This window comes from Amblyomma americanum, chromosome 1 (genome assembly GCF_052857255.1).
Source record: "Amblyomma americanum isolate KBUSLIRL-KWMA chromosome 1, ASM5285725v1, whole genome shotgun sequence".
In the NCBI taxonomy this organism is placed as follows: Eukaryota; Metazoa; Arthropoda; class Arachnida; order Ixodida; family Ixodidae; genus Amblyomma; species Amblyomma americanum.
Genome location: NC_135497.1, coordinates 157,636,995 through 157,703,249, shown reverse-complemented (window position 1 = coordinate 157,703,249; position 66,255 = coordinate 157,636,995). Strand labels below are relative to the sequence as shown.

Genomic DNA, 66,255 nt, shown 5'->3' with positions numbered 1-66,255 from the left:
GCGATGTCTTTGGGTAGGTCGTTCCAGTCTGCTGCAGTATGGGAAAAAAATTGGCAGTGGCTAAGCTCGGCTATGCCAGGATATACGCAGCGAGAGGTACGTTTCCCTGGCTGAGCTTGTTGTGGTCACTGTAGGTTTAGCAATGAGAGACATTGGGTATACAAATCTTTTATTCATTTTGCTTGACAGAGACGAAGAGTGCCCGATGATCTGTGGCATGCAGCGGTCTCAATTTTGTCGATTCAGTATTTCGTTTTGGTACAGCCTCTTTAGTATACAAGCTCTATAGTAGTTCCCCATTGTGTAGTCTCGACGTGAGGGTCCGAAGCTAAATTAAAGTCAAAATTTTCTTTCATGCACTGACTAAGAGAGTCCTGTTCCCTGTTGAAATCATCCAAAGCCACAGACAACTGTGAAACTGCGCCGTAGGCTGGTATACACGTGGCAACCACATCAATCGTCTGCTTGACAGATGTTCCCGGTGCCACGTAGACTACTTGGATGTTAATGCCGCTTTCCAGAAGCCGAACACAGCAGGCTTCATCATTATTCACCGCGATCGAAGGGAGATGTCTGACAGCGGTGATACCTTGTTTCACGTACAGACAGACTCCGGCGTTCTTATTTGGTTCAAGCCAGCTGCCAGGCGACAACCTCAGGATCGGAAGAGTTAATCTTCTCTTGTCTATACCACCGTTTAGCAGCGGCTGGACTGTCCTTCTCTGCATGCATGTCAAACGTTGTGATACAGACGCCCGCTACATCTCCGCCTTTTATACGCAATCCTGCGCATGCGACGCGGGGTTGGGGTGATAGAGCGGCGTGCGGCGAGGCGGCGACGAAGAACGCGGCGCAGCTGTGGGGTCTCTCTGGTTACCATTGTATCGGTGCATGCGCACAATTTCCCATCCACGTGACATCACGCTCGGCTTTGGCGGTGGAGCGAGCGCGCGGCCGCGGCGACGGCGAAGTGCACGCCACACTTTGCTCCTCTTCTTCTGCCATGACAACGGCGCATGCGCACAACTGTCCTCTCTCATGCACCGCGAAAACCTCGACTGGTAGCCCAGTGTAGCTCTTGCTACAAAAAATGATGCGGCAAAGGTGGTAGTATGGGCTCGAGGTCGGGAAACTTGAACAGGATGACAAGTGCGATGAGATATGCGGGCTGGAGGGACGATGTAGGGTGCACGGCCTAATGAACTATGAAAAAATTTATGAAGTAAGCAAAGGCTGGCAATGCGGCGACGAAGTGATAAGGGCAATAAGTCGGATTCAGCTTCCAACGCTGACACACTGATGTAAAAATATGATGAATGAATGAATCTGACTGCTCTGTTTTGGACTGATTCGAGTGCATTTATATGGTAAGCTTGGTGCGGGTTCCAAGCTGGTGAGGCATATTTTAATTTTGGCCTGAAAAGAGATTTGTATGCTAATAACTTTACATGTTTAGGGGCTTGGCGGAGATGATGTCTCAAAAATCCAAGTGTTTTATTACCAGATGAAATGATGTTCGTAACGTGTATGCTTCAGGATAAGCCTCTACACAAGGTAATGCCTAAGTACTTGTTATAGTTACAGTTATAGTTGAGGCGAGTTACTTCATGTGTCTACATGTATAATTTTCGGCTCTTCCGACAAGAAAATAGGGGATAAAAGTAGGTTCCCTTGTATTAAAAAGGGGCGATTGGAAATAAATAACAAATACCGGATTCAAGCTGGGTGCGGGTTTGCGGCGAAGGCCGAGCTGGCTGAAACCGAAGATATTGTTTTGGGAAGGCGTTGCTTCGAATCCCGCTCGGGGCTGAGGTGTGAGAAAGTGTTTTTCGGCTGGACAGCATTGGGATGGAAAATTTCGGACTGGTTCGGAAAGGTTGGGCCTCAAGTTCGCTGCGGTTCACAGACGATGCTCGCCGGAATTTGCCGAGAAGGGGAGCTAAAAAGCGATCAATTATAAAAGAAAACAAAGGGTTAATGATACATGCGACGAACCCAGATTATTGCTATTAAAGGTAAGGTAGATGTTGGTATAGGCCCATGAATAAAGTCTCGTCGAACGTATCAACGTCACGCTGCTTGCTGCGCTCTTCCCCGCAAAGCCGTATGCAAGTTACGTGTCACACGCGTGATCTTCGAGGAGCTGAGAAAAGAAGTTCGCCCATTCTTACATCTCCGCACTCCCAAAAATGAGTAAGAGTGGCGTCTTCACGCGAGATTGAGCGCAACTGGCACCGCTGTCCCTTGCGCCAGGTTACGAGCAACGGACGGCGGCACAGGCGAGGCGACGTATTGCACAGTATTCAGATATGCATTCACTGGGTTCCTTCGCTTCACGCTTAGTAAGCAGTCTCGTAATCTGTCACCTAGATCCACTCATAGTTAAAGAAAGCTATCGCTAGAATTTGCGCCGCCCGCGCTTCTGCACCGACATCTGACGCACAGGTATACATACGTTAGCATAGTTTGCACCGACGTCACATCGGCCGCCATATTCAGGTCTAGAAAGGGACCATCCGGTTCCTGCGAATTGATCACCTAAATAAAAGATTTCTCTCTCTCTCGCTCCCTAGAAAGCGCAGCGAATGTTTAGGGAAAGCCTTAACGTCAAGCGGTTTATAATCTGCGTATCGTTAACAGGCTCCCGCGTACACTGCAGAAGCTAGCCTGTGAACCCAAAGATGGCGCACATGACGTCACGCGCAAATTATCTGCACACCGGGAAGGGCACCTGCCCGTAATACGGTAATCCGCAAGAAATGTTATGCTAACTCTTCTTTGCCGGCAAAAAGCGAAAATCGGATGTTCACCATTAAAATATCTCGAATCTACCACACGACAGTGCAAAAAGGCTGTCGAATTTATTTGAGGCCTACGCTGATACCACAGCGGCGATGACCAGTCCGGCGCGCCTGCCGAGGCGAAGACGGGCTCCACCAGAATGCATGGAGGAGGAGCAACGGGAGAGCTGGAAACTCTAACGATCCGCTTGTGAGCAGAGACGTTGTCGGGGAAGCCTAGCATGCGCCCAGCCCACAGCTTCATCTTCTCGCGAAAGTTCGCGTACGTGGAGTTCACACCCTCGCGGGTTCGAGGTTAGCGCGAGCCGGACGGCCCTCGCTCATTACACACGAGCAGAGATGCGGCGGGTGCTAAGCTTCGACTGGAGATGTCTCGCCCCAACGAAAGACTTCGGTTTCACGAAGCGGGCTTTCGGCACACGGCAGAAAGTCACTTGTGCCTTATGTTGGCATGAAGGAAGAAGCCGGGAGTATTTTTGCAGTATTCACACAGCAGCACAAACAATTCATTACTGGCGCACTCAAAGTGAGCGCACCAAGGAACGCCCGGGTTAAGCTAAGCCGCCACGCGACCTGCAGTATGCAATCGTGTCAACTTGAATTTGTGTTGTTATGACCAGCTGTGGACGGAAACACATAGCAGTATCCGTGACACCGAACCTGTGTGAAAAGTTCGTGAGATACGTCGGGCTTGCAAAAATAATAATTGTAATCTGTCCGACGTACCCGGGAAGCAAATTTACTGGGTCCGTGCGACTTACGGGATCGATCACACTTGTCTATAGAGCGTTCAGGCGGTGTGCTGCAGAGCAAATGAAGTGAAATATTTTCGCAGCTCCTTTGCTAGCGGTAAGGCGCTGGTGGTTGTGCGGTCCACGTGTCTATTCTGCTGCTCTCCAGCGCAACCATTATCAGCGAAAGTCAATACCTGCTTTAGAATTCCGCTCTATTTGCCCCGGATGGCCCCTCTAGATCGCTCTAGACAAGTGTGATTGACTCTTTACATGTGCCTTCAGCCACAACCTAAAAAAACAGAAACACTGCTAAGGCATACACTGCGCCTGCAGGTAAGCTGACTTGTTTACCTGAGCGGAACAGCAGGCATTGCTCTGTTGCATACTAAAGGGCAGGACTTTTCAGTTTTTAATTTATTTTAAATTTGGCCGACTTTTTTGGTGTTTATTTTAGAACGTGCGTTTCGAGGGTTTTTTGCGAATATTATTTTCGACGAACTTACTACGGATTTTTTTCGGTGATTTAATATCCTGAACGTAAAAGCGCAAAAAACACAAGGACACAGACTAAGGCAGACAACACGAGCGCTCGTGTTGTCTGCCTTAGTCTGTGTCCTTGTGTTTTTTGCGCTTTTACGTTCAGAATGGAAAACCAACTCGCCCAAATGCAGCCATTATTGATTTAATATCCTTGCGTCACCAAAAGTCACTCAGAGTCTATCTCGGCATCGTTGAGTTTTGGGCGAGTAGGTAGTTCAAAATGAATGGATGTGTCTGTCCCCTTTATTGTACATGTTTGTTACGTGAGCAGAAATTCTATCCATCCTATCTCGACGCTTTTGTCAGCATGAGTTTATTTGCCAGTAGTTAACGTACAGGTGGTAGAGGTGGGAGCTGTGCTTGTAGAATAAAATGCTATCGTCATTAAAAAAGTAACTCAAGTTAAATGAGACACCTGGCAGACCAAAACGCTAGTGGAAGAACTAAATTGACATGTTGTGTTGTCTCGATGATTTGAGCGAGAGGGCGGGGGACATGGTCTTCGTGTTGGTGGCATTGGTGGAACTTCCGCCGCTCAATCATCGCGGTAGCTAGATCATCATACTTTTTTGTTACGCCTATGCACGGATTCGTGTCAGTGTCCTACATGCCGTTGATAATCCTACTTAATAAACCGACTACTATAAGCCGGTGATGATAGTGAACAGTGCTTAGCTATCAAGCGGCGAGGAGGTGTGTTGTACCATTTCCAGTACTCACCCACGGGGCAGGAACGTGGTGGCTAACGAAAAGGCTTCTGCGACTTCCAGGTCTACAGAGCCGTGTAAGTAAGCGGAGCAGTACCTAAAATCGCTCAACTGTGCTGCTTATCCGACCATAGCAGCGTCCCCTTACGCCCGTGGCTTACCTACTTAGTTAATTTTGAACGTTGACTGAGTGTAACTCGTACTACCCAGCCAGCTAGCTATGCTTTGCATGTCAAGAATATTGACCTTTGTGAAGAAAGACTGAATTCTTGTCACGAAGACTTGTGAAGACTTGTCAAGAAAGACTGAATTCGGCGCACTTTTATTAGCTTTTTTTTCGATTCAAACCGAAACGTCCAACTTCTACGCATAGCCATTCAGCTGCGCGTCGCCCATGACTGCGTCCGAAATTCAATCAGCCTTATTTCCATGCTTGCTTCAGCAAGTATTTCTCTGGACCTGGATACATCCTGGTGATGAGCAGCGAAAAACAGCTCAAAAACAAGAGAGTGGGCGGCAAACCACAAGCAGGCGGGTTGGCGCAAGTTCGATCTGCTTGTGCTGCTTCGTTCCGGCTCTCTTTTTTCTGCCGTAATTCGCTTATCACCCTATCTTCAGTACAATATGCGAAAGACAAGCGGTGGGCGAGCCGCGACTATTCATCATGCAAGGGAGGACCGCAGCGGTGGCCGAGTGGTTGAGCATCCGCCTCGCATGAGGAGGGTGCGGGGTTCGATCCCCAGTGCCGCCGGGTACCCACCGGTGATACAATGGGTACAAGCTTTCCCCTGGTCTGGTGCTCGGCTTATTTAGGGTGAAATGCTTGGGAAACGGGTCTTTGACCCCACCTTGAGAAAAAAAAAGAAAAAATACCTTGTGGCATGGCGCTCTTTGGCCATAGATGCCCTTGCGCCATAAAAATTCATCATCATCATGTAGAAGTGTTGCTTGTTGGGCGAGTTGGTGATCCATGAAAATAGAGCAGCGCGTAACAAAACAGGACACAAAGGTGAGACACGGAACGACACGAGCGCTAACTATCAACTGTTTATTTTTTGCTGTCGCTACGTATAAATACATGAGCCACAACTCGAACGAAAAACAAAAAGATTGATGAGTCAGCCTTTCGCTGGTTTCCATCGTTCTAGATAGGAGAGCTCTTTAGCTGACAATGCCACTGATGCCTCGCTCACATACTTGTTACCTGCACGCAAAATACTACGAGCGTCAATAATCTCTCGAACAATCTTATCATTGTGGCGGGTTATGATTTGGCTCTTCTTAAAAAGTGGCATGCACGAATTTGGAAGGTCCCGTTTCTCAGCCTCGACCTTGCAGTGACGACAGTGCTGGCTTAGGTGGCCCGATTTGCTTTCATTAACATTGTAGTGATGTTCTTTTAGCCTGCTAGTTGAATTTCCGCCTTCAAGGTGGAGATGAGAGGAAACTACTTGATGAAATCGGGGTTTCTTGATGACCCGGTGGTTCTACTCGCAAACATTCACATTACTCAAGGAAAGGAGAAGGTTAACTATTTATTTACAACATAGGTAAAAAAACGAGAAGAATCAAAGCAAGGAGAAAACTATTTACATGACTAAATCGTGGATCAGACGAATTCAGCCCCCGCTCAACCCAGAGCGCTTGGTTTTAAACCCTCCGTCTCCGCCCTTAGCGGGGACAGCAACCAATAAGATAACCAACGACCCATCTCGCCAATCAGTGGTTAGGGAAAGGAAAATAAGGTCCGCCCACTGATCAGAGATTGGGTAAAAAGGTCTGATTAAAACATTTGGGAAGGAGGTTTCAAATAACTACACAAACAACACAAATGCGACTTCCGTTCCCACGCCACCCACGGCACCACAGACGCTAGAAACATGTGCCGACGAGGCGATGACTCAGGTTGTTGACAGCAACAAAGAGAACACAGTCGTTAAGGGAAGTAGACAGTCGTTACAGGAATAGTGGGCTTCCGGTCACTCGGCTAATATCTCGTGCGCCCCCGAAACCTCGTTGGCTTCAGGCCTCTTAAGACGGGCTATGCCCGTGACGGCGCGGCGTAAACGAGGACGTCGGCCACACAAAGGGGAAGCAGGGACGGGACGGGCTCCATTGTTGGGGACTTCCGACCCTACTGGAGCGGCTTTCCTTGAGAACACAAGGCCAACGAGTTCGCGGAAAGGTCAGCGAACTCCACACCTCCCAACCAAGAATGTCACGCAGACACTTGCTGTCAGTGTGACATTAAAGTCCGGCCACAAGGTTCCAAGCAGCACTGCGCACACACATACACAGCCTCAATTCGTTCCGTGCACACAAGGTTAGGACACCAATCTGCACATTCCAGAATCCACCATGTCAGATCGGTGCACTAAATTGGCAGAAATTACTTCTAGCCGCCTACATCTCGAAAAAGAAGTTCATGTTTCTTTTTAGCTTTGTCAACAAGAGTGGACCAATATTTCAAATTGTCCGGCACAGCGCCGGTTGCAAAGGCTGCCGCCGCTATCAGATCAGTAGAGCTCACCGGCTCCCCGCGGGCTAAGAAGATTGCTGCTGCCATCGCGTCTGCATACACCCTTACTTTTAGTTTTACCGTCGGGTTAGGCCTGTCATGGGCAACTTGGCCTGCTAGCTGTGCTAGCTGTTTACAGCGTTGGCGGCCGGTGTTCTCCCCAGAGAAGAGCCTGCCCTCACACATTATCGCTTTACGATCACCTTCGCCGCCGAGCTTGCACACTTCTGATGATGGGGCAGGTGGCTCCATGTGGAAAACTACAGGAATGGAGGCATTGCCTACATCCACAAGTGTCCTATCCGCTGCGAAGTTCTTTGCAGCTGTCCCTGTTAGCTCCCAATCTGATGCAGAAACATTTGCAGCTTCGGGACCTGCCTGAAGCTCCACTGAAGCCTCGAGTCTGTCTCGAACAGATTCGTCAGAGATTCTGAAATGCTCATCGAAATCTGAGCTCTGATGTTCTTCATCTGGCTGGTTCCTTTCTGGCTGCTCTAGTACCGAGTGTGTTTCCGATGTTAGTAGCTGCCCTACACCTTCAGCTAGATCTGTCAGCGTGCACCGTGTCAGCACCGACTGGCAAGACAACTCATCTTTGGCAGCTGGATTACTATCTACCGCGAAGAGCGTTCTCACTATCTGATCCGCCTTCTCCCCGTCCTCGACCCTTAATGCTGCGTCGGAGTTAGCGCACACTGGCTGGGGTACGATGCTGAGCTCTTGTTCGCGAGCAATACACTCATGTGTCTCCTGGGTCTGGTCTATATTGGGTTGCTCTGACAACATGTTCGTCACAGGAGTGACTAACGCTCCTATGCCTGTCTCTTCTGGTGCGACACACAAGATTAGGCCCTGCTGTCTGACCGCTTCAGCTTTCAAAGCTGTAGTCATCGGCACACACGACAGATCAGCGTCCGCTACCTGGAGAACCGCATCTTCCTGTTTCGTTTCTTCAGAGCACTCACCCCTAGAACGTAACTGAATTTGGTCTCCTGTTAATTTTATTTCAGTCCCTGAATCCACACAGGTTTCAGTACTCTGACCTTCGGTATGCAAGTCTCCGCATGCCGGATCATCCATCCCATCTGGTTGACTGACCTTATTAACAGTCATCTCCGACTGGGAATGTAGCTTATCAGGCGCCAGTCTCTCTACCTGAGCTACTAGTTTGCACACATCTGAATTCAGGCAGTCAATCATCGAGTGTCCAAATTTCATGCAGGTATAACATTGAACTGCTGCGAATAAGACCTCGCTATCCACTTTCGTCCCCTGCCTTAATTTCAATTGCATCTGTGCAAGTTTTTTCTTTTCTAGTTCAATTTGGAATTTCAAATTTTCAATTTCACTCAGCTGTTCAGCCTCCTCCTGCTCAACACGTCGCATCCTGCCCTCCTGATCATACCGTACGGCAGCCATCTCCGTTTTCCGTGCTATCGTTTCTAGCACTAAACACTACACCGACATGGTGAATTCGGAGAAAGCAGAAAGGTCTCCTACCTTACTGGTTGCTCTCTGCCCCGGTGATCTCGTCGTCCTCCGTGATGACGACAGGCTCCTCGATGCGGACGACTTGAGCTCTGGATCTCTCAGCAGCTCGCTGACTTCTGCCTCGTTTGACTGGCTTGACTTGGTCGCCTGGTTACTTTTCAGCAGCTCGCTGACTCGAACCCGTTCGATGTGGACGCCTGCTTCTTTTCAGCAGCTCGCTGACTCGAACCCTCGATGGCTTGTTGTTGCCCGGCTCCTTCAGCTCCTAGCTGACTTGAGCCTCCGACGTCCTCTCGAACTCGACCCGTGATCCTGAAGCTCTCGACGTCGTCTTTCGACGCAGCTTCACGTTTTCTCCTTTAGGACAAACAGCTTGTCCACCGACTTGTTCTTCTCACCTTCCGTCCAATGCCTTGAGTAGAAAGAAGTTGCGATCCTGTGTCGACTGCGCCAGTTGAATTTCCGCCTTCAAGGTGGAGATGAGAGGAAACTACTTGATGAAATCGGGGTTTCTTGATGACCCGGTGGTTCTACTCGCAAACATTCACATTACTCAAGGAAAGGAGAAGGTTAACTATTTATTTACAACATAGGGAAAAAAACGAGAAGAAACAAAGCAAGGAGAAAACTATTTACATGACTAAATCGTGGATCAGACGAATTCAGCCCCCGCTCAACCCAGAGCGCTTGGTTTTAAACCCTCCGTCTCCGCCCTTAGCGGGGACAGCAACCAATAAGATAACCAACGACCCATCTCGCCAATCAGTGGTTAGGAAAAGGAAAATAAGGTCCGCCCACTGATCAGAGATTGGGGAAAAAGGTCTGGTTAAAACATTTGGGAAGGAGGTTTCAAATAACTACACAAACAACACAAATGCGACTTCCGTTCCCACGCCACCCACGGCACCACAGACGCTAGAAACATGTGCCGACGAGGCGATGACTCAGGTTGTTGACAGCAACAAAGAGAACACAGTCGTTAAGGGAAGTAGACAGTCGTTACAGGAATAGTGGGCTTCCGGTCACTCGGCTAATATCTCGTGCGCCCCCGGCTGCGTTCCAATACTCCCAAGTAGACGGCTACTTAGACGTCTAGCCGGACAGCCGCCATCTTGGGACGCGTTCCATTTCTCGGCGAAGCAGTCTCATAAGACTGCTTCGCCGAAGTCCGCATCGATGCAGGCTAACTTGCTGTCTAAAGATGGCGGAGCTGATGTACGCGGATGAGCGAGTCGTGCTCTTGCGGGCGTCGGACTGTACACGGAGTATAGGAAAGGAAAAATGTGAGTCATTCCATTATGTTATTTGGTACGCAAACTAGTGGCTAATTAATCTTCGTGGACGTGCGATTCCTAGCAGTGAATCACGCAGGAGAAAATCGTGCAGTTGAGAGCTTTGCTACAGCAGCGGACGCTGTAGGTCTGCTTACGTGATCCGGCATCTGACGATGCCGGATCTTAATTAGCATCTTGATTTTAGAGAATACTCGTCGCTGTCGTTGGTTTCCTCGACGGGCGTTAAGACGGCTGGCGTGACGGTTAACAAATGTGTTCTTCTGTTGCTGTATTAGTTGCATCAACTCTTTCGCGTGCATTCATTTTTATCTCTACACTCTCAGTACAAATACACCGGCATGTTGCGAATTGATTTTAGTCTTTGCAGGATTAAAGATCGCTGCTGTATTTAGGTGTCTCACTGTCTCCGAGTGCCACGTACGGCAGACAGCAGGTTTAATGTCACGTATGTGTTTTCCTGTTGCAGTGTATATTAGCCGTATCGCATTTCGCGCATATGGATTACAGTCTTTCGTATTCTTTTTTATGTTTACAGGACCGTCTGGACGAGCACGTTCGAGGAGCATGTACAGTTTAGCATCAATAATAAAAGAATAATCGTATATCTCTTTAGCGTCGTCTTCGGAGAGCGGCCCCGTCTGCTACAAGTAGACTGACCGATAGGCACATCCACCAGTCCGGTTTACGCGCAAAGTCATTGCAGAAGAAATGTGTAAACTTGTTGAAAACACGTTTTTAATTATCGTTATTGCTCAGTTTGTGAAAAATAGTAGTACAACCGTTCATATGCTTTAGTTGCATTATTATGCCGCGAGGCGGCGTGAGCAGTAGACAAGTTCCAATAGATGCCTTGCACGTGTCGTCACTTCCGGCCACATCAACAGCTAGCGGCCATGCTGCCGAACCATTCGCTTCGTCCGCGCGCGTGCGTCCGCTCCGTAGACCCGTGACACCGGACCGCTCCCGAGACGCTTTGAATTGTTTTTACATATTCGGACGCGATGCCTCCTCCTCAGAGGAATGAGCCGTTCAGTGCGACTTATTTCTCTGAACTTGTTGGATCTGCGCGCGTACGCTATGAAGGAAAAGTGCAAATGTGCGACGGTAGGGACCCGTACACGCTGAGGCTGGGTGTTGATACAACGATGGACGCTGATGTGTTACCTGCAGTGACTCACGGGAATATCGCGAACTATTTAGTGTACTCCTCTAGTTTTGTTACATTAGAAGAAATGAAAGCATGTAAATCATTAGAGGCGCATAACTATTTCACCAGCGGGTAGGTGAGAAGCCTATCTGCGGTGCGCCTACAAGACGAGAAGGTGCTTCTGCTCGCAGAGGTAAGCTCAAGGAACCTTTCTGGCATGTTTCACAGTGAGCATACGCAAAAAAAAGACCATTGGAATTTATGCAAATGAAAAATAAACCGTGCTTCTGCCTGTGGCGGCAGCGCTTAGTGACAGGAAAATTTCAGACGTCTGCGTAGGGAAATTTGCGGAGCATGGCGATTAGTAGAAGTTTCACTGGAAAAAATGCAGTGATGAAGATAAACTATGCCTCTCTGCTTACAATGCTGGAGCACTGAAAATTTGTTCTGTCCGAGACCACTTTGTCTGGTGTGCATATGCCCATTTTGTGCAAACAAAAAATGTGCACTGTTATGTACAACTTCACAACATTTTCGCAGGTCAACCATTCCCAACGGCTCAGCGACCACCCACTTAAAGCCTGGATCTTATGCAAGACAAATGGCACTGTGCTTGTTGCCCATTGCGCCTGCATGGCAGGTACAGGCGAGACATGCTCGCATGTTGGAGCTTGTCTCTTTGCTGCGGAAACTGCAGTGCGTACCAGGAACTCAGTTTCATGCACCCAGAAAGAAATCATCTGGCTGCCAGCCTATGTTGAAAAGGTGCAGTTTAAACGGCTGAGAGATATCAGCTTCACTTCGTCGAGAGGGCGTAAAGAGCAGATTGATGGCACACGTGCTGAATGTCAGCAGAAGAGGAGGAGGTTGGAAATCCCAGGACCTTCTTCAGAAGAGTTGAACGCACTTTATGATGACATCGGAAAAGATGGTGCAGTGCCAGCACTTTTTTCTGTGCTTGATGATTGATGTGATGTGTTCCAGGAACCAGTTAAAAAGCCAGCAGCACGCCTAAGAAATCTGTTCACTGACGATGCGTTAGGCGACAGCTATGACGTGCTCGTGAACAAAGCAAGAGAGCTCATGTCTTCTTTAACCATTTCAGAGGGCTCTGTAAAGGAAGTAGAGTCATTAACGAAGCAGCAGAGTGACTCTCCACATTGGTTCCTTTACAGAGCGGGAAGAATAACTGCTTCTTTAATGAAGAAAGCATGTCACACTAAAGTAGCAAATCCTAGTGTGTCCCTAATCAAAGAGATTTGCTATCCAGAAGCCCAAACTATGAAAGTGCCAGCTATCATGTGGGGTAGGAATCATGAGAAGGATGCCTTAGCAGCTTATGCAAATAGTGAAGGCACAAAACATGACAATTTCAAATTGTCAAAGTCAGGCCTGCACATCAGCACTAGGTACCCTTTTGCTGGGGCTACACCAAATGCTCTGGTCTCGTGTAGCTGCTGCGGAAAAGGTGTGGCAGAGTTTAAATGCCCATGCGTGCTTAGGAATGCAACTGCATTCATTGATGAAAACACGTGCCTGACTGAAGTTAATGGGATCATGCAGCTTCAGAAAAGCCATGCATATTATTATAAAGTGCAGAGACAGATGGCTGTGTGCCAAGTGAAGTATTGTGACTGTAGTTTGGGCACGGAGTTTTCACATAGAACGCATCAAGTGGGATGAAGATTTCTGTGAAAACATCTTCTCAACTTCAGAAAGGTTCTTTGTGAATGCAGTGCTCCCTGAACTGTATGCCAAGTATTTCACCAGGTAGAAGGACAGCGTTGGCACAACTGCATTGTGTAAACAGGCGTATTGTTATTGTAATGGACCAGAGACTGGCAAAATGGTTGCTTGTGACAGTGAAGCCTGCGTGTACAAATGGTTCCATTTTTCTTGCGTCGGAATGACCTGAGTACCTAAAACTAAGCAGTGGTACTGCCCACAGTGCAGAGGAGGTGAAGAGAAACAGCGTGCTTAATTTTGGTTTTATTGCATAGGGTAGTGGTGGTAGCAGATGCTTCAGTGTGCTTCAAACTGCGTCCAACTTCTATGCATCTCTACAGCGGATGTTTAGTTTTCCTTTCCTCTGTAATACATATGTGTACTGTTATCATAAAAGCTCAGTGCATTATAACCTGTGCCCAGTTGCACTTCCCATGTGTTGCTTTGTTTGGGAAATACTGTCTGTCTGGGTTTATGGAGCTGTTGATAGCAGATCAGTGCAAGCCTAACCATACCAATACCGTACAACAGTTGCTGTCTATAAGTGTTTTGAAACTGCAGCCAAAACAAGCAAATATGTAGCTTCGTAGCCTTTCACTTCCTTGCATCAAAGAGCTACCCACTGATTCCGCAACTCCATGTATGGTACGAAAAGGGCAGGTATGATACATTAACACATGATGTTTGCTTTAAAATTTGAGCATTGTTCTTGACAGTATAACTTGTCATATCCTAAGCATCCTTTAACATGCACCGAACAGCAAACAGGGTTTTTAGTGCATTAGCCCACTCAACATTCTTGACAGTACAACTCGTCATACCCGAGGTTTTCTTTAACGTGCACTGAACAGCACACGGGCATTTTTTGTGTGTTATCCATGCCAACCACTGGCATCCAACTGTTCAGTTGACCCAAAGTCTGCGTAATAAAAAGCTTTGAAGTCTTGCACGAGCTTGTCTACCACTCTGAGCAGAACCTATTGAACTCATTGAAGTTTTCACATATGAACTGTACACACATGACAATGTTTGACGATTGAATGGTTTATTACAAATACACAAATGCAAATACGGAAAGAAAGGAATGTTTGAGGATGAAGTAGTTTATTACAAATACAAAAATGTAAATACAGAAGGAAAGGGTACTTGTTGGTCATGGCAACTGCTAAAATTAATTCTAAACACCTGATCTGCAGCTTACAAAAATATAAGGGCAGGGAAGAACCACATATACCACCAGAAATCAGTATACACATGCATTCCTCGTACAAACTGCAAACCATACCAAACCAGAGCATTATAGTGTGCTGTACTTGCTTACGCCCACACCTCTAAATGTAGGCACAGTGATAACAAAAGTTTGTAGGATGCCAAATTCCAGAAAAATTTAGTTTTGTGTATTGAGGCAAAAAGCATGAGGAAATATGTATGCTCCATACCATGAGAAAATATCATTTGATTGGCTAGTGAGAGAAGGCACAAATAAATTATTTTCTGCTAATCTGCATCCCACAAACTTCTCTGTCGATGACCACATTCTTGCACTCGTGCATAAATCCCCAGTTATGGTGGGCACCCATCAACAGATTCGGGCACATTCTCTGCTCGGTTCCTTCAATGCTGCGACAATCGAAGGGCATAAATTGGACAGTGCGCAGCACACAGTCACAATTTTGTCGAGTGGAGTGATGCTGTCACCTTGTCGACATGTCACATAGTCAATCGGAAGGACAGACTTCAGCAGCAGAAACTTGTTCCTTATGAGTCCAATTACTCTTTCCACGTGAATACGTACATTAGCAAGCTTCCTTGTGCTTCCCACTTCTGCAGCCGACAGCTGTTTCTTGCCTTTTGTGTATGCTGGCAGATGTAGCCGGGCACGGTAGAAACCAACACTGTCTGCGACGTTAAACCCTCGATCTGCTAGAACAACGTCTCCAGGAAGCAAGTTGTCTAGGAGCCCGCAGTGTTCCGTGATATGTTTGTCACTTACTCGGCCTCCCCAGCCCTCTGAGATGAACGTGACAATACCCTGTGGGGCAATCCCTATCAAGTACTTTGCAGTGTTGCTGCCCTTGTAAGTCGACCACGTTTCACTCCTCGGCAAGTATGAGGACGGTCTCTCAATCTTGATTTCAAAACAGTCTATGATGACGGCCACATCACTGCCGAATGAATCATAGAATGCTTGCGGCATGGTGCGCTGCAGCGCACTTCGTTCGGGCCACATAACTTGAGACTTCAAGCGGCAGTGAGCTACATGAAGCCATTTGTCAAAAATGCGTGAGACGGTAGATTCAGACACATTGAATCTGAAGGCCAGGTCAGCATTCTGAAGATTTAGCTTGATCTTCATCAGGAAGAGCACAAATTCTTGAAACTTTGCCAGGCTGTTGTTCACACTGTGTGAAACAAATGGCTCTAGCATTTTGAAAATTGCAAGAAGTGTTGTGAAGCTTGCAATCCCTGTGTAGAATACTACCTTGGGCTCTGAACTTCTCAATAATTCTTCGGTCATCTCAAGCTGCACCTTTTCGGAACGTGTAGTGTACACGCAGTCGTTGAGTCTGATGCATTCTTGTTCTAATGCCCCAATGTCGCTCATGCCCATGTCTGTCTGCACATAAACACCTGGAAGAGAACGTTCGTAGTTTAGCGGTCGTGTGTAAGAAAGAGCCAGACTGCAGAACGACCGCGTAATTATTTCTTAAGTTAAGGCTATGACTGCATGGTGCAAGGCCGACTCACCTGTTTCTTCTCCGGCGCCGTCGACCTCCTCGGCCTGATGCGGCGATGGGGGAACATCGGGCACGGGTGCGGCGACGCCGCACGGCTCTTCCGACCCGGTCATCTCGGTCTCGGCACATCGTTTTCGCTGCCGTCGTTGCTGGCTGCGATCGTGGCGATCCGAGCCGACTGGCCTAGTGCTGTAACCGAGATGCAATGACGGGGCCCAGTCTGGGTTCGTGTTGTCAAACAAATCGGCTGGCGCCCCTGCAAATCAAAATCAGGTTTCAGTCCTTGCTTCCCACGTTTTCACTAACATTTACTTCACGGCACAAGCCTCTTACCTGTGGTAAAGTGCGCTCCGCACACACGGAAGTTGGGGTTGTCCGGGTCCAAGTCGGCTCGCTTAATTCGTGACAGCCACAGTGTGCGCCGATTTGTACTAAGCGTCTTTGAACGCTCGCACTTGTCTGCTATGATCCTCGGAATTCGGTAGAAATTTGTGTTCGTCGGCTTCTTCTTTCTCCTTGAGCTGTCGCTACGGTTTGAGCAGCCAACTATAGCGCACAAAACCATACTGAAGCTGTGGAGAGACGCAGACAAAAACGACACGAGCTGACAAATGCTTCCACACCGGCGGTAAGCTACGAGCGGAAAGGCGGCGGTGGTTCGACAGCATGGCCGACTGGCATACGATGGACACCGGATGTGACGTCGGTGCAAGGCATCTATACATGGACATGTAGACTGCTTCCTAGACGTCACACTAGACGTCTTGTTAGACGTCTAGAGTATTGGAACGCAGCCCCCGAAACCTCGTTGGCTTCAGGCCTCTTAAGACGGGCTATGCCCGTGACGGCGCGGCGTAAACGAGGACGTCGGCCGCACAAAGGGGAAGCAGGGACGGGACGGGCTCCATTGTTGGGGACTTCCGACCCTACTGGAGCGGCTTTCCTTGAGAACACAAGGCCAACGAGTTCGCGGAAAGGTCAGCGAACTCCACACTGCTATTCACACATCTCCCTGTTTGCCCAATATACTCATGGCCACAAGACAACGGTACGCGATAGACAACACCCTCCTCACAAGTGACAAATCGTTTCTGATGGTCTATTACACATCTTTTTTTCTCCTGGATACCGCACGGATTGGTCTTCTTGCAAAGCATAGACAGTTTTACGGGTGCTGAAAATACAACATCAACGCCTGCTCGTTTTCCTAGTTTCTTTAGGTTGTGGGATGTATGATGAATGTAAGGGATGACAGCTACTTTCTTGCGATCCTGCTGTTCATTGGTACCTGCCTGCTTGTTGAACAATCGTGCTTTTTTCATTTTTTGCAGCAGGCCTTCAGCCACAGAAACAATTAGTGGCCCAGGATACCCAGAATCAGACAGTCGTCTAATCTGTGATGCTAAGCATTCTTGCATCATGTGCTCACATGAGCTTTTGAGCGCATTTGCCAGGCAATACTTGATAATGCCTCTCTTTACCAGTTTCGAATGCGCCGATACCGCTGGCAGTAGGCCTTTTTTTGCACGAGGTTCATAACCCCAACAGATGTGGTTAGTGTGAAAGTTAAGTCTAAGATCTAAGAACTTGATAGAGTTCTTGTCAGGAAGCTCATGCGTCAGAATTAATGGGTTTAATTGTTTTTTAAAGGAGTCGAGCACGTTTGCAGCGTCAGTATGAAAATCTGCCTTAGAGTTGTCAATGATGATCAAAAAATCATCCACAAATCTAAAAATTTTTACAACTTTGGAGCTACTTAAGCTTTTCCCTAGGATCCTATCATGCTTTGCAAGAAGGAGGTCGCTGAGAACAGGCGCAATACATGAGCCAATACAAATTCCACACTTTTGCAGGTAAACACCTTTGTCCCAGGTAGCCATTGTTGAGCGCAGGTATACATCCAGCAATTCTAAAAACCCACTCACACTCACTCCAGAACTGTTCTGAAAGGAAACAGCTCCAAGCGCGTCAATAGCCTGTTCAACACACAACAGCAATTCGTCTTGTGGCAAGGAGTAAAACAGATCTTTGATGTCTATTGAAAAAGCCAATACATTTTTGTTTTTATTCTGGCACAAATAGTCGACAACCTGTTTAGAATTTTTTACAAGGTAGGGGTCATCAATTTCGAGTAGCGCTAGGTTCTTTTGCAGGAATCTAGCTACACATTTCTGCCATGCCCCTTTTTCCGAGATTATTACGCGAAGTGGGCACTGTTCTTTGTGCGTTTTAGCAGAAAAGAACATGTCTAAGGAAGGTTTATGGCTGTCCTGAATTTGCTTGACAAGGCTCTGTAAACCTAACCGTTTGCATAACTTCTTTGCTTCCGCCTTAGCTTTCTTTAAACATTTTTGGTCCTTCTTAACGAAATTGCATTCCGAAATTGTCGTTCCGTGTCTCTCCTTTGTGTCCTGTTTTGTTACGCGCTGCTCTATTTTCATCATCATGTAGGAATCCGAAGCAGATACCTTGCAAGGCGTCGTCCTGTTCGTCGGCCAGGGCAATGCCAATGGCCAGCGTTCCTCGTCGCCCGATCACCGCTGCCTCCTTATGCACCCGTTGTGGCGAGACGACCTCGCTTTGTAGGCCTGCGGTGGACTCCCCTCGTCCCCGGAACGTATGCTGCGCGGAGAACCTAGCTGTTTCCGTCCATTCATATACTGCCCCACCTTCCCCCATTCCCATCACCACCAGCAAGTTCGCAAACAGCCTCGCTCTCCGCACCTTCCCACTCTTTCCAGTTCCCTTCAAAAGAGGGGTCCGTCGATGGGGCCCGGGATAGACGAAGAGCTCTGCCGGGTCCACCACTCTCTCTACCCCTCCCCCCTACACCCTCTTCCCCCTCTCCTGGTCCCCAAGACTTATGCCCAAAGGGCCAACATACGTAGGGACCACAATCCCTCTCCCCCCTTCATAGCACTAACCACCACCACCACCACCACTCTCCCTCTGCTTCACAGAGCGCTATTTAGCTTCCCCCGCAAGGACGGGCGAGGCAAAGGGGGAGAGCCTCACGACCGCGCCGTTCTCGCCAGGGAGCGTATACAAAAAATACGAACTGTTCAGTGTCCGCTGAGCGACCTAGCAGCGAGTGGAAGCTACAGTGAACAGTACCTTCGTGTAGTTTGTGGGTTAGAAGCTGCTTGCAGACAACGTGGTGTCTTCACGAAAATTATTCTGTGTCCACAGCTGAAAGAAACTCGCAAGATTGAACAAAAAATGTAACCAGCGTTCGCTTGGGAGGCGTGTGCCCCCAGCCCTGTTCACCGTAGTGTGACGGTTCGTGAGCGTCGACCGGGGAATTAAGTCTCCGGTCAACATTTCTTGGCGGCTACCGAAATCGCCATCCGGGCACCGCGCCCCCGTGCAGTAGCTCCGTAGCTTAGAGCCACTGACAACCCTTTTCGCTCAGTGCTTCAATGGGCGAATCATCAATGAAGGAGACTGACGAAAGCAGCAACCTGCGACCGCGCCGGCGGAAAGGAGCGAATGTTTTAAATAGGGAGCTACACGACGGGAGGAGCGGGTCGGAAAGCAATGTAGACGATCCGAATGCCCAAGGGCAGGCGTCGCTCGAGGGCTGCCTCTTCTAGTGTTCCTGTATCTGCTCCCACAGGGAGCAGAGTTGCGCGAAGGTCCGCCACCATGTTCCAGTCTGTGCGTTAATAATAATAATTGTTTTTTTGGGGAAAGGAAATGGCGCAGTATCTGTCTCATATATCGTTTGACTCCTGAACCGCGCCGTAAGGGATGGGATAAAGGAGGGAGTGAAAGTGGAGTGCTCCGGAATAATTTCGACCACCTGGGGATCTTTAACGTGCACTGACATCGCACAGCACACGGGCGCCTTCGCGTTTTTCCTCCATAAAAACGCAGCCGCCGCGGTCGGGTTCAAACCCGGGTCTGTGCGGGAAAGCCACCGCTCGTGCGTACAGGGGCTGCGTTCATACTATCGCTGTGTAGCGCGCTTGGGCTTGCTTTTTATTTGCGTACAAATTGCACGCGATCGCAGTTTCTTCAACATAACGCCTAAAACTAATTATGATTTGCCGAGGGTGTGCATAGAGCATCAAAAAAAATCGCCAAAGGTTAACAGGAAATTGTAGTCATGACAAATTGACGAAAAATACTATAAACGGCCTGCGAGTTTTTTTTTTTTTTGGAACAAGTAATTTCAGATGAACAAGCAGTCCCGTCCTGTCTTCCTCTGTGCGCGTCTTAAGAAAAAGAAAGTGCGATGAATTACTTTTTTCACAACTAGCACCGCTGTGTGTTCTGTGCGAGTTATGCACGAAAAATATCAAACGCATCTTCCTAGAACCACATTAAAATGATTCTGCAGCTTGTTGCAGGCAAGCAGACTAAAGCAGAACCAATGCGTTGAACAGGCGAGTCTGACGTAACGAAAAAATTTCAAACTCAATTGCTTGCGTAAAACATATTACAAAATGTACCCTGTTGCTAAATGCAGTGAAATGACGAATCTTTAAAGGACCTTGAAAGTACTCTTTCTCGTTGATATTATTAGCTTACCTAATTTTTATTAAAAAGCATTATGTTTTCATCTGTGTTATTAAGTTATATTTCGTCGCTCTTAACGCAGCCCATTCTCAAAACCCACTTTAATCGCCGACGCATTTCAGCCGCCGAACTTCCAAATAGCAGTCCGTAAAACGCTTTGCCGTTTCCAGTGCGGTTGCTGCAGTTTGGCGCACTGAACGCAGTCAGAGCTTATGTCTGCGTGGCTCACTGCCACAGCAGAACACCAAACCTCACGCCACAGGTATGCACGGAAATGTGTGGAATGTAGCCGACAGCCGGGGCTAACGTGGGGCGTCGAGCTGACGAGGGGTCGCTCGGCACTGAGCCTGTGAAGTCAGCTTCCCCGCGGAAATTTGAACACCTGACGTCACGAAAATCATATGACCGCGGTACGGAGGACTAAGGAAGGCCTTCAAGGTAAATGCTTTCAGGGTAAAGGCCTTTAGGTGAAAAGCGTTTTATGTAAAAGGCCTTTAGGGCAAAGACCTTACGGTAAAGGCTTTTAGGGTGAATGCTTTCATGGCAAATGCTTTCCTGTAAAGGCCTTTAGGTAGAAGGCTTGTAGGTCAAATGCCTTTAGGTCAAAGGCCTCTATGGTTAAGGCGTTTAGGTTATAGGATGCTTTCACATTCGCAGCACGTAAGGACCTAAAGTGCCCACCGTAACCAGTGCTACAGCACGATATTCTGAGCTTAGACATGTTCAACCATCTGCTTTTTTTTTTTTACAGCAAAACTCTGCCAACAACGTCTGTTTAGACCGGTGAACCACTCACGCAACAGAGCAAACGGCACGGTTCCGCACGTCGATCCTACTTGAACTAGTTCGCAGAGCCGACGCTGCGTGGTATCGATTTTGTGAAGATCGCCAATTTTTCACGAGATAGGAGGCCATTATGATACTTTTGGCGCTTTACAAAGTTTGTATTGAAGGTTTACGTATCACTTTAGTGGCTTAAAAATGTAAATTTATAAGTATTAATTAGATCAGCATCTGCTGACAAGCATCCCGTGGTTAGCATATTCGGATGCTTTGCTGAGCCTAAGGTAGCGGAATCGAATGCCAGCCATAGCGGCCGCATTTAGATGGAGGAGAAATACTAACAACCCGGTGGGCAGGTGGGCCACCTGCCACAAAGCAGGCTTCAGACACGTGCTACGTACGCATGCCCAAAATCGGAAAGTACGCTTAGTAGCGCTACCGCACTGAAAGTGTCTTTGCATTGGCACCAACCAAGCTAGTACGTGTTTTCGGGAGTGTGTGTACATGCGAGTTGCGGGCATTACGCCCTTGTCCTTTTTCAGGATTTAGGCTTCGGTCTGGAAAACGGCTGTACCTATATCATGCATGGCTTCGTCTTTAACCAAATGCGTGATGAAGTTCTTGCTGAACTTCTCGCCTGGTCATTTTCGGGACCCTTCCCGATGCACCATGGTCTTTCTTTTATTTAAACGTACGGGGAGGAGATGGTGGCATTCACAAGTGGAGCAGACTACGTACTCCCCTGAACAAGACACTGGGACAAAACAGGAAGGTTAATGGTGTCGTGTGATTTTTTTTCTTGAAAATTAGGCGCGCCATGAATGTTTAAAGGAGTACAGACGCAAAATTTCGAACGCAAAAAAAAAAAAACGATTTGTTTCATGGCACAAGGAGATGCCTTCTAGCAAGTTTCAGTCGCAGGCGTTGAGTGGAACATAATTTAACACGATTTTGAATGTTGTCCCAGGAGCCGCGGTGGCTCAGTGGTTAGGGCGCTCGACTACTGGTCCGGAGTTCCCGGGTTCGAACCCGACCGCGGCGGCTGCGTTTTTATGGAGGAAAAACGCTAAGGCGCCCGTGTGCTGTGCGATGTCAGTGCACGTTAAAGATCCCCACGTGGTCGAAATTATTCCGGAACCCTCCACTACGGCACTCCTGTCTTCCTTTCTTCTTTCACTCCCTCCCTTATCCCTTCCCTTACGGCGCGGTTCAGGTGTTCAACGATATATGAGACAGATACTGCGCCATTTCCTTTCCCCAAAAACCAATTATTGTTATTATTATTATTATTCCACCCGTATCGAGTGACGTCAAGGTGCACTTGCCCCAATTATTGCGACGTCACCGAACCCAGTCGTTGTTCACAGGAAAAACGAGTGCTTGCCGGCGACGCCGTCGACATCAGGAGTGCGGTGGTCCAGGTTTGCCGGTTGACCGTGACGTCAAAGTGCACTTCAGCGTCGGCGCGACCGAGAGCGAAACGGCCAGTACAAAACAGTTTGTAATTTGTTATGCACGCTTGTTCTAATATTTTGAGCATTTTTTATTACTAGGTTCGTAGGCCTCTTTCAAGCCAAAAAAAAAAAACGGACACCCAGAAACTTTGTGTCGCTCGTCAGCATCCATGATGACCTATCATGCCACAAAGGTCGAAACATCGAAATCATAACAGCGAGGAGTGTTTACGACATCGCTGCTTTGCAGCAACGAATGGCATTTTCCTTTTCTGCATCCGAAACCTCAGGTGCGGTTTTGTATTTCACATCTATAATTTTTCCCCGCAAGGGGGCGTCTGCAGCTTGCAGGTCTTACAGATTTACAGAAGTTGATAGACATATGTGGTACAGAGGGAGATAGATTAGGTTTCATGTTTAGGAAAGAAAAATCTGCAGTCATGGTATTTAATGATGAAGTCGGCGAGCATAGCATACAGGAGTTCACCCTAGAAGTAGTGGATGAGTACAAGTATCTTGGGGTGTGGATAAATAACGGTGCTGAGTATCTGACAGAGCATGAAAAATGTGTAATGAATAAAGCTAGTAGGAATGCAGCTGTCATGAAAAATAGGGCACTGTGGAATTACAATAGATATGAAGTGGTAAGAGGGATCTGGAAATTGGTGATGGTTCCTAGCCTGACTTTCGGTAATGCGGTCCTGTGCATGAGACCAGATGTTCAAGCAAGGTTAGAAATTAAACAACGTGGCGTAGGGAGCCTAGATTTGGGAGCACATGGCAATACACCAAATCAGGGGTACAGGGTGATATGGGATGGGCGTCGTTCGAGAGCAGAGAAGCTAGCAGTAAGATAGCATTTGAGGAGCGATTGAGAAAAATGGCGGAAAAGCAGTGGGCTAGGAAAGTTTCCAGATACCTGTACATAAGGAATGTTGACACGAAATGGAGAAAGCAAAATAGAAAATTGACAAGCAAATATCTGGACAGCAGTAGGGGATCAAATCAGCAATTATCGGTTAAGAAAAAAGTTGAAGAAACGGAGAGCTCTGTGGAAAACAGGGATACTGACGAAATCAGCACTGGGAACATACAGGATTTTTAAGCACGAAATTGCCAAAGAAAATATCTATGATAAATGTAGGGGAAGCTCTTTGTTGTTTGAGGCCAGGAAGGGAGTTTTGCTGACTAAGACATATAGAGTCAGGTACCACGAGATAGACACGCTATGCGTTGCGTGCGGAGAGGAGGAGGAAGTGGCTGGACACGATACTTTTCTGTAGAGGGCTTCACCCTACAGTGGAAAGCAGCTGGGCTGATTTATCCAAGGCATTGGGGTTTAAGGACAGTGAAGGGAAAGTAGATTTTAAGCGGGTAGAAGTAACCTAGCGAAGGTTATCTGATTGGTGGCTAAAATCAAGACAAGAGTAAAATTTCATAAGTCATGGCTAGGTGGCTTGAGCCACCGCCCGTTTTAGAGGGTTCAGCCGTATCCATCCATCCATCCATCCATCCATCCATCCATCCATCCATCCATCCATCCATCCATCCATCCATCCATCCATCCATCCACCCACCCACCCACCCACCCACCCACCCACCCACCCACCCACCCACCCACCCGCCCATCCATCCATCCATCCATCCATCCATCCATCCATCCATCCATCCATCCATCCATCCATCCATCCATCCATCCATCCATCCATCGTTGGTGAGTGGCCACACCACGGGTTCCCGAGCATCCGCAGGGAAATCCCCGCAGGGGGACGATGGTGAACAGTGCATCACCACGGACCCGAGTACCCGCGCTTCGCCGTGCGTGGCATCGCCGTGTCCGGAGATAAGGGGATCCTGGGGGTTGAGCCGATGCCGAGCGTTTGGACCATTAAGGCCCCTCGGCGGAGTTAACACACCACTTTGGCCGCAGCTTCCTGTACACGGCACCTATGGCCTAACCCTATCGGGGGAAATCGGCAGTCGCCTGTTCCTATCCCCCCCCCCCTTAATCTTTCACTTCCCTATCTTCTTTCTCACAACTCTCCTATCTCCTACTTACTTCTTGGTTTTTCCTTTTCTCCTGGCGGTGAGGGTTAACCTTGTGTGGCGAACTATCCTGGGTTTCGGCATATCTGGTTATAGTTGAGGTGTATAGCTGGCGTGGGCAGGGCTTGCTTGCAAGTTCCTGTCCCGCCTCCTAGTTGGGCTCCATGGTGGGTGGCTAGCACCGCGACCGAACTGGAAATATAGTTGATGGCTCATTTTTTAGTTTCCGCTGATCGTCATCTAAAAAGAGGGCGCACCGAAGGGACTGCTCAATTCTTTGGCAGCAAAACAAATTTCCTGCGTTACCATGTCGTTCATAGCGAAGACTCTGAAAAAACTGCTCGACTTGTGTCACCTTTCCTTGTTTCTAGAACCCTAACTGATGCCATAGGGCAAGGTTACGAAATCAAAAAGTTAGCTAGTGGAGACCTGCTTCTGGAAATTCTGTACAAGCATCAACACGAGAAACTCTCAGATATCACATCCTTCGGAGAAATTTCTTTAACACTCAGCCCACACCGATCACTCAACACTGTTCGTGGAGTAATTTCTGATGATGACCTAAAGTACCCGAGACTGAACAACTGGAAGGATTGAAAGACCAAAATGTTACTAATGTCTATAGGATCAAAATAAGATGGGACAACAGGGAAACACCAACGAAACACATTGTGCTGACCTTTGCGTCTAGTATACTTCCTGATTCAGCCGAAGTAGGCTATACAAAGCTCAAACTCAGACCATACATACCCAATCTATGCCACCGATGCAACAAATGCCAGAGATACGGCCACTGTTCGCAGAGCTGCCAATGCAAACAGACCTGCGCTAAATGCACTTCTCATCACCATTCCGCTGAAAACTGTGACGTTGAACCCCACCTTTGCGTAAACTGTGAGGGTAGCCATCCGGCTTACTCACGGTCATGCCCAGCCTGGAAAGAAGAAAAGGAAATAGTAACACTAACAGTCACAGAAAACATATCATTCAGAGAAGCGCAGAAACGACTCTCGTTGGGGCAAAACCGAACGTACTCTGCTGTGCTGCAGAAGGGCACAGCATCGCAGCGGCTTTCGGCGCCTGCACAGCTCACACACGGGGAACCTGGTGCAGGGCCACCCGTGCTCCTGGTGGCTGCAGCTAGTTATGCGCCACCACCCAAAAAGCAGGCCGTGCGGACCTCCAGACAGCCTGCCCCAAGGCCCCTCTCCATACAGAGAGGCCCAACACGAAAACAACCGTGCGTTCTGCACGGTCGTCCAGCGCATCTGAGGATGCGGTGGGCACCAGTCAAGGCAGCCCTGCACCGTAAAAGTCGGAGGGACAGCGGGGCTCCTTAGATCGAGAAAAGAAAAAAAAGCCCCGAATCAGGGCGCCTGAAAACACTTAGTTTTCTTCCTACATATATACTACATAATGGCTTATATACATTAGAATTGAAGATGACTTTTACATAACATAAAAGATATAAAATACATCATATCCACACACTCGCCTGTGGTCTTGTGTTTACAGGAGACGAACTTAGGTGCAAAACACAGACATTCTCAAAAACTATAAAGTCTTCGGCTGCGATCGAGAGCAGGCGAACAAGCTCTCAGGTGGTGTTGCAATAATAGTTCAAAATAGAGTTGCAGCTCAGGAACATAAACTCAATACTATATTAGAAGCTGTGGCGGCCATCCTACACTCATTTAAAACAAGTACACTGGGCTGCGTATACCTGGAGCCACATCTTAATGTAACCACTCATGATTTAGACGAGCTTTTAGAGCAACTACCAGACCCCTATTTAATATTAGGAGATTTTAACGCGCACTCCAGCTTTTGGAGTAGTGAAAAAACTGACACTAGAGGTCAAGTTATTGAGGATTTTATAATGAGTAATAATTTTTGACTACTAAACTCCGGGAAACCAACGTATTGCTCGCCTAAATCAGGAAAACCGAGCTGCACAGATTTCTCTTTTAGCTCGCTTTCTATTTTTACAGCTTTTAAATGGGATGTCATAGATAACCCATATGTAAGTGATCATCTACCTGTAGTAATCAACGTAACATCTTCACCAGAGGTCATTCCAACAAAACCGCGAGGATGGAAGCTGCACATGGCTGACTGGGCACGGTTCCGAGAAAAGGCCAGCCTAGAAAAAATAGTTACCGACAACCTCAGTGTAGACAAACATAACGAACTTTTCACAAACTGTATTATTGCTGCGGCACGCCAAGCTATTCCTCAATTCCCTGGAATAGTAAAACAAAATCACAAATACTGGTACACAAAAGAATGTAAAGAAGCAAAAAAGAAACAAAACAAAGCCTGGGGCATTTTCGCAGATACCCTACACAGGAGAATTTTATAAAATTTAAAAAGGCGAGAGCAAAAGCTCGATATATTCGTCGTAGTGCCGAAAAATCTTCTTGGAAAATTTACATGTTGTCGATAAACAGCTCAACAGCATCAAAACAAATGTGGGAGAAGGTCAGAAAACTAAATGGCAACTACTCTTCTTTCAGAGTCCCCCTTCTTACAGCTCCCGGTGTACCGACGAGTCTGGAAGAACAGACAGATATTTTAGGCGGATATTTTTCTGGAGTTTCAAGCTCATCGCACTACACCGATTCATTTCTAAAATACAAAAACACAGCAGAGAAGCAAAGACTGCCGACAGGTTGCGGGACAAATGAACCGTACAATAGTTTAATTACAATACAAGAAATACAAACAGTACTTTCTGCCAGTAAATATACTGCGCCCTGCCCAGACCAAATACATTACCAAATGCTAGCCTATCTTTCTGAACCTGCAGTAGAGGCACTTCTAAATTTTTTAAACAAACTTAGGTTATCAGGTAAAATACCCGAAGCTTGGAAAGAAGCTACTATTGTACCGTTTCTTAAACCCGGGAAGTCACCAACCTCTCCTAGCAGTTATAGACCCATAGCCCTTACCAGTTGCCTCGCCAGGTCCTTTGAAAGTGTCCTAATTATAAGATTAAATTTTGTCCTTAAATCCTGTGAACTATTCGACAGCCATCAGTGTGGTTTTAGAAAAGGATGCTACAGTACAGATCACCTAATCCGCCTTGAAAATACTGTCAGAGATGCGTTTATACACAAACAATACTGCCTTGCAGTCTTTTTTGACTTACAAAAGGCATATGACACAACCTGGAGGTTTGGCATTCTTCAAGACATTGCCGAGCTTGGCATCCGCGGCAGGATGTTAAATTGCGTAGAATACTTCTTGTCCCACCGCTCGTTTAGAGAGCAAAAGCTCGATATATTCGTCGTAGTGCCGAAAAATCTTCTTGGAAAATTTACATGTTGTCGATAAACAGCTCAACAGCATCAAAACAAATGTGGGAGAAGGTCAGAAAACTAAATGGCAACTACTCTTCTTTCAGAGTCCCCCTTCTTACAGCTCCCGGTGTACCGACGAGTCTGGAAGAACAGACAGATATTTTAGGCGGATATTTTTCTGGAGTTTCAAGCTCATCGCACTACACCGATTCATTTCTAAAATACAAAAACACAGCAGAGAAGCAAAGACTGCCGACAGGTTGCGGGACAAATGAACCGTACAATAGTTTAATTACAATACAAGAAATACAAACAGTACTTTCTGCCAGTAAATATACTGCGCCCTGCCCAGACCAAATACATTACCAAATGCTAGCCTATCTTTCTGAACCTGCAGTAGAGGCACTTCTAAATTTTTTAAACAAAGTTAGGGTATCAGGTAAAATACCCGAAGCTTGGAAAGAAGCTACTATTGTACCGTTTCTTAAACCCGGGAAGTCACCAACCTCTCCTAGCAGTTATAGACCCATAGCCCTTACCAGTTGCCTTGCCAGGTCCTTTGAAAGTGTCCTAATTATAAGATTAAATTTTGTCCTTAAATCCTGTGAACTATTCGACAGCCATCAGTGTGGTTTTAGAAAAGGATGCTACAGTACAGATCACCTAATCCGCCTTGAAAATACTGTCAGAGATGCGTTTATACACAAACAATACTGCCTTGCAGTCTTTTTTGACTTACAAAAGGCATATGACACAACCTGGAGGTTAGGCATTCTTCAAGACATTGCCGAGCTTGGCATCCGCGGCAGGATGTTAAATTGCGTAGAATACTTCTTGTCCCACCGCTCGTTTAATGTACGCCTAGGGTCAACCATTTCACAGAATTTTATTCAGGAGAATGGGGTACCTCGAGGTTGCATTTTAAGTACAACTCTGTCGTAAAAATGGATTCTATTAGGAAAATACTCCCAAGGTCCATTATGTATTCTGTCTATGTTGAGGATCTTCAGATAGCATGTACATCCTCCAACATATCCACGTGGGAAAGACAAATACAGCTAACAGTAAATAAACTGGCAACAGGGGCAGACAGGAATGGTTTCCAGTTCTCTTCACAGAAAACAGTGGCCTTACTTTTTTTTTCTGAAACGGGTCCTACAGACAGGCCCCACACTACCCCTAAACGAAACGCAGTTACCTTTAAAAACTGAACACAAATTCTTAGGCATAACATCTGACCGAAAACTAACTTTCCTGCCTCACATAAATGCGTTGAAAAAGAAAGCTTTTCGATCACTGAATATACTCAAAGTGCTTTAACACAAACACTGGTGTTCTGACAGCGCAAGCCTTCTACAGACTTATAGCTCTGTGGTACGATCCTGCTTAGACTATGGTTGCATGGTTCAGCAAAGCTATCCTACTTGAAACGACTAGATCCAGTGCATAATTTGAGCTTGCGTCTTTCCACTGGCGCATACAGGACGTCGCCCATAAACAGTCTTTGTGTTGAAACAAACGAACCATCCCTTAAAGATAGAAGAAACATGCTTACATGCTCATACGTTCTAAAAATCTGTTCCCTACCAGAACATATTTATTATGAAATAGTTACAAAGTGTCCATCTAGAACACTCTTTAAGAACAAACCGCAAACCACCAGGCCACTGCTCTTGCGTTTTGAAGAGATTTGCCAGAATCTCGGCGTACTGAACACATTACCTAGCATTGCGCTAAGACGAGATCCACTGCCTCCATGGTACGATTTTCCTGCATTGTTCGATTTCACTCTTACACAGTTCTGCAAAAAGCAAGTTCCACAACAACATATAGTAGAAGAATTTCTTGCACTTGATGAAAAATACAAGGGTTTCACAAACTTTTATACTGACGGTTCAAAAACGGATACGTACGTAGGAAGCACAGTAGTGCGAGGGATTTCGGAGAAAACAATACGACTTCCACAGTGCGCATCCATCTTCACTGCAGAAGGTTACGCAGTATGTGTGGCCATAAAAAAATGCTAAGCGAGAACCTCATAAACGCTATTATTTACACAGACTCTTTACGTGTACTTACAGCCCTCCACTCTATAAACGCAATCACTCTTATACTTGGTGACATCATACACAACATAGCAACAGCCACAGCTCGAGGACAAAACATTAAACTCTGCTGGGTCCCGAGTCATGTCGGAATAAAAGGCAATGAGAGAGCAGATTTCTGTGCTTCTCAATCTCGTGGCAAGGAAATAAAAAAAGAAAATATACCCTTTAATGACTGCATGAAATTAGTACAACAGAAATTAAGGAAAAAATGGCAGTCGGCTTGGAACAACGCTGTGAATAATAAACTACAGTTAGTAAAGCCGGTACTAGGTGAATTTAAGCGATGTGTGCACGAGGAACGTTATAAGGAAGTGATTTTATGCCGTCTCCGAAGAGGCCACACGCACCTTACGCACAACTTCGTGCTAACAAAATAAGATAAACCTGTTTGCGAGGAATGCGGAGATGAACTTATGGTTAACCACATTTTATTTTCATGTGTGAAACTGGAAAAGCTAAGAACAAATTACTTCACTCAATTTTGTCATGAATGCATTCCTTTCCACCCAACAGTGCTCTTAGCTGATAATGCCATTGTTAACATACCTTCCGTTTTTAGCTTTTTAAAAGGAGCAGGCCTACTTGAAAAACTGTAATTTTGGAACCACTGGTTCGCTTTATTACATGATAAACCTCAGACACTTTCTCATTCGTGAGAAGTAGGTTGAGGTTTTTTATTTGAATGGTTGGGAGCCTCGGGATCCTTGTCTAGCCAAGGATAGCCGCTAAGGCTGCCTGACCTTTTTTAAGGCTTTTGCCATTAGCTGTTTCCAAATTTCTTCTTCTCTGTTATTACTAAGCAGTACAATCTTCTTAGGTCATCTACAACATCGACGATTTTTAATATTCCTAAACATTCTACAAAAAAACAATTCTATACCTTGAGCTTGGCGCATGATGGCCTCAGCTGCCTATGTGCCATAAAACCCAACACAACACAGCACGTCTCTAATTTTTAAGTTTTGTGTTATATACAAGTGAAGCTAGCTTTTTATTACTTAATACATTATATAGGACGTTTTTTTATTTTCAAGGCATTTTCTCGTGCCGCGATCATCCCTTCAAAGCAAAGGGCATCACATTCCGCACAGCCCTTTATTCTAAGCCATTTATTTCATGCACAAATAGTCGATTGGAATAACGTGTTATTTATAATTGTCACCTAGTTAAACATCTCTAAATTTCTAGAAGTAATCCGCTCAGTTACGGGTGTTCAATGTGTCCAACTTTTTTTTGCTGTTTTTGTTTGTGTTGTACTTTTTTGTATTGCTGCATGTATTGTACCTTGATTCATATGTTTTCTGTTGTCTATAAAAACGTTATTATCGCATTGTTTTTAAGCAATAAGTACATTTATGAATTGCGTATTTTTTGTATTGCCCTCTCTTCCTCATGCAATAACCTCCTTCGAAAGCCTTTAGGAGTATTTTGAATAAATAAAAATTTATCACAAATAAATGAATTTGTTTAGAATTTTTAATTAGGCGGTTGCTCAAACCACTAGGCCTTTGCTGAGATGAATCCGACAGGCAATCTTCATCGAGCGGCCAGACAATTTCTTTTTATAGCTAATGATATTTAAAAGTGTAGGTTTGTCATCCCGCAGTCGGTCTTTACAGCGGTTGACGAAATAAAAAAAGTGACTCCGTAAAGGATAACAATGCAGCAAAATTTCAGTGAAAGCATGCGGTTTAATGTAGTTTTGAAATAAATACACGTTGCATGAACTTGGCCGCAAGTAGTTTACAGTGACAGCGGTACGTAGGATGTCTCCGGCTCGTACCTGCAAGAAAAATAAGCATTGAAAAGATGCTTTAGTCACATCGTTACCGATCACTCCCACTAAGCTCCTTCTTTTAGAGCAGCACGTCGTTAGCGGGGGACTCCGTGTGAAACAGTAAAGCAGTAGCTGTTGGCTACGTTTTGAAAACTGTGGGAGTAAACATGCAAGGTGTAAGTTTTCTGTTCACTTAATAGTGCAAAGCGACGAGGACATAGCACTGAGGATGCGTTGCAGTCTCATTGTAGTTTTGTTGTGTGCAACTGCAAGAAAAAGAGTCGCGTTCTAATTAAGTAATCTTAAACCATGTTGGTGCAATACAATGGCATGCTTATGCATAAATGTATGAACGGAGTCAAGACGTTTATGCGCTGATGTCTGAAACGCCGCTATAACTCCTGCTGCTTTGCGACATTTCAGTGCCGCATGCTTTGGGAATTTATCAATGCAGTTCCTTACCTTTCAAAGATGCTGGCTTCATCAGTGCTGGTTCACCCGTGGTAGCCGCCCTTGCCGCCCACAAGAGCCACACCGTAACCGCCTCCGTAACCGCCGTAACCGCCTCCGTAGCCTCCGTAACCGCCGCCGTAGCCACCACCGTAGCCGCCGCCGTAGCCGCCGCCGTAGCCGCCGAATCCTCCGCCGTAGCCCCCGAGACCGCCTCCAAAGCCTCCGCCGTATCCGCCGGCGCTGACGACCGCGTGGCTGACAGTGACCACGGGCTGGACGGTGTGCGACACGGTGGTGACGGGCTGCTTCACGTAGCTCACCACAGGCCTGGTCACGTAGCCGACGCTAACCACGGGCTTTTTGACGTACGAGACGGTCTTCACCGGAACAGCGACGGCGTGGCCGTGGCCATACCCGCCGCCGTATCCTCCGCCATAGCCACCTCCACCAATGAAACCGAGGCCTCCTCCGAGACCATGGCCTCCGTAGCCTCCACCGTAGCCACCATATCCACCATAGCCACCATATCCGCCCGCGTAGGCGCAGGCGACGAGTGTTGCGAGGACGACCTGCGCATTTGTCATCGCCAAGTGACTCGTCAGTTTAATCACTCGCCATGGAGGTGTTCTTTGTCAACGGCCGTGCGTTCGTGCATGTGCTTACATGCCGATACTGTGTGCCTTTCTTTTTATTTTGCAAATTATGTATATATTGTCGGGGAGGCGAGAGCCCGTCAAGCTACAATCCTAGCTTTTTCCCTTTGCCTCCCTCATCCTTGTGATGAAAAATAAAGACAATATTATTGAGTCTACCGCCGTTCAAGCGCACAAGCGATCTACTGAGGACATAAGAAAACGGAGTACGCTATTCTCTTTGAATTGAAATTGCGGCTTCCATATCGCACATTCAGATAGTCTCAGACCTTCGATGGAACGAGCACATATCGTATATAGAAAAAAAGCTCTAAGACAACTGCACTACTTGAGAAGAACGCTGGCACAATCCACACAAGAAATAAAGCTTTTAGCTTACAAAACATTTGCTCGGCCAATGTTGGAATATGCTGCGGCAGTGTGGGATCCCTGGACCGAAAGTAACAAACTTAAAATTGAAAATGTCCAACGCAAAGCTGCTAGATTTATCTTTAATTGTTACAGTTGGAATATTTCCCCAACAGCCCTACTGCAAACCGCAGGACTTGAACACCTGGCCATGCGTCGTCATCGAGAAAAATTAAAGTTATTCTACTTGTATTATCACAATAAACTAACAATAGAGGAAGGAATTTTAGTTGAGCACACATCTCGACACCCTACACGCTCTTACCATACTAAGAAAGTTGCCGCGTTTTCATGCAAAACTAATGTATTTAAGTATTCGTTCTTTCCCCATACTATCATTAAGTGGAATGGTTTACCTGCTGATGTTGTCAATTGCGAATCGGTGAATTTATTTTTACAAGCTCTGAAGAATGTATAGGGCTCTTATGTATCCTTGTTTTGGGCCAAATCCGATGCCTTCGTTTGCTGCCAGGATCGATGTCATCATATGTTCTATGTCTTTGTAATCGATTTTATGTTGTATGTACTGGTTTTTGCTCTGTTCGCTATCTGCTTCTTTTGCAATGTACTTGTCATTTTTATCAATATGTTTGTACCCCACTCTTGCCTAAGACATACAGGCCGGCAGTATTTGCTAAAATAAAAAAAAAATAAAAATGAAGAAATATTAATTGTCCATGAGAAAGCGCACCAGCGTCCACTACAAGCCTGCACATACCACCGTTGTCAGTTTCAGTTAGGCAATGTATGATAAATGTTGGAAGACAATGGCGTGCTCTGTTTACTTTTGTTTGCCCCTGTATGCATTCTCGTACCGTTTGTTGTTCACCGCGCAGCATTGCTTTTTATTATGCGAGAAAACAACAACAAAAATAACTTCATGAACATTTAGGCGGTATGAATGTTCCTGTTAGAAAACCACGAGAAATAAATTTAGTTATGAATTAAAGACGTGCCAATCGGAAACTTATTCTTCATACATACACACATCACAACAATAATGAAAATTATTATGGATTTGAGGGGAGCAAAGACAGCTTTGGCCAAAGGGCGTCATGAGACAAGGTGTCTCGCCCTACGAAAAGTAAGGTCAACTACCCATTTTCTAAACATTTCACCCCAGAGAAGACGAGCACAAGGCCGCGGTGCAGCTTATAACCATTAGATAACCGGTGGGCTCCGGGTAGAACTGGGAATCGAACCCCGAACCTCCCGCATACGAGGCGAATGTTCAAACCGTTATGCCAACGCTGCACTATCTCAAGCGTAATGTGGCCACTATAGTAACAATCACTAGGCATTTTTATTTTGTAAAATTGCATAGCAGGTATTCTGGATCGCAGAAAGCTTGGCGATTATTTGTCCCCCTGATGCGCTAAGGTACATGAGTTAAACTCGCGATCCGATGTTCGTGAGCCGAGCTAACGTTCTCGATCGCCGCGTTTCGATGGAGGGGAGAGTGGGGGCGTTGTGTTCATTGTTACTCTGAGTTGCTCTAAAACAGCTCCGATCATCAACTGTGATTTAGTTTCAACAATAACTGTTCTAACTTGCTCAGCTGCAATTGTGGGGCATACTGCGGCAGACCACGGCGTAGTAAAAGGCACCTTATAATCCCAGAACCTTCTCCGAGAACGAAAACTTTGCAGCCAATACAGTGAGTGCACCGATTTGCAAAACCGGCCGATACTGCTCTACTACACATAAAACGGAAATGCAGGAAGTGAGACGTACAGATCATGGCTTACAAAAACTTTATATTTGTTAGGCACTCATGGCTACAAGTCGAGGTATCTTGTTATATTTCCTATATTACATAATATTAAAATATTTGCATCATAGCAAAACTAGGGTTGCTGCGTGTTCATAATCTTCATATTTCAGTTCGTGCTCACTTTTTAGATATTGAGAGTCATTCCACACATATTTGCGCGTTTACGATGGAGAGCTGAAATAAAGAACGTTGGAAGGAAGGCGCGAACAGCTTAACAGATTGCACTGCTTGTGATCGATTGTTGAATAGCCGCATTATAGACTGTGAGGAGAATATTGTACATTATGACTTAACATCCTATGTTTGTGATGCAAAAAAGTGCAGCAGAATAATTGAAAAATAATCGAAGAACAAGTTGAAAGAGACAGTCCCAAGCCCGCATAAAGATACGAGAAAAAAGAAGCTAAGAAACGAGTCCTTCGCGGGTGAGTAGATATGTTTGGTTTACCTTACACTATTATGACACCAGAAACTCTACAGAACCAGTGAATTAACTAACCACTCGGAGGTCTTCGAGAATGCCCAAGAAGCTGTTTGGAGCAGCAGCTGCTTAGGTTCATCTTGAAGAATTCTCCACAAAAATAGGGCGCTTTCGTGAGACAGACACTTTCGTCTCTCAATGAGAGTCTGCTTGGCTTGAAACAATTGGCGTCCCGCCAGTGTCCGCGGCTTAAGTGCGCTCCAGCAGATACCAATGGCAACGAGACGCGAACCCAGCATCCACCTGCGGAGCTTTAGCACAACGCAATGTGCACACAGAGTGATCCACGAGGAAACGCGAGAAGTCCACACTTACGAAAACGTTCATGGCGGTGGTATTCCTTGTGACTTCGGTGCAAGAGGACCTCGGTGTGTGTGCGGTTCAGTGCAGTTGGACGGCGCAGTTTTATAGAGACAGGCCGAGGTGGCGGGTGAAAGCTGACCCAGTATCCGGGGAATCACGCAGCCCCCCCCCCCCACCCCCCCCCCCCCCCCCCCCACCCCCCGCCTTCAGCCAACGGCGAAAGGAGGCTCACGCGCTACGCCTCCGGGGCGGGGGGTGGTTGTGCAGACGTCTCCCTTTTTTTTTCTCCGCCGGAAGACGGAAGTCTCGGTAAAAAAAAAATATAAACATGCACGCGCACGTTACGGGCAAGGGACGCCTTATTACGTCGCACGAGCGCGCGCCCGCTCTGCACCACTTCGCGCTTTCCGAACCAAACCGCCACGGCTAGGAATCGACGCTCGAGATACAAACCAAAGCGAGCTTCCGCTGGCGCCATGCCCTCCAGTGAGTCTGGAGGCAATCGCGGGAGCAATCGTGCCGACTGTTTCGTTGTAGCAGCCCGGCCACGCGGCCCGGGCGAATCGTCGGTCCCCCTCTTCTCTTACGGTATACCCACGGCGACAGGCGGCGTGGTGTCCGGCGACGCCGCGAGTACTGAAGTAGGCTAAATACTCTTTCTGAGTGCACTCGACGTGAATCCTGTGGCGTACGCGGGAAAAAGAAAACAACGCCCATTCGACGGCGAAATCAGGAGCACTCATGCTGCCCGGTGTGTGTATACAGCGACGCAGAAATCAGTGTCGCGCGGAGCCCGCCGCGATATCCTCAGCGATTGAATCTTGCTGTTTGAGTCGGTTTTGTAAATCGCCTCTCCTCGAGCTTTAGAGGCTGTTTCGGTACACGAGGAAGCAACTCCTTCGGGGCCTGGCTTCATTTTTGGAAGTTCTCTGCAGTGGTCCACGCGGCACGTTCATTGAAGGAGAAAGCGAACGAAAACCGGACCCTAATTGATTTTTCTGTTCTTGTGTCACGCTTGCACGCCTGCTGCTAGAGGACGGATTTGTACGATTGGACGTTATCCGCTGAGGCTTTTTAGTCTTCTCGCTTGGTATAGCCTTAGTATGCACGTCGGAGCCCCTGGCCGCAATTTTATGTGGCGTCCTAATCAGACGTTTTCTGAGAACTAGGTTGGCTTCTGGCTACGTAGTGTAGCTCGTTTAACATCTCCAGTGCTTCGGGTTTTCGGAGGTTGAGGACAGCTCTCTTCCTTACGACTATACAGCTTTGAAGTAACACGAGTGCTACTAAGGCATTCTTTTTTTAAAAGCATGGTTCGCTGAATGGAAAGACTAATCAGGTCGTGTTGCGTTGATTAGACGTATGCCGCGAAAAAGGCTTTGAAGAGACGTATTTTTCAATGACCGTGGCAGTCTTGTCCGCTGTTGGTGGAGGGTGTGACCTGAAGACGGATCATATTCTTTTGAGGAATGACGAAAGCTAGGGCATAAAATAGAAAAGTCTAACAGGGAATATTTTAAATATTCGTAGTCCCGATGTTGCTGCTCAATAAACTCTTAGCCGGATTGAACTATGTAACGCACAGACGGTCTGCTAATATCTTGATTTGATTACATGCCAGTTATTTTTTTCGTGTGCAGTATTTAGAGAACTTAGGTTCTAAAATGTTAAAGTGAGGCATGGAATGTTGTGCTTGTGGACACTTCGTGCTCAGAACAACGAACGAGAACAAAATATCAAGCACAAGATAGGAAGTCTTTGAGAAGGCTTGAACAGACTCAACTAGGAGGGAAAGCCTGGGATTATAGTTTAATCTCCTTGCGACAGCGTTTATTTGCGATGTAGGGAGTGGAAAAAGTCTACAAGACTGAGTTTACGGGCTAATTCGTTCTTCATGGCGAATGTACAGCTCAAGACACAAATACTGCCCTTGTCTTTGTGTCTTGCGCTGTAGTTTTGCCATGGAAAAATATCTGGTTGACAGAAACCATCGATTAACTCTGAGAACCTTTCAGTCCAGCACTCATGCACAGAAAGAAGGGGAGGCTCTCAGTGAAGTACCAGTGCGTTAAAGCACAGTTTATTTTGTATATGCTGTTTGACCAACATGTATATAGGCTGTTGCAACGCTAAACGCGCATCGTAAAATGTTTCTGTCGGTTAAACCGCTCACTTATTCGCGCTGTAATCTGACGCAGAGATAGCATACGACAGCCTTGGCTTTTGAATACCAAGTTTGGACTATGTACTTTCCTGATTTGTTCAGAATGAACTACAAGTCCGCGTTGTCTGCAGTATTGGCGACCCCCATAGCAACCAGCTATCAAATAGTGCGCGTTTAGCTTTGCAACAGTCTGCAGGTATTTCGACTGTGCACTTGTTTCAAGCCCTGACGGATTGTATGAGAGGCGTTTCTTCACGCACCGGTTATTCCGCTGCTCTGGGAACGCAGCCACGGCTATCAAACCATCAACTTTTAAGATGTTCGGAGTGAAGTCGTGTTTCTCTCTTTCAAATTGGGTCGCTGTAGACCTCAGGTAGAACGCGTATAAGCGACGTTCGACTTTCCTGTCTAATATTTCTTCTAAACCTGCGCCGTAAATTAACGCACATGGACGCCGCTCGTCCCACGTCCAACGAGAATGAAATGAAAACGACTAAATGAGTTTTGAGCCCTGTTTTATTGTTTCAGAATAAACGAGTTTCGGGTATTGTCTCATTGTTTACGGAGAAAGAAAAATGATGGAACACGAAAGGCGTGACTCAAAGAGCACGACTTTCTGAGCCATTCTTTCCGCTGATCTCGTGAGCTTCAAGTGACAGCAGTGAAAGGAAAAAGAAAACGAAAAAGCGCCGGAAGCGAGGCAGCCGCAGGCGTAAAGCAGTTATTGCGAAAGGCGCATATCTTTTGTTTTGTTGCGTGGGTTTCGCACAGTGTTCGCCGCGCCAACATTGCTACGGAGCGCACGCGAAAAGGGAATTAGCCCACAACAGCAATGCTTCCGGCATTCTTCTTTCATACCGGTGGCATGGCCTTTTCGAATAACTGTGTCACTTGACGGAAAGTTCGCAATGAATTATAGCTCCTATTCTCACCTTCTGTGTCAAAACATCCAACTGGAAGTGTCTTTGTATCGCAAGAAAATTAAAAAAAAAGGGAGCCTTACGGTGCAAATATGTATAATTCTATTAAGACAGCAGTGCTAGCCATCTGAAAATATGTAGTAAGTCCAGATGTTGGAGCAGGTGTTTCTCATTAGCTTAAATTAAAAAGATATTTGCATCAAAAAGTACAAACTGATCAAGCAAGCTGTGTATACCGTTATGGAACGGTGCCTGCTGCTCCATATTCAAGTATTTGTGCTGTAAAGAATGCATGCCAATTCACGCGCCAGTAATGCATGAACAACGTACTGAAGGGGCGTCAGCTTTTACTTTTTGCCCACAGAAATCGTCAGTTCTTTTCCCAGTGTCATAGCCCCGCACCTCCCGCTTGCGAGGCGGGAGGTGCGGGGTTCGATCCCCAGTGCCGCCGGGTACCCACCAGTGATATAACGGGCACAAGCTTTTCCCTGCCTGGTGCTCGGCTTACCTGCAGTGAAATGCTTAGAAAAATGGGTCTTTGACCCCACCGTGAGTAGTCGAAAATACATTGTGCCTTGGCGCTCTTTGGCCACAGATGCCAATACATCATAAAAATCCATCATCATCATGAGAAAAGCACCATAAGACTGCACTATGGCCTGCAGTAAAGGCCTCGAAATAAGAAAATGACGGAATACGGACCATTTTGGACTGGCTCTTCGAACCCTTCATAAGGCCAGTGCTCTATGTAATGCGGCCGAACCGCATCGCTGGGTAAGCTCGGAGCCCTAATATCTTGTAGAGAATGAACGCGTGACATGGCTTTTCGTTTAATTGGATTGAATGTTGTTTCTTTCGCGCTACTTGTGCTTCAGCATATTGGCGCTGTAAAGGTGCTGCTTTAACGTTTACTTATACTATTGCATAGGTGCGTCGTGCTGCACATAGCCATCCGATATTTGTGTGCAATAAACGCGTGAAATTTTCTTTCTTTAGAGCGCACAAAATTCCGCTTATTCGGCCCCCGCTGAAGTAAAGCCCAATTTGTTCCATCTTCTAACCCATGCTGTTTTTAAGGAGGCTGCAAATGGATGCTGAAATATCACTTTTGTTCAGACAAGAAGATTCATAGAGCCATAATTGTGCGAAATGAACCGAGCTGCAGAATTTTCCCACCCTTACGAGAGAGTTCATAAATTCCAAAGATGCGGCTCTCAAAGTAGATGCGTATATGCTCCAATCTTCGCCTAACTAAAGTTTGATGAAAAAAAGTACTTCTTTTGTTTCATTCAAGTAAGGTGTAGTAGTAGTAGAAAACATTTATTCCAAAAAGTAGGATAGAGAGGCGAAAATACAGGTTTTGGGTGGAGTCCTTATTTCAGGACCCCAATGTCCACCGCAGTTGCTCTTGCTTGGGATATCAGCTTTCGCTGCCAAGTCAGAGCTGAGGTCAAATAAGGTGGAGTTACTTGCTATTAAGGTGAACTTTCGTACGCCTTCAAGGATATATGCTGGAAATGTTTTATGAGTTTATTGGGGTTTAGCGTCTCAAAACGACCAATTTTATGAGGGTGGGCGTAGTGAAAATATCCGGAAATTTCTACCACTTGGAATTGTTTAACGTGCACTCACATCGCACAGTACACAGGCCTCAAGAATTCTGCCTCCATCTAAATTCGACCACCGCGTCCGGGATCCAACCCGCGTCTTTCGGCTAAGCAGCCGAGTGCCATAACCACTGAACTACCGCGGCGGCGGCGTAATATGCTCGAAATGCGTGGTCCAACATAGGCTTGATGAAAACTGCACCCAGGGATACTTGTAGTGTAGTCAGGGGAGTGTTCCGTACGTGAGGTGTTCAAGTTTCGCCGCGCGAGCTGTGACTTTCTTAATAAGCAAGGGAGCTGAAAATTTTAGTTGCAAATGAATGTTCCATAGTCCCCTTCCGCAGAAGGACATCATTTCTTTGTTCAATTGCTACCAGCGACAATGCGCTTCAGCCACCGGTGCATTATAGTCTCCGTAAGCCATCGTGAAACAATGAAGGTGCGGCTGTTTCGTCCTTCCCACCTAACAGTCTGGACTCCACGTCATCGTGCTTCTATCTGTTTTCCACGATAAATGACTCTCTGCAGGGCATGTGTCTGCCGTCTGACAAAGAGGTCCCCCTCAAGTGTCGTCAACATCAATCCTCATTCTTCTGCAAGAGCATGAAGAGACTAGAGTGCTGGTGCATCAGCGGCGGAAGTGCTTCATCGCTGGAAAGGGCTGTATCTAAATGTGGCCTGATCCTGGAAAGAGAACAAATCATTCTTTTGACTGAATGTATAGTGTCTTTTCATTATTCGAATTAAGTGCAACTTACAAGGCAAAACTTTTCGACACCACCTGTAAAAGAATTTTTCTCTAAACCGGAGGACGCTCACTCACGAAAGAGAACGCCAGCATTCACCAGTGCTTGTACACATTCCACTTAGCAGATCACTTCGTCCCTGTACAAATCATGCTACTCGAATGTGGAATCAGACATACGTGGCACAAAGTAGTGCAAGTAATTCTCTCCGCCGCGTACAGTTAACAGTTATGTGTATAAACACTGGAATATAATGAATCTTCTTTGCTGCAGCATGAATGTTTTCAATCAGCTCTCTGCAGAGCAATAATGTTGACTGATGTGCAAGCTGGTATGTCGTAATAAAGCTAAAACGGCGCACCTGCAAAGGAACGAGGGGAGGAGAGACAAGACACAGCGCGGACTTAGGACTGAAGAGGTTATTCAGAGTATTCAGAGTGTGTTAGACTCCTTCCATCGCTATCACAAAAAAAGAACATGGTTATGTCGTGTCGCTTTAGAATGTGTGAACTAGAAACATATTTTGCAGTGTTTTACCCCTGTCGTTATCCAGGTTTTTTACTTCAACCGTGGTTCTCTGAATAAATTCTTCATTTGCAAGTCAGCGCTGTGTCTTGTATCTTCTTCCTTCGCACCTGTGCTGTTGCGCTGTTTCAGCCTTATTATCTCTGGAGAGGCATTGCTGCAGAGCCACATGGAACAGCGAGGCATTTAAAACATATCAGGAATATCACTAGTTCGTTTAAACGAAAATTCATCCCCAAATTTACAACAGGTGCACCTGCCTTGAAGTTGAAATGCATTTATGCGCACACGCAAAATTCCTGTGCTTCCCCACATTACCTTTTCTTTTTCATTTCATGTTCTCTACCTGCACTCAAAGTTCGACTTTACTATTCGCCTTTTTGCCCTTCGTCCTCATTGAAATCCAAAGAGCCAAACATGGCATCTCCCTAATAAAGTACAGGAGCCTTTGTCATGGTGCTTTTCCTATCCGTTATTTGCATTCGTTTTCCGCCTGCCCCCTGCTGCGAATCACTTCTGATCTACCCGCTTTTCTGTTAAACAACATACCCGTTTCGAGGTGGGCTTCCAGTGAAGAAGTGGTGTTGGGTGGCCCCCTTCAGAACTTCCGCAGAAACCTATACAAACACCTATGGTCAGCTCTCAGGAGCGAGCAGTAGCATTTAGGCTGCCGGTCGTATGAGCATAAAAACGACATTTTGGTTTGAAACACTACTTGCGCCTGTAGACGAATTTTTTCGCGCTAGGCCAACCCGTTAATGATGCCCTTTACGCGTTTTCTTTTATCTGTATTGTCTTGGCTTGTGCTACTTGGAAAGAGCGTTTTGTTTAGTGCAATGTTTTGCGTTTGTTATGTTGGATGAATCACATTGCGAAACGATGTTATAAAAAGAAAAAAAAACAGGAAACATAAGCTGTAGAACCATGGCTAGCAGATTAAAAACAAGGATCGATAGGCAGATCTTAAAACGTGCATCTTTCCGTAATGAGGGATTCTTTTTTTGCGGCCCGCACCTGTTTTCGAAGATTACACTCGTGTGTACGGTTTTATGGGGGTTTAACGTATCAAAGCAACTCAGGCTATGAGGGACGCCGTAGTGAAGGGCTCAGGAAATTTCGCCCACCTGGGGTTCTTTAACGTGCACTGACATCGCACAGTACATGGGCCTCTAGAATTTCGCCTCCATCGAAATTCGACCTCCGCGGCCGGGATCGAACCCGCGTCTTTCGAGCCAGCAGCCAAGTACCATAACCACTCAGCCACCGCGGCGGCTGTGTCTACGGTCACATATTTCCGCGAATTATTCTTCCATCAGGCAGAGTTCGCGTGTCAGATCACAACGGTGAGCGCAATAGTAGGTGTCCTGACATGCGTCTGTCCAATCAGAACCGCTTTGGAACGGTGAAGACACATGAAAGCACACGAAAGGATTGCTTGCATGATCGTGACAGCTTTTATTTTCGTTTTGTACAGAATAAATACACAAGTAGCAGGATGCTACAAGAGTGCAATTTTTCCTCGATTCCGCCTCCGATGTTTTGGCACCTGCAACAGCACAAACATAGTTATTCTACGCACGTCTGGTAGTCTGCACATGTTTACTGAATACATCTGTGTTGAATTTTAATTAAAAAAAAAGAACATTGGTAAGCTCATCAGCTGACTGATCCTATTGACTGCTGGAGTCTTCAGCAAGAAAAGGCACGACTTTTGACATGGTTTAAGGAGAAGTATCAGTAATAACACAACAAATTTCCAGAGACTTAATTTCGGCATTCATAAAAAATCCCAAACTGCAGAATACTTGGCACGCACCGGAAGGACAAAACAGCTGGCGCAGTTTACGCTGGACATCCGCTTTAGTGGTATCCACCCTTGACGAAACCGCCGTAGCCGCCGTAGCCGCCATAGCCGAGGCCATGACCAAGACCGTAGCCGCCATAGCCGCCGAGAGCAACGGCGCCACCGTAGCCGCCGTATCCGCCGCCGTAGCCGCCGGTGGAGACGATAGCGTGGCTGACAGACACGACGGGCTGGACGGTGTGGGAGACGGTGGCAACGGGCTGCTTGACGTAGCTCACGACGGGCCTGGTGACGTAGCCGACGCTAACGACGGGCTTCTTCACGTAGGAGACGGTCTTGACGGGAACAGCGACGGCGTGGCCGTGGCCGTGGCCATAGCCGTGGCCGTAACCGCCGAAGCCGAAGCCACCGGCGTAGGCGCAGGCAATGAGGGCGGCGAAGACGACCTGCGTAAGTGAAAGCGTGAAGCATTGTGAGTGCGCACGAACAGTTAGGGCATGTCTTAAAAACCCGGATGCGGAATTTTGAGCGACGTGCCTAATTATTTGATGAACCGTTATGTGGAAGGGACACGGAAGACAATTGAGAAAATTTTGATCATAACTGCCATGTTTGCAAATTTCACTCACAACTTTGAGTTACTCCACCTCATGTAATTGTGGAGGCAGGAAAAAGAGGCGAGCAGTCGTGTTCCACTGTCCTTCGGACAGCACGCCAGAGTGCGCTTATTCCGGAATAACGTTTGGTTTTAACGCAAGGAGTGGGCTATTGCTATTAGGAAAAAAGAAGAAGAAAAGATGTCGCATATTCACCGCCAACGTGTATCCGGCTCTCGACCATAATCAGCATACCCGAGCGAAATTCTCGATGTTTTCGCATAATGGGAATTTTCCTTTGGTGCACTTCTTTGGTTCGCAAAACTCGGTGCTCATGCAACGCAGCACGCCGTAACTGTTTGATTACTGCCACTAACAGGAGTTTAAGAAATGGCGTTTCTTGCGGTGAAAGAAGCAAAGCCCTGGCAGTAATCCTGAGTTGCAGTATCATGCCAGTAAGGTAACATTCGGAGTGACGAAATTCATATTTCACTCACTGAGACGCGTGCAGGTTTACACGAAGGATTGCACATGCGGACTTGTACTGCCCGGAGGGCTAGGTATATAAAATAACAAGAGCTTCGTTATGCGAAGAGACGGTCCTTACAGGCAGGTTAAGCGACGAAAACAATATATCTGCCAACTGACACTGCGTGTGCCCATTATCTCGCTTATTGTGTCTACAGAAATGTGAATGATGCAGAGAACAACGGTTGAATTGAAAACGTGCCGCGCACGCGATAGCCGCGGGAGAACTGGGCGCGCCCGCGCTCTTTCGCTGTCCGGTCACGTTTCCGCCGATGCAAATCTTGAATGGTGTGTACACGGGAGGCTGCGGTACGAAGCACTTGCTTGCTCCAGATACGATCTCAGTCAACACCTGTTTCAGTCAGCCGTTGCTTAAGCGAGCAAAATCGGTTTTATCTGACAGTGACGAGCTACAAGAAAGGAGGAGGCTCACTTTGCTAATTCAAAGCACGTTCGCCATTTAGCAGTGTGGCAGATGTTTGCACCTGCTACTGTCTTCACAAAGGCCTCGACTATTGTTGCGCTTGCCGCGAATGTATAAAGCGCGCTGTTTTGCGCGAAGCACATTTATGCAAGGGGTGAGAGAAATAGAAGGCCTCAACAAAGGTTGCTGGTCACTCGATGACAGATAGCGTGATTAATGGCTTCGTTTTCTGCAGGGAGAATGCGCTTTAAGGCCAGTTAAGTGCGCCGCTTGCACCGCAGCGGAGTCACCAAATACTGAGGCAATATTCAGTGACTCTGTGCATTGCCACTAGCTGTGAAAAATGAGAACACGGTCTGTTTAAGCTGTTCATGCTTATGTGCAGGCTAAAGAGAAACATATTAATAAATTTCGTGTTCATCGAGTTAATCGGGATCATAAATCTTCTCTCGGGTAAAGAAAAACGAGAAAACTCAATGAACGATTATCAGCTGTAACGCGAATTTCATCGATGGCTTAAGCGGCGCGGACTCCTCAATGTTCACAACTTGGCCGGTTTGCTTGGATGTCGACGGCACGTGGTACATACATTGGGGTCTTGAGATTGGCAGGGCCTTGTCATGCAGCGCGTTAACCGCCAGCGTTCCGGGCGCGTTCATTCTCTGTTCCACTCGCCGCGCGATATTGGGTCCCGGCTTCCCTCTGACGAGCAGCGTCTCGATCAAGCCCCTTCCTCTCGGCTGCATTCATAGCCGTCTAGCGCTGACATTAGACCTTTCCTCCGCCATCGACTTCTCGACGAGCTAGGTTTTCGCGGACTGTGCTACACTGTTCGCGGTCTCGTGCCTGGCGCAAAGCTCGTTGCTTCCGCAGTGATCGGTCTCTGCATAGCGTTGGAAGCAGTCACTCAATGAGTTCTCCGCGGTGGCCCGCGCTCGCACCCGCTTGACGCTCTCCCCACGCTTGCCTTCCGTCGCGCTTTCGTCCTCCAAATACGGACAGGCGTACGCCCCTTTCCAAACGGACGTAGCAAGCAGCGCTGTCGCTGCACAGCTCAGACTCCGGCCACCAAGCCGTAGGACACGCCCAGGAGCAATGTGTTCCGCTCCCCTGGTGACCAGCGCATGCGACGAGGCAGGCACGGTGTCTGAAGCGTTAGCCGAACCACAGGGAGTACTGCGGCGGTGCTTTAGCCATTACTGCAGGACAAGGGAATGCAACTCACGAGGGTGTTCATGATGCTGGTATTCCTCAGGAGGTTCCTGGCGAAACTCTGATGCCTGCTGCGGCGGTGGGCCCAACTTATATACCCCGGGGACTACAAGGGCGAAATGTTGGGCGGACCCGGTCTTTGCGAGTGATGGAAAAAATTAAGCAAAGGTACAGCGGGCGGGGAAGGGGTTCCCGGGCGTCCACGCCTTTGCTCCTTCCTTCTCATTTGCCCTCCGAGGAGAGGGAGAGGCCCCCCGGAAGCCTGATCAGATCAAAACTATGAGAAGCAGCAAAAATGCTCCAGTCGCGTTCCACCATGCAACCCACTTTGACCGCCACGAGACTGTAAATAACGCAAAACAAAAGGGCCACATTCTCGGGGACATCTGGCCGGAGTTTGTCTCGGGGCGGTGTTAAGAGAGGGGCTCGATTATCTTCCTTTCTAGGTTTCCTATGCAGGCTCGAGCACAAGGTCACGCTGGCATTTCTTTTTATTTCCTTCTCTCTCTCTCTCTGCTTGCTAAAGGCGAGCGGAATGCGCAGATAAGATATCTTGTGTTTTCTCGCCTCGTTGTCTTTCTTTTTTCTTTTATTAAACTCGTGCCTTGGGCGATTCACCGCCTCTCTCTGTGTCTTTGCTTTCTCCCGCGCTCTCCTGTCCGCACCGGACCCGCGGTCACCGCCTTCGCGTAAATTAGCGCTGGTCAGCATCCTTTTGTAAATTAGATTTCGCTTCCAGACGCTCTGCGGTGAAAGCGGGCGTAATGACGTGTTTCGCGTTCCGTTCCTCAAGCTGTTTTCCTTGTTTATTATCCCCCTTTTTCTTCACCTCCGGTGATCGTAGGGACGGGAAAAACTGCTCCATTTTTTTAGTTGCAGTACTCATTTTTCTCTGCCGTATTGTTGCTTCAACATATGGGTCTTATGAATGCGCTACTATATGTTCACGCTATACTATTTCGTAATTCAATTACGCTAAATATTTTGCATTCGAGACAGCTAAGAGTACACTACTCTTTCAGAGTGTAACACTACACTTTTTATCTTTGAATAACAATTACTAGCGTTGCTTGTAAACTATCTAAAAACTGTTGCAGAGGTATTTAAGAGTTATCAAACAGCGTAATTATAGGTGTTAAAAAAGTTATCAATGACAATTTAACCTCAGCCGTCTCTTGGAAGCGCTTGCCGACCATAAAATTTGAAGAGAAAAACGTCCATAGGTTTAGCATGAAGGCGCAGTTTTATCCGGGATGATGGAGCAAATTTCTGAAAATAGCAAATAAAGCTGTGGAAAACTTTATCATGTGCTGAGAAAATCGCATATGACAGCAAAAATGGCTCGCGACCGGCCTCATAAAATGTAACTTAGCAGTGTGAGGGTTCTGGCTGGTGGTTAATCCGTGCGAATAGTCAGGACGCTAAAGATTACACTCGTATGACAGGAGAGAACAAAACTTAAGGGAATATTTAAGCTCCGTCTTAAAGGTATTACGCGACAGCGTTAATGGGTAAATGCCAATATATGCGGAATTGGTCATTATCTACTTTAAATTGATAGGTAACGGGGAATCCCCATACCATTCCTGGCGCAGTAGTGAAGCGGTTAAGGGATCCGCTACTGCCCCGGCTGTTTCAAACACAGCCACCGATGTGGCTTGTGTGACCCTGGCTTCTTTTCTTGGGAACTTTTCGCGACCACTCATTAATTTAACTGTCACCTGCCAAGGTGAGCAGTTTACTCACAATTTGGTTGGCAGGTTGTGATGACGTCACAAGGTCACGCAACCTAGGTGCTGTTTCGGGAATTTTTCGCTCACGTCGTTGACGACGACGATAGGTTTCCGCTGAATGGGACCCTCGCGTTAAAAAGTCAGTGCACGAGCCCTCGTGTGCTGTCTTTTCGTTTCCTTTCGTTCGCAAGTGTTTTTCAGCACTATGAATGTTCTTATAAAATGCCTTCAATGTGTGAAACGGATGCTGACTGGAAAAGCCTTTCTGTTCTCGTATTGTACTACCGAGAAGTTGGAGATCACTGCATAGTTCGTGCATATTTCGTCCGAATCAATCTTATTACTGTGCTTCAGTACAGCGAGATGCACTATCGTGATCAGAATGCGCGGGGACCATTATACCTTGCGTATAGTGGCAGGTGCACGCGTGTACCTGGCCCATCGAGTCAGTGGAAAGTGCGTCGTGCTGGGCTCAGTCGTCTGATGTTTATTGCGCTATGAGTGTGGGGTATGTAGTGTTTAACGTCCCGAAGCGGCAATTGGGCTATGAGGGACGCCGTAGTGGGGTGCTCCTGATTAGTTCCGACCGTCAGGGGTTATTTATTGTGCGCTGACATAGCACAGCACGCGCGTGATCTTGCATTTCGCCTCCGTTGAAATGCAGCCGCCGCGGCCAGGATTCAATCCTGCGTCATGGATGGCCGCCGCGGTGGCTCAGTGGTTAATGCGCTCGGCTGCTGATCTGAAAGACGCGGGTTCGACCCCGGCCGCGGCTGTCAAATTTCGATGGAGGCGAAATTCTAGAGGCCCGTGTACTGTGCGATGTCAGTGCACGTTAAAGAACCCCAGGTGGTCGAAATTTCCGGAGCCCTTCGCTACGGCGTCGATCATAGCCTGAGTCGCTTTGGGACGTTAAACACCCATAAACCACAAACCATAAACCTGCGTCATGGGGGTCAGTATAGCGGAACGCCATAGCCACTGAGCCGCCCCGGCGGGCTCGCGATTAATGAGTGAAGCCTGCTTTTGTAGAGAATGTACGACGCCTGGTGAAATAGAACCTGCTCGCTGAAATATCGCTTTTATCCAGACAAAAAGATTAATGGATCTATAGTCGTGCGAAATGAACTGACCGATGGAGCTGCAGAATTTTCAGATCCCTCAAGCAGCGTGCATTAATTCGGAAGCAGTTCGCGGAGTAGGAGAGTATGCTACAGTGCTAGCCCTATGACCAAGGAAGAAAAGTATGTTTTCACGTTTCATTCAAGCACTCTAGGCGAGAGAGGTAGATGGAGAAAGAGGAAAAAAAATTTATTGAACACATCTTTTGGTTGTCTTCCCGTCTTCTTGTTTTGTAGCCCTTAGCCGACTGCTGCTCTATGAGCTTTTGCGATCCCGCTGGTCTGCTGGACCAACCATCACTGGATGCGCACCTCGGAGCAGCATACCGCAGCCTCCCTGGAAGGAGGAGTGGAGTTGAAGAATTGTGGGATGGCCCGAGGAGTGTTTGCATTTCCACGTTAAATGATATACGGCGGACATAGGGAAGGATACTGTGTAGGGTGGAAGAGATGTTTTCTGGAGGGACTAAGAAGCTGTTGATTTACAGTTGCCGCCAGCCTACGGCCTATGCTTGGTTAAGGGAGGCGTGAGCCTGAGGAACGGCGAAGTTCCGCCTTAAAAAGGGAAAGCATTTCGCACACTTTCAACATTAAATTGACAGAGTTTACGCTAAGCTGCGCTAAGCGACGAATTCGGCGAAAGCTGCCTGCTCCGCGGCTCGTCGCTCTCGATTACGCTCTCCATGTCGTTCTGCGTAGGCGTCGTGCAACACACCTTCATCTATGCCGAGTGAGTGCGAGAGCCGGCGCGCTCGCGCTTATATAACCAGTGCTACGCAGCATTCCCTACCCTCGCCTCCGCTCTCCCCTTCGCCGCCTTCTCCACCACGCTTTCCTCGTCTCAGGCTGCGCATTGCGCATGCGCCTTCCTCCATAGCGTAGGCAGCGTTTCTCCTCGAGCTCAGTTGGCCGTCATCGCAAGCTAGCCCTTCCCCCGCACTTCGGTGACGCTTGTGCTTGCCGCGTGCGGTCAGAGGGCGCACTTTTCGTGCAACGTCGCAGAAATTGTTAAGCTTATTAATATGTTTGGCATATTTAGAGCCTGTATGGCAACCCTTGAGCTCTAAATTTGTGTCAGGTAACGAGAACCCTTGTGCTCAGGTTTCGGCCCATAAGGACGCAACTTTACGGCTGAGAAACACAAACTCCGTTTCCTGATTACTTTTCGCCAAGGCAATACATGGGGTGTTCAGTAAGTTTTGCCACGTTGGTTGCAAGTTTTTTATTTAGTGACGCGGCAGAAAGTTTTGCTTTGAAATGAAAGTCTCTCTTTGCCAGGAGCACACCTCTTTTTGTAATAGTCTGTGCAGGCGGTGGTGGGCTCCCACAACCGGGGCACTTATTTCTGCGTGACGTCGTAGTAGAATGAGGTGTTTCGCGTCACCCACATGTACAACCCAGATTTCGCGCCGTCGGACTCCTTCCTGTCTCTCAAATTCAAGGACCAGCAGAAAGGTACGCGCTCCGGGGGCGATGAAGATGTGACTAGTGCAGTGCTCCGTTGGTGTCGTCAACATTCACTCCCTTTCCTGTATGCGATTGCATTTAGAGACCAGCGCATCGGCGGTGAAAGTGCATCACCGATGCTGAATATCTTAACACAAAGTGATGTGCTTCTGAGAAAAGGCGCATTCCAAAGTTTTATTTGAATGCAACTTCTTTTCATTCCATCGCTTAAGCGACTGAGGAGTGGGAGGTAGAAGTTTTGAATACCGCCCGAGAAAATATTTTTTCGCTGAACCGGAGGGCGCTTACCCGCAAACGAGTGCATCAGCATTTAACAGTGCTTATTAGAGCACTGCAAGGGCCTACTTTTTTGAAGCCCGACCTGGGCCGACTTACATACCTCAGAATGCACAGGCCTGGTCCGATCCGGCCCGCGCCGACCCACCTAACCCGGTCAGCTGAGTCTGGAGACCAAAGGCGTTTGTTCCTGGAAGCACATATCTCCCCACCAATCAGTGTGACTGAGGCCTCTAGGAGTTCTCATACAGCGGATGCCAGAGTAAGAGTGTGCAAGTGGAGCCCCTTAAAACCTGAAATTCTAAAACAAGACTGGAATTTTACACAGCTAAATTACTCGCGTGCTGCATGAAGTAATATAGCACTGCTCTGAAATGAGTACTGCAAACGTCAGGAAAGTTGCTGTCAAGCGTAACGTGTGCCTGTAAACATGAGTAAAGTTGAGAAGAAACGTTCATGAGCTCTGCTTAAAAAAACTAAAAAAAGAAACAGATTCGAAAGTCAGAAATGCGATGAAAAATCATAACGTCTCTAATTAGAACGCATGAAGATTGCTCGATGTTATTTAAGTCGGTTCTCAGTCAGGGCTCAGGTCCAGCAATCTTGGACAAAAAATTTGAATATTAGAATTTTGTGAGCTACTGTTATGAAAATATTGAAGGTAAATAGTCCATTCTTCCAAGGTGTAGAGAAATTTTTCTTTTAAAATTTTCCATCGCTCGCATCGAGCTGTCAATACTGCCATAGAAAACCAATGGGGAACGCTTTTGACGACAGCAAAAACGTGAATTGCAAAAAAAGAAATGCAAGGCTACTTACGGGAGATCTAAGGTTATATCGATTGTTATAGTGAACTCTTACAATATATGAAAAAAATTGCGTTCATAAACTCTTTCCCGCTGAAAAATGCGTGTATGCTTTCAATGAGCTCCAACTCTCTGCATTTATGCATTATTTAAATGAGGGAAATGGATACCTTTGAAACAAATCAATGTTCATTTTAAGGACAATTTATCGCCGAAGCTCGCAACAGTTACATCTGCAAGGAAGCTGAAGTGCTTGTATGTGTGCGCGCAAGTTCTCTTGTTTTCTACACTGGCCGTCATTTTCCTCTTTGATTCCCTCTACGGGCGTTCGAAATCTGATTTTCTTATTCGTCGGTTTTCCTTTGTGTCCTGTATGAAATATGTATGTATGTAACCAAATATGGGCACGATGTTAATAAAATGCAAGTACTTTTGTGATGCTTATTTTCATCTGCCTTTTATCTGTTCATATTTTTCCCACCCCTCTGTTCAGGATCATCACTGGTCAACCTATATTTTGATTTAAGCAACAGAGCCGGCATCATAGTTTGTTCACAGCGAGAAAAGTTGTTCGGTGGGTGCGTGGCAGAACATTCGTAGAAACCGTTACAAGCACCCGGGGTCAGCGCTCAGGGACGAACGGAAGCATATATTTTCTGGTGGTGTATTGACAGACACATTTCAGTGTGAGACTGAGGACCCGGCAGGTGTATTTATTTGCATATCGGTGAGCCCTTATTGAAGCTCAAGGTGCGTTTTTCTATTGTTACCTTGGCTTCTGTGACTTGGGAAGAGCCTTTTTTTTTCTGCAACATTTTCTTCCGCTGTTTGTTTAAAGCAATCACGTTGTGAAAGCTAATGAATAAAAAAACGAACCAACAGCTCTATTGTCTGCTGTCTGCATGTTAGCTAAAATATGGCTGCCAGGGATGGACTGAAAAACATGCATAGTTAGGGTGCCTCAAAGGAATTACTTTTCAGTAATCCATGTTTCATTTTGCGCTCTGCAAGACTTTTTTATGTATTATACTTATGCTGACAATCGCCTCTTTTCGTACATTCTTCGTCCGCCACGCACAATACGTTTGTCAGATAATATGCGCAGGCTTCCTGGCACGCGTCTGTTCAGTCCACGGTGGTCCACCAAAAACCACTTCAAGACACAAGAAAACACACAAGACGATTCCTTGCATTGATCGTAGCAGCTTTTATTTTTGTTTTGTACATAATAAATACACAAGTAGCAGGACGCTACAAGCGTGCAATTTTTCCTTGATTCCGCCTCCGATGTTTTGGCACCTGTAACAGGAGAAAAGAAAAGTTTGTTTACACACGACTGATTGTTTTAGCATATTTGTTGAGCACATCTGTGTTGAATTTTAATTTAAAAAGAAACACAGTGGTCCGCTCATCCGCTGACTGAGTCTTGACCCATTTACTACTCGAGTCTTCCAGAGGTGCAATTTACAAGCGGTGCATTATATCTCTTTTGCGCTGCAAGTAGCAAGATTTTTATTTATTTATTTATTTATTTATTTATTTATTTATTTATTTACAATACTGTCTTGCCCTTGCGGGCTGTTACAAAACGGAAACTGAACACTTCTCACACATCAGATGAAAACCGTTTCCAACCTCCGCTGAAAAGTTTAATCTGACTGGTACCCTGTGAATAACTGGGCATTAAGACTGCTTCATTCAACAATAATTCGAACCAGGTATGAACATTTGAATCTGTAAATCTTGGTGCACAAGGTTAAATGACATGAGAATGATTTCTACGGTCTGATACTCGTTCTGGAGACCGTAAATACAGTTTTGGATCCACCTTTAAGTTTTTATTATGAAGCCCCTAAAGGAAATTTAAGCGTGCTATTTGTCTTCGAACGGATAAGGGTTGTAGGCCTGCCCTATCGAGAAGTTCTTTCGCCGATTGCGTTCTTTCATAACATGAAAAAACAAACCTGGCTGCTAGCCTCTGGAACCTTTTTAACTTATTAATTTGAGTTTGACTGTGAAGGTCCCAGACCAACCTTGCATATTACGAAGTTGACCTAATAATTGTTTTTTTTTTTACGCTGTAACTTTGAATTGCAAATGGAATTCCTTACCTTTATCCTAAAACTTGAGTTGAGCGGATTCACAAATGATTTCAATATGCTTTTCCCAAACTGACATCGTCGGTAATTGTTATGACAATATATTTTAGTTCATTGCAGCGCCTGTCTTCTTTCTGGTGAATGGTGCAGTTACATTGAACTGGTTGACATGTTGTAAACGAATCCAACCTTAAAAATGCAACATATGCCCACGGACTCAAATGCGATGCTCAGTAAAAGCGCAAATAAAACATCATTTAGCACTAACCGGAAGAACAAGCAAGACAGCTGGCGCAATTCACTCTGGACATCCGCTTTAGTGGTATCCACCCTTGAGGAAACCGCCGTAGCCGCCGTAGCCGCCAAGGCCGTAGCCGCCATAGCCGAGGCCATAGCCAAGACCGTAGCCGCCATAGCCGCCGACAGCAACGGCGCCACCGTAGCCGCCGTATCCGCCGCCGTAGCCGCCGGCGGAGACGAGAGCGTGGCTGACAGAGACGACGGGCTGGACGGTGTGGGAGACGGTGGCAACGGGCTGCTTGACGTAGCTCACGACGGGCCTGGTGACGTAGCCGACGCTAACGACGGGCTTCTTCACGTAGGAGACGGTCTTGACGGGAACAGCGACGGCGTGGCCGTGGCCGTGGCCATAGCCGTATCCGCCGAAGCCGCCGTAGCCGAAGCCACCGGCGTAGGCGCAGGCAATGAGGGCGGCGAAGACGACCTGCGTAAGTGAAGTGCAAAACTTAGTGAGAATGCACGAACGTTTCACGAGATGGCTTGGAAACACGGATGTGAAATTCTGACCGGCGTGCCTCATTTTTCTATCAAGTCTGTGTGAGCCAGCCACAGAAGGGCAATTGACAAAGTTCGATGACAAGTGACACGTTAGCAAGTTTTACTCACAACTTTGCGTCAGTTCACTTCATGCCATTGTGAAGGCAGGAAAGAAGAGGCGAGTACTCGTGTTCCCACATCCTCCGTACCCACGCGACCCAGTTGGCGTCTTCAAGAACAGACGTTTCACTTTGGAGAAGAGAGTGCGCTATTAAAAAAAAATTATGTCGCATGTTTACAACCAATGCTCATTCGGCTTGACACCATAACAAAACTGCCGGAGTGGCACCCTTCATGTATTGGTGCCATGAGAATGCCATGGTGCCGCGACTACTTCATTCCTGCTGCAAGTATATGAAATGGCCTTTCTTGCAGTCAAATAGACGAAGCCCTAGCAGTAACCCTGAACCAACGTATTGTGGAAGCAACATTACGTTTAAAGGGTCATAACTGTTATTTCACTGATTTAGACGCGCATGCGCAGGGGTGCTCATGCTGGTGTACAGTGTGAGAGCGAGCGGTTACGAGAAATAAAAGGCTCGTCATGCAGAGAAATGGTTGTGATATGAAGGTTACGCGATTAAAACAATCAATTTGCGGCGCGTATCCGAAGGCTTGAGACTGTGTGTGCCTATTAGCTCCCTTACTGTTCCTATACACATGAGAATGATGCAGAGAACAACGGCCAAATTAAAAACGTGCCGCGCACGCGATCGCCGCGGGAAAGCTGGGTGCGCCCGCGCTCCTTCGCTGTCCGGTCACGTTCCCGCCGATGCAAATCTTGAATGGTGTAAACGCTTAAACACAGCAACCAGCGGTACGAAGAGCTTGCTTGCTTGAGATACGATCATAGACGCCACATATAGCTAATTTAGTCAGTACTTGCTTAAGCGAGCATAATCGGTCTTATCTGAGAGTGATGAGCTGCGTGGGGGAAGATGGAGGCTTGCTTTACTAATTACAAGCATGTTCGTCGTTTAGAAATGTGGCGGATACGTGAACCCATTACCGCGTTCAAAAAAACTTAAACCGCTGTTTCAGTTGCCGTGATTGTAACAACGCATGCTGCTTTGCGTGAAACATACTTATACTCGAAGTACAAGGAAAAGGAACCCTCAAGAACGGCTACTGGTCGCTGCTGATGACAGTGGGGTTAGTGGCTTCGTTTTCTGCAGGAAGGATGCGCGTTAAGATCAGTTAAGTGCGCCGTCGGCACCGCAACGGAGTCACCAACTACTGAGGCAATATTCAGTGACTCCGTGCACTGCCAGCAGCTGAGGAAACACAGGATAAGCTCGTTTTAGACGTTGATGCAGACTTCTTAGTGAGACCGATCAGCGAAATGAGCATTGTGATCATCCGCTTAGTAGGGTTTAAACACCCAGTGCGAAGTTGAACAACCAGAGAAGCGTAGCACAGCCCTGTCACCGGCCACCAAGGCATGGGCCTCGCCCAGGAGCCATGCCGCCCAACTGTCCCACTCCCCTGGTGACAAGCTCATGCGGCGATGCAGGAACAGTGTCTGAAGGGTTAGCTGACCCAAGCGACCACTGCGGCAGCGCGTTCGCCACTACTGCAGGACAAGGGAATGCAACTCACGAGGGTGTTCATGATGCTGGTATTCCTCAGGAGGTTCCTGGTGAAACTCTGATTCCTGCCGTGGCGTTGGTGCCAACTTATATACCCCTGAGACCCTGAGGGCGAAATCATGGACTGACCCAGTCTATGCGAGCTCTGGAAAACTAAGCAAAGGTCCAGCGGGCGGGGAAGGGGTTTCCGTGCGTCCACGCCTTTGCTCCCTCCTCCTCATTTGCCCTCCGAGGAGAGGGAAAGGCCCCCCCGGAAGCCTGATTAAAACGATAAGAAGCAGCAAAAATGCTGCAGCCACCTTCTACCGTGCAACCCACGTTGGCCGCCACGAAAGCGCAAAGAACGCAAAACAAAGGGGCCAACATTCTGGCGGACATTTGGCCCGAGCTTGTCTCGGGGCGGTTTTAAGAGAGTGGCTCGATTATCTTCTTTTCTAGGTTTCCGATGTAGGCTCGCGCGCAAGGTTACGCTGGCCTTTCTTTTTTTTTCCTTTTTGTCTTTCCCTGCCACCTAACGGTGCGCGGTGAGCGCAGATAGCCTATCTCGTGTGTTTCTCGGCCAGTTTCATTTCTCTTTGCTTTTATTAAACTCGTCCCTTGGGCGATTCGGCTGCCTACCTCTGTTTTTGCTTTCGTCCGCGCGCTCACGCGTGCACCAGCGGTCACCGCCTTCGCGTAAATAAGCGCTGGCCTGCATCTTGTTATGAGCCGTGTTTCGCTTCCAGGCCCGGCGCGGTTAAAGCGGCCATAGTGACATGTTTCGCGTTCCGTTCCTCCTGCTGCCTTTCTTTTTTTATTATCCGCCTTGTTTCTTCACCTGTCCGGCGATCGTTGCGAGGGGCAATTAGGCGACTGGCTTTTCACAACCTCTCGGCGGCGGCGGCGTTAGCGCGCGCGCTCGAGGCCCCTCCCTGTTTCCCGGCGCTCTTTTTTTTTCCTGTTTTGCTTCCGCGCCGCCGCTAATCGTGTGAAATGGGCGCTCGCCAGTATATTACAATCCGCGGTTTTCAGACTTCCCTCTCCCTCCATGGGAGCTGCGCGCGCGGGGCCCCTCGGAAAAGCGCTGCTGCCAGCGCGCATGTGTATGCAGGCACGGTACGTAATTGCCCGCGACAGCGAGGCGGGCAATGAAAAACGAGACAGAACGAAGCCGAGCCGCGCGAGTGTGTCCCGAGTGTGATTGGATTTGTGATTCCTTCGGCTTGTTATTATTGCGCGTGCTTTTTTTTCTCGGCTTCTATCGCGACAGCTGCGAGCTGGCCGCTGTCATCGTGTGTGCCGACGTGAAACGAGTATCGCCACGTAAGGGAGGTCAGTTAATTTATTCAAGGACGGCGAGGACTCTGCACGATGTGATGCTTTTTGCTGTTTGTTGTTGTCATTGGCGTTTCCCTCAGACTGAAAGCGTGAGCGACCAATGTAGGCTGGGCGAAAATTGAGCCCAGCCTTCGGAGCGCTCGCGCGCATTGCCGTACGGTCAACTGGCTTCCAATGTTTTCCAATGAGCGGCGGGGTCGCCATGCATCGAGAGCCGCGCGTAGGGACCAACGCCCCGGCTCGCGCACTGTCTGGCCTCGGGGCCGGTGCGCGCCTAGGGAAACGTCGCGCGTGCCCGATTCGGAGCGACACCTCCACTGGCCGTCACGAACCGCCGACGTAGTCCCGCGGGAAAACTTTCGGTTCTGCCACCGTTTAGCGCTAGAAAACGGAGCGTGCACGATGTTTCAAGGTACCGATAGCTTGCACGCAAACCACGACAGTCTGGAGGGGGCCGCTTGTACGCTTGAGCTATCGACGAGGATAAGAGGTACCCGGGAATTTGCTTTTCACGTGCTCCAATATATATATATATATATATATATATATATATATATATATATATATATATATATATATATATATATATATATATATATATATATATATATATATATATATATATATATATATATATATGCGTGTGCATAAGAAAGTCCATAAAACTTGTGCATGTATGCACAGATTGGAATCGCAAAAGAACTCGTGACTCACTTAAGCAGCAAGAAAGGTAGTCATTTTTGCTTTAGCAGTTCCTTAAGCGACGAACGCAGCTAGGTGAAGGTCAGAGAACAGGAACCACTGAAGCAGAGTAGCTTTTTTTTTTTCTCTCTTGCAGTATCCAGGAAGGAAACCTCAAAACCAGGAGCCTACTTTGACTTGCGTGCCTAATTTTAGTTTCCTGTTTTTCTTTTTTGTCTGGATTTATGTTTTCCTCTAATTTCGTTAGAGCTCGTTTTCCGCTGCGTGGCTTTCCAGCCCTACCAAGGCTTACTCTGTCCAGGCGCGGCGATTATAATTGTTGGTTACGCTCCTTGAGTCCCCGAGAGGCATTGTTCCTCCAGTTTATCCTTCTTGCATTATTTTTCTCTGGCATTTTGTGGTTTGTCTTTTTTTAAGGCGCAACCTTGAAGTACGGGCTTCTGCATTAGAAAACAGCCTTTCCGTTTTCTCTTACTCCTCATTTCGACGAAAACCAACGAGGCGAAATCAGTTACCCGGAGGCTTACTTTCACATGCCGACTATCTGCTCCCGCAGCTTTGCGCTTCGATTTGCGGGGGCACCACATTTGAACAGAATGTAACATAACGGTAGTGGAGGAAGAAGAAGACGGCGATTAGTGGGCCGGCTGTCTGACACCGGTCCGTAATTTTCGGCTTTATTTTCTCACTTCAGAGGTTTTCCAGTCTTTTTGGCGTGCGTCCTCGACGTGCGACGACTTGGGGGTCCCTGGCCGCCGGCAAAAGCACGTCAAGCGACCTCCTCGGCGCTGTGCGCCGTATCAACGCCGACACGGAACATCACCGCCAGCTGAACTCCAAGCTGCACTGATGGCAGCAGCGCCAGCGGCGGGTCCAGCGGCCCCTGTAGTTTCGGCTACAGACCAGGCTCCGCCAAACAAGAGACTGCGCGACGACCAAGCCAGCAATGAGCCTCTGACCGACCATCCAGAGGACATGGACCAAGCATCATTTACAGTTGTATTGTACAAGAAAAAGAGAGCTACCGGTGTTCCTGTAGTTTTCAGGCCCACTGAGGAAAGAAGAAGCCTATGGAAGGCCAACCCCAACATTGTGGCTTCGGCGGTTGTAGCATCGGCTCAAGAAAAAGTCCTCAGCCATCGCATTCACAAGGATGGGAGCCTGATGGTTACAGTATCGACGCTGCCCGCCGCCAACCGTCTGCTCACGGTAACTAAGCTGGCTGGAGTGGCTGTAGAGGCCCGAGTCCCATACTCTTAAATGGCAAGCTATGGCAAAATACAAGATGTACCTGTCACCTACACAGACGAAGATCTGCAGGAATATCTACGCGACCAAGGTGTCCTCTCAGCAAGGAGGCTAACCGCCTACACTCCTGAGGATGGTGGAAAGGTAAAAGAGGTACGCCGTCGCACAGTTATATTGGAATTCGCAAAAGATGCGCCGCTACCAAAACGAGTAACGCTGGGGTTCTGTAGTTACCCTGTAACTGAATACGTCGGAGCAGCAACTCAGTGCTATAAATGTCAGAGGCATGGCCACATATCAAGACACTGTAACGGCCCCGTGCGCTGCAAAGTGTGTGCTGGCCCCCACTCGCACAAAGAATGCACTTCGAGAGCGCAACCTAAATGCGCTAACTGCGGTGGCCCACACCCTGCTTCCTATGGAGGGTGTTATAAAAAGAAAGCAGCCACAGTTGCTCGCACGGCAGAGCAAACACAAGGGAAACCCCCTAAGCGCCATGAACCACCACCTAACCCCGACGTGGTTTTCACGACTACGGCAGCTCTTTCCGAGAATCAGTCAACACAGCGTGGCAGAGCAGCTGACAAGACCTACGCAGATGCGGTAAAAAAGAAGCGTGGGAAGTCCGTTGGTTCTTCTCCTTCATCAAAGCTACTGCAACGCACTACACAAGACCCGACAAACAGCGTCGCTCGCTCTGACCCTAGGGCGCCACAACATGACAAGAAGATCAGCGGCAGGCAGCAAACCGGAAGCTCTGAACAAGATGTCACATGCCTACTGATTCCGATGCTGTTTGCAGCCATCAAGGCTCTTATCCGTGCAAACCCCTCGTCAGGAGGACTCCCAGAAGTAGAAGCTGTCCTTGCAATGGAGCCGTTGGTGTCGGTCTCCTATGCTCCGCAGGGGCGTAATACCACATTTCAGTAATCATGGCTTCCACAGCGAGAACTTCACCGCAGCTGACAATCCACAACATCTTTCGTACATGCACCATTTTCCAGTAGAACGCTCGCGGGCTACGTTCTAAACTCTCAGATTTCCGACAGCTCGTGCGAGCGTACCGCTTCCCCTTCATAGTCATCTGTGAATCACGCGTCGAGGAAACTTTCCGACTCAATGGATACTATTTCCATCATTCACAACGACCAGATAACGTCAGCAGATTGCTGATTGGCTTTCGCAAGGATATCTCGGTCTCACCGGTTGATGTCCCGCCTCACAGCGACAATGAATACGTATGCGCTGTCACAGTTATTGCCGGACAACAGTACACTCTGATTGGAGTATATCTTGAGCCAGGCACGCCATTTGATGCTTTGAGACTTGAAGACTTGATAGCAAGGACAGCCTCTCCGCATATTATTTGCGGAGACTTCAATGCTCATAATGAAATTTGGGGCAGCTCACATACATGTGCCCGAGGTGCCAAGCTTGCAAAACTTCTCTCCAAGCATTCAGTTCAGCCATTAAATGACGGCAGCATCACCTACCTCCGAGGCCCGACGACTACCAGCAGCATCGACGTGACATTTGTCACAAGTTCATTCGCCCACAACTTTGGCTGGTGCACTGATTTGGAGACACGTGGAAGCGACCATTACCCAATCCTCATATCGGCTTTCCATGTGCAGAGGAACCCAAAGAAATTCCTTATAAAATCTACAGACTGGGACGCATACAAGGACGCTGTAAGCAGAGGAGTTACTGCGGCAACTCGCAATGAGGAATTAGCATCGACAATTGCGTATTGCCTGAGGGCGAGTACACAAATTACAGCTAAAAATGATAACCTACCTTCAAATGATGACACATTCCAAAGGCTTTGCGCTATACGCAGGCGAGCTGAAAGGAAAGCTCTGCGCACAAAAAGCCTCGGTGACCTACGTGCATGCCGACGGGCACAGCGTCACATTCGACGCTACATGGATAAACTCAGTCGGCAAAAGTGGCGTGACTTTTGTTCTACGCTGGATGTGCGCAAACCAGTAACCAATATTTGGCGGATAGTTAGAGGTATGCGCACGCCACTTCAACAACTCCACCCCTTCGCTGCACTCTCCCTTCACGAACAAAAATCTATAAAAGAAGTCTCAGAAGAATACTGCAAGCTGCTGTCGGCAGGGTCAGGGCATTCGACACTCTCCGCAGATGGTCAAACAGGCATCCCAAAGGCGGCAGTGCCAGCGTTAGACCTGCCTTTCACTATGGAAGAACTATCCACAGCTATCGCGGAGACAAACAGGCACACGTCTCCGGGTCATGATGAGGTGACCTATGACGCCATTGCAAAGCTACCCCACACCTCCCGTCTTCGACTCCTGGAGTATTACAATTCTTCCTGGATGGCTGGTGAGGTCCCCACGGAATGGAAGCTGGCGAAAATCGTGCCCGTTTTGAAACCCTGTAAGCAGCCAACAAGCTACGCATCATTCCGGCCCATTGCCCTACTGAGCTGCGTAGGTAAGCTCATGGAGCGCATGATCTGCAAGCGCATAACTTGGTTCCTAGAAAGCCGAAATGAGTTCCCCCAAGAAATGAACGGGTTCCGTCAAAACAAGTCTGCGACTGACAATATCATCGCCCTCGTCTCATCCATTGAGGAGTACCTTCATGCTGGGTACGTCCCAACAGCCGTTTTCCTAGACATCAAGGCCGCTTTTGACTCCGTCTTTCACCATGCAATTCTCGCAGCCTTTGGTAGTCTTGGCGTTGGAGGAAGGCTATACAAGTGGATTGGGCATTATTTAAAAGAACGACAAATTTTTATTACCACTCCAAACGGTCCAACACGCTTTCACGCAGTGGAGAGGGGCGTACCACAGGGAGCGGTGCTCAGCCCTCTCCTGTTCAATATTGTCCTTATTCACATAAGAAGACACCTTCCGCGAGGGGTCCGCATAACAATTTATGCTGATGATATCTGCATCTGTACCGCGTCACGTTCGCGCTATATTACCCAGCAACGTCTTCAGAGAGCGCTATTGCACATTTCGATGTACCTGGCTTCCAGAGGTCTTCGTCTCTCGCCAGAAAAGAGTGTTGGAATGGCGTTTACAAGAAAAACGATGACCCGATATCCGCTGCTCCTAGGCGGACGATCGCTGCCATATGTACGATCTCAGCGATTCCTGGGTGTTGTAATCGACTATAATCTGTCATGGTCACCTCAGATAAAAAAACTCCGCGAGAGGATTACTGCAGCATCGCAAGTGTTCAGGTTCATAGCGGGAACAAGGTGGGGTAGCAACTGCCGATCAATGCTTCTGCTTGAAAAAGCCTACGTTGAAGGAACCTTGCGCTACTGTCTATCAGTGCTTCAAAGATTATCTACATCAAGCAATAAGACTCTCAATGCCGCACGGAACAACTGCCTGCGAATATGTCTTGGCCTCCCAAAGGGTTCCTCTGCATCAGGAACAGTAGCGGAGGCAGGATGTCTCCCACTAGAGGTAATTGCCGCCCAGGAAACTATGCGTACCCATCTCCGCCATGTCCTGCAAAGGAAGAAGCACTTCCTACACCGTGTCCACCTAACTCACAGCAACTCTAGCTTTGGCCAGGCAGTGCAGCTCCTGCCCCTTCCTACTATTAATCAGCCACAGAAACTACTCCCTCTGGCCTTTCCTCCATGGACACTCTCTCCTCTAAAAGTGAAGAAGTCTGTTCCAGGTGTGAATGCAAAGAGCCGCATGCCACAGGCAGCACTTCTGCAAGCTACTCTCGCCTACTTAATCGAAGAATATACGCAGCACACCCATATCTTCACCGATGGTTCAACTACTAAAGAGACTTCTTCTTGTGGCCTTTATGTGCCCTCAACAGGCCATGCCCTTTCTTACCGGCTGCAGCGGAGGACCTCCTCTACAACAGCTGAGCTTCACGGCATTAAGGAAGCTGTTTCTTACATCCTGCGCCGAACCGCCGGCCGTTGGGTTATCTTCACCGATTCAAAATCATCTCTGCAGATCCTGGCCAACCTGCTGAAGAAAACGAATCACCAGCCAGTTTCCCTGGACATTGGGTATATCCATCATTTAGCTATTGCCGCAGGCCACTGCATAACATTTCAGTGGGTACCTGCTCACTGTGGCATTATGGCTAATGAAAAAGCAGATGAAGCGGCCCGTAAGGGACATCAACATCAGAGATACATTCGAAGTTTTCTCACGAAATCTGATGCGTCCCAAATGGCTAAAAGTTTTGCGTACGAAGAAACGTATCGGCTTTGGAGTTTGCCGACACATCAGTACCAATTTCTTCACTCAATCTACCCACATCTTAGATCAAGACTCTCACACAGAATTCCTCGACAACTCGAAACACTTTATCACCGACTTCGTCTGAATGCTGCATATACAAACGGCCTGCGATACCGTTTTGGACAAATGAACAGTCCGCATTGTGACAACTGTGCCTCGATAGAAACTGTGGAACATATCCTGCTTGAGTGCCCTGCGTATGCTAACGAGCGTGCGTACTATGAACATTGCATGCAGAAGCTCTGCCCAGTGCCCCTAACAATGGACAAAGTTTTAGGCCCCTTAGCCTGCTTCAGGCAACAGAGACTTGCAATGAACTTTCTTTTTACATATTTAAAAGACATTGGACATCTCGATAAGCTCTAAATTCACTTGCAGGTTACCTTCATGCATTCTTCTTGCAGTGAACTTCGTCAGCCCATTTGTCGGACTATGCACTCCATCATTCCATAGGTTACATCAATACTCGCCACTGCATCCTTAGTACCCATTTCATGGCTGCATTTTATCTCTTCACGCTGCTCTCCTTCAGTCTTTATCTCCCAAATTCCCCTCCCTACGCAGAGTAGCATGCCAGCGATATTGAAACGCCGGCTAAATTCTCTGTTTTTTCATTAAAGAGTCTCTCTCTCTTTATAGCGGTAGTCGCTTATAGTTGCATAACGACAAGCCACAGCTGCTGAAGTTTTTCCTGAACCATTTTACCGTGTCGAGATTGGCAAGTTGAGGAACATATAAACTATTAAAAAGGTCTGTGTCACCGCAGCGGTGGCCGAGTGGTTGAGCATCCCCCTCGCATGCGGGATGTGCGGGGTTTGATCCCCAGTGCCGCCGGGTACCCACCAAGGATACAATGGGTACAAGCTTTCCCCTGGTCTGGTGCTCAGCTTATTTAGGGTGAAATGCTTGGGAAATGGGTCTCTGACCCTACCTTGAGAAGTAAAAAATACGTTGTGTCATGGCGCTCTTTGGCCATAGATGCCCTTGCGCCATAAAATTACATAATCATCAAAGGGATGTGTCTATTTTCCATGTGCATACAGCTGTAGCGATCAACATTTACGGCGGCTTTAGTTGAAGCAAGACCTTCAGGGATCGGAGTAAGTTTGGGACCAGCGTGCGACGTGCAGAGCTGGTATCGCTAGTTGTGACCTAGATACATAAGGTGATACCGTGGCACAATTCATCTCCGTTCGACGCAGTACGACCAGAACAGCGGCTGAAATGCAATCTTCTCGTGCCGAGATTTCGATGCAAGTTCAAGATTTACAGGCGGTCTAAATTAATCTGGATCTCTCAATTTTTAAAAAATATTTTACATGGCAAAGCAACACTATTACCTAGGAAGCTTGAAGCCGTGAAGGGCTCCGGAGTGATTTCGACCGCCTGAGGATATTGAACTTGCATGTAAATCGCGGTACATGAAAGCCTTTTGCATTGCAATTGCATGTGGCCGCCGAGGCCAAGGCCGAGCTTGCGAACTGAGGTTGAGTGGCAGAGCGCCAGTGAGCCATCACGACGCGTGCATGCTTATACACCCAAGCAAACTAGTCCTGCAGAAGCCTTGCCCGTGAGAACCTGCGAGAAATACTGCACGCTATAGCGTGATCCGGTAAACTTAGCTAACAATAGCTGGGAGACCAGTGGATTTTGTATTATGTTTTTTGACGACCACGCCTTACAGGTTCTGCAGCGAAAACTATTCAGATTGTTTATAAAGCCTTCGGGGCATATCATGTATGAGCATTGAGCACAGCCATCCGATGGCTGGTGCCTTACCAACTAAAACCGCCGATTTACAGCAAGCAGTAAAAGAGCGAATTTCTCATCTAATTACTGTAACTGATATTTTCTAGAGCATGCAGGTCCTGCTGCTGTTTATGCAACTCCGACGAGCATCCCTTCCGATGCGGGCTTCGAGCGCACCACCGCGGCGCGCAGTGCTGTCGGCTTCTCGACAGTAGCGTCCCTTCAGCCGAGCTTTTGGGTCGCTCTCCGCTGGTGTACTCGAAAAGAATGCTGCTGTCTCGGCATCGAGCGACTCGCTATCGGTTACAGGCGGCCTGCCATGCACCCTGGCGCTGGAAAAACTAAAAACTCACGGTCATTCCGCAGCTTTGAGCATCAGATGTCGCAAACAAATGTGGCTACACCAACGAGCAGCAAAGAAGTTCCTGGGCGCTAGTTTGTCGTGTTCGTGCTCACATCACAGCTGAGTCTAATTGGAACAAAACGGAGCCCATAGTGGGTATACGTTTGCGCGGCTACTGATCATAAAATAAAATAATCAGCACTCTGGCGAAAACCCAACGGCAGCGCCCAAGAAACTACAGTGTCGAAGGGACCATGAAGCCAAGAAAAAGCCAGAAAAACATATTTAACTCAGCATGCGAGCCTTTGTTCGACTTATTCTAGTCACCTACTTCTGTACGCCCCGTCCAGTATGTTAAAATATTATAGTTATAAATTTATCTCCCGCCAATTAACCTCACTCCGGTCTACTGGTCGTCAAC

General features: G+C 47.4%; 4 protein-coding genes across 4 annotated transcripts; all 4 read right to left on the bottom strand.

Annotated features, from left to right (window-relative positions):
* Window positions 1-14,537: 14,537 nt before the first annotated feature.
* Window positions 14,538-16,380, bottom strand: LOC144114441 (uncharacterized). Its single transcript, XM_077648189.1, has 3 exons — window positions 16,030-16,380; window positions 15,707-15,952; window positions 14,538-15,589 (listed from the first exon to the last, which is right to left on the bottom strand). Exons 1-3 carry the CDS (start codon window positions 16,259-16,261, stop codon window positions 14,538-14,540), a joined length of 1,530 nt encoding a protein of 509 aa, XP_077504315.1. The 5' UTR covers window positions 16,262-16,380.
* Window positions 16,381-31,581: 15,201 nt separating this feature from the next.
* On the bottom strand, window positions 31,582-35,912 carry LOC144136608 (uncharacterized). Its single transcript, XM_077669087.1, has 3 exons — window positions 35,772-35,912; window positions 32,150-32,709; window positions 31,582-31,693 (listed from the first exon to the last, which is right to left on the bottom strand). Exons 1-2 carry the CDS (start codon window positions 35,781-35,783, stop codon window positions 32,182-32,184), a joined length of 540 nt encoding a protein of 179 aa, XP_077525213.1. The 5' UTR covers window positions 35,784-35,912; the 3' UTR covers window positions 31,582-31,693; window positions 32,150-32,181.
* Window positions 35,913-43,152: 7,240 nt separating this feature from the next.
* Window positions 43,153-46,451, bottom strand: LOC144114024 (uncharacterized). The gene is made up of 3 exons (XM_077647459.1): window positions 46,299-46,451; window positions 43,538-43,971; window positions 43,153-43,267 (listed from the first exon to the last, which is right to left on the bottom strand). The coding sequence occupies exons 1-2, from the start codon at window positions 46,308-46,310 to the stop codon at window positions 43,582-43,584; spliced, it is 402 nt and encodes a 133-aa protein (XP_077503585.1). The 5' UTR covers window positions 46,311-46,451; the 3' UTR covers window positions 43,153-43,267; window positions 43,538-43,581.
* A 6,424-nt stretch (window positions 46,452-52,875) lies between these two features.
* On the bottom strand, window positions 52,876-56,380 carry LOC144114022 (uncharacterized). Its single transcript, XM_077647458.1, has 3 exons — window positions 56,224-56,380; window positions 54,056-54,511; window positions 52,876-52,987 (listed from the first exon to the last, which is right to left on the bottom strand). Exons 1-2 carry the CDS (start codon window positions 56,332-56,334, stop codon window positions 54,104-54,106), a joined length of 519 nt encoding a protein of 172 aa, XP_077503584.1. The 5' UTR covers window positions 56,335-56,380; the 3' UTR covers window positions 52,876-52,987; window positions 54,056-54,103.
* Between the last annotated feature and the right edge of the window lie 9,875 nt (window positions 56,381-66,255).

Bases quoted from the DNA above. Each gene is read 5' to 3' on its own strand.
- LOC144114441 (XM_077648189.1), bottom strand. From the start codon at position 16,261: ATGGTTTTGTGCGCTATAGTTGGCTGCTCAAACCGTAGCGACAGCTCA. The intron at 15,953-16,029 runs GTAAGAGGCTTG...TTTGATTTGCAG, and splicing joins CGGAGCGCACTTTACCACAG to GGGCGCCAGCCGATTTGTTT. The intron at 15,590-15,706 runs GTGAGTCGGCCT...GTTCTCTTCCAG, and splicing joins CGGCGCCGGAGAAGAAACAG to GTGTTTATGTGCAGACAGAC.
- LOC144114022 (XM_077647458.1), bottom strand. From the start codon at position 56,334: ATGATTTCGCCCTCAGGGTCTCAGGGGTATATAAGTTGGCACCAACGC. The intron at 54,512-56,223 runs GTGAGTTGCATT...TCACTTACGCAG, and splicing joins CCAGCATCATGAACACCCTC to GTCGTCTTCGCCGCCCTCAT.